The 72,089-nt window shown below is 38.3% G+C and overlaps 3 protein-coding genes and 1 long non-coding RNA gene across 8 annotated transcripts; 2 read left to right on the plus strand and 2 right to left on the minus strand.

Annotated features, from left to right (window-relative positions):
- Positions 1-5,820: 5,820 nt before the first annotated feature.
- Positions 5,821-12,789, minus strand: LOC131537391 (interferon-induced protein 44). Of its 2 annotated transcripts, none has more exons than XM_058770768.1 (8): positions 12,575-12,789; positions 7,927-8,002; positions 7,773-7,806; positions 7,467-7,671; positions 7,222-7,368; positions 6,965-7,130; positions 6,358-6,458; positions 5,821-6,240 (listed from the first exon to the last, which is right to left on the minus strand). In XM_058770768.1, the coding sequence occupies exons 2-8, from the start codon at positions 7,949-7,951 to the stop codon at positions 6,064-6,066; spliced, it is 855 nt and encodes a 284-aa protein (XP_058626751.1). In that variant the 5' UTR covers positions 7,952-8,002; positions 12,575-12,789; the 3' UTR covers positions 5,821-6,063. The 2 variants fall into 2 exon arrangements, with proteins under 2 accessions (XP_058626751.1, XP_058626752.1); XM_058770769.1 differs by lacking the exon at positions 12,575-12,789 and adding an exon at positions 8,325-9,076.
- Positions 12,790-32,132: 19,343 nt separating this feature from the next.
- On the plus strand, positions 32,133-41,596 carry LOC131537396 (E3 ubiquitin-protein ligase TRIM35-like). Its single transcript, XM_058770778.1, has 4 exons — positions 32,133-32,520; positions 32,714-32,809; positions 38,356-38,873; positions 39,175-41,596. The coding sequence occupies exons 1-3, from the start codon at positions 32,383-32,385 to the stop codon at positions 38,590-38,592; spliced, it is 471 nt and encodes a 156-aa protein (XP_058626761.1). The 5' UTR covers positions 32,133-32,382; the 3' UTR covers positions 38,593-38,873; positions 39,175-41,596.
- On the minus strand, positions 32,302-53,514 carry LOC131537392 (zinc finger protein 239-like). 4 transcript variants are annotated; one of them, XM_058770774.1, is made up of 3 exons: positions 51,072-51,428; positions 48,813-49,590; positions 32,302-32,340 (listed from the first exon to the last, which is right to left on the minus strand). In XM_058770774.1, the coding sequence occupies exon 2, from the start codon at positions 49,555-49,557 to the stop codon at positions 48,841-48,843; it is 717 nt and encodes a 238-aa protein (XP_058626757.1). In that variant the 5' UTR covers positions 49,558-49,590; positions 51,072-51,428; the 3' UTR covers positions 32,302-32,340; positions 48,813-48,840. The 4 variants fall into 4 exon arrangements, with proteins under 4 accessions (XP_058626757.1, XP_058626754.1, XP_058626756.1 ...); XM_058770771.1 differs by lacking the exon at positions 32,302-32,340 and adding an exon at positions 53,046-53,514 and having other exon boundaries at positions 48,491-49,590; positions 51,072-51,329; XM_058770773.1 differs by lacking the exon at positions 32,302-32,340 and adding an exon at positions 52,163-52,292 and having other exon boundaries at positions 48,491-49,590; positions 51,072-51,329.
- An 11,989-nt stretch (positions 53,515-65,503) lies between these two features.
- Positions 65,504-67,990, plus strand: LOC131537398 (uncharacterized). Its single transcript, XR_009270268.1, has 4 exons — positions 65,504-65,619; positions 66,265-66,337; positions 66,444-66,567; positions 67,912-67,990. It is a non-coding gene; the product is annotated as an uncharacterized LOC131537398 (long non-coding RNA).
- Positions 67,991-72,089: the final 4,099 nt, after the last annotated feature.

Raw genomic sequence — 72,089 nt, forward strand, 5'->3', positions numbered from 1 at the left:
TGGCGCACGCATGGTTTTATAAATCTGAACATTTTTGTGCGTGTGCAAAATCTACCTTTGTGCCTACGTACACTTTTAGGATGAAATCTACGGAGAGTTTTATAAATGAGACCCCTGGTCTTTATACCTTAGGGGATTGAAAACAGTGATAACGGCTAGCTCAATCAACAAAAACAGAAAACTTGCTGTCTGGAACCGTTTAAGCAACAGATGGTTAAGTGTTATTCGGGAGAAGCCGAATATTCACCAGAAGAGGCGGACAGCAGCTCGTAAGTGTTGCGATACTTAGTCATAGATCTGTTGTTTAAATTATTTACCTGCTGTTGGGAAGGAATACTTTCGTTTCCCTTCTATTTCTATTCTGCATTTTCGTTGAGGTTTCGTTGTTTGATTGCACTTTCTGTTAATTATAATAATTTGCACCTCGGCTAAGAAGGAACCTGGATCATTTTCAGTGCTCCTTGCTAGCGAAGTGTTAGTTTCGTCTTGAGTTATTTGCACAAGGCTATTGGCTGGGCCAATCAGAAGCCGCCACAGCGACTGTAAAAGTATTTAAACTGCCTGTTCGCTATTACAAGTCGGGAGAAGCCGAATATTCACCAGAAGAGGCGGACAGCAGCTCGTAAGTGTTGCGATACTTAGTCATAGATCTGTTGTTTAAATTATTTACCTGCTGTTGGGAAGGAATACTTTCGTTTCCTTCTATTTCTATTCTGCATTTTCGTTGAGGTTTCGTTGTTTGATTGCACTTTCTGTTAATTATAATAATTTGCACCTCGGCTAAGAAGGAACCTGGATCATTTTCAGTGCTCCTTGCTAGCGAAGTGTTAGTTTCGTCTTGAGTTATTTGCACAAGGCTATTGGCTGGGCCAATCAGAAGCCGCCACAGCGACTGTAAAAGTATTTAAACTGCCTGTTCGCTATTACAAGTCGGGAGAAGCCGAATATTCACCAGAAGAGGCGGACAGCAGCTCGTAAGTGTTGCGATACTTAGTCATAGATCTGTTGTTTAAATTATTTACCTGCTGTTGGGAAGGAATACTTTCGTTTCCTTCTATTTCTATTCTGCATTTTCGTTGAGGTTTCGTTGTTTGATTGCACTTTCTGTTAATTATAATAATTTGCACCTCGGCTAAGAAGGAACCTGGATCATTTTCAGTGCTCCTTGCTAGCGAAGTGTTAGTTTCGTCTTGAGTTATTTGCACAAGGCTATTGGCTGGGCCAATCAGAAGCCGGCCACAGCGACTGTAAAAGTATTTAAACTGCCTGTTCGCTATTACAAGTCGGGAGAAGCCGAATATTCACCAGAAGAGGCGGACAGCAGCTCGTAAGTGTTTTAATACTCATTCTTAGCTCTGTTGTTTAAATTATTTACCTGCTGTTGGGAAGGAATACTTTCGTTTCCTTCTATTTCTATTCTGCATTTTCGTTGAGGTTTCGTTGTTTGATTGCACTTTCTGTTAATTATAATAATTTGCACCTCGGCTAAGAAGGAACCTGGATCATTTTCAGTGCTCCTTGCTAGCGAAGTGTTAGTTTCGATTTGAGTTATTTGCACAAGGCTATTGGCTGGGCCAATCAGAAGCCGGCCACAGCTGTTTTCACGGTAGTGTGTTAGGCTGTATTTATCAGAGGTCCGGCGCTGACGCGGAAGCATCAGCGAGCGTTCAGCCTCCTCGTGTGAAGACAGACGAGGGTAAAGACCATCGACTTTTCCTGCGCGACTTTAACCGAGCAACGACTCAGAGCGACACACTTAAGTATCTTTTCTTTTTCCCCTTCCTTACACACTCTCCGTTTCCATCCTCTTTCCTGCCACCTCTATCATGTGTTTCCAAACTATTCCGGTTCTCTCTCAACCACGCTCTAACGTCCCACGCAGACGGCAACGTAATCCTGCTAACCTGCGCCTTATCTCTACCTCCTTCACTACACCTCTTTCCTTCTCTGTGGGTCTCTGGAATTGTCAGTCAGCTGTCAACAAAGCTGACTTCATTTCTGCTTTTTCTTTAAAATCCACGCTCAGCATCTTGGGCTTGACTGAGACCTGGATTCGTCCAGAAGACTCAGCAACCCCAGCTGCTCTCTCTACTAATCTCTCTTTCTCTCACACCCCGGCAAGTTGGCCGGGTGGAGGCACTGGTCTGCTCATTTCTAACAATTGGAAATACTCAACCCGCTCTTCCCTATGCAATTACAACTCATTTGAATCTCATGCCATTACTGTATCAGCTCCGATAAAACTCCAGATCGTGGTCATTTACCGTCCCCCTAGCCAAATTCTAGCCACCTTCCTAGAGGAGCTGGACGGGCTGCTGTCCTCTTTCGTGGAGGATGGCACTCCACTCTAGTCTTTGGTGATTTCAACATTCACCTAGACAAGCCTTATGCTACAGACTTCCATGCACTCCTAGCTTCGTTTGATCTCAAACGCCTTACCACTACTAGCACGCACAAATCAGGCAACCAACTTGACTTAATTTACACACGCAATTGTACTGCAGATAACATTCTGGTACAACCGCTACATACTTCGGACCATTTCTTCATTACATTTACATTACACTTTGCTTCTCCTGTGCCACCAACCCCTACCAGTTACTTTTAGACGAAACCTGCGCTCCCTTTCTCCTTCCCATCTTTCCTCTGTGGTATCCTCCTCTCTTCCTTCACCCACCCATTTCTCATCTCTGGATGTAAACGCAGCTACTGAGACTTTATGCTCTACCTTAACCTCTTGTCTAGACGACATTTGTCCTCTCTCCTCTAGGCCCGCACGGGCTGCTCCTTCCAACCCCTGGTTATCCGAGGTTCTTCGTGAACATCGGACTACACTCAGAGCGGCAGAGAGAAAATGGCGCAAATCAAACGATCTGTCGGACCTCAGTAGGTACCAGTCTATGCTCACATCCTTCTCTGCTAAAGTCCACACTGCCAAATCCTCACATTTCCGCAACAAGATCGACAGCGCTCCAGACATGCGTAATCTCTTCAGAACATTTAATTCCCTCCTCTGTCCCCCTCCACCTCCTCCCTCCACCTCTATTACAGCTGATGACTTTGCCACTTTCTTTACAGACAAAACTAGATCAATCAGTGGTCAGTTTTCACCTCCACGCACACAGGACCCTCACCCTACCACATCCACTGCTAAAACTCCCATCTTTTCTTTCTGTCCACTCACTGAAGCTGAAGTATCCAAGCTTCTCCTCTCCAACCATCCTACAACATGTCCTCTTGACCCAATCCCCTCACACCTTCTCCAAGCAATCTCACCCACACTCTTACCTGCACTCACACACATCATCAACACATCCCTACTCACAGGTAACTTCCCCATTGCGTTCAAGCAGGCTCGGGTAACCCCACTGCTCAAAAAACCTACATTAAACACTTCTCTTATAGAAAACTACAGACCTGTCTCTCTCCTTCCGTTCATAGCGAAAACACTTGAACGAGTTGTCTTCAACCAAGTCTCACTGTTTCTTTCACAGAACGACAAACTGGATGCTAAACAGTCAGGTTTCAGGAGGGCCATTCAACTGAGACTGCGCTTCTCTCGGTCACTGAAGCCCTGCGAATTGCAAAAGCCCATTCCAAATCATCAGTCCTCATTCTGCTGGACCTATCTGCCGCTTTTGACACTGTCAATCATCAGATACTCCTGTCCACCCTCTCATCACTGGGCATCTCTGGCATTCCACTTCGCTGGTTTGAATCCTATCTCACTGGTAGGTCTTTCAGGGTGGCCTGGGAGGTGAGGTATCCAAAGCACATACACTGGTCACTGGGGTTCCTCAGGGATCAGTTCTTGGACCCTCCTCTTCTCCACATACACTACATCACTGGGTCCCATCATACAGGCACATGGATTCTCATACCATTGCTACGCTGATGACACACAGCTCTACCTCTCTTTTCAACCAGATGATCCAACGGTAACTGCAAGGATCTCAGGTTGCCTGGCGGACATCTCGGCATGGATGAAAGAACATCACCTGCAGCTCAACCTGGCAAAGACTGAGCTTCTTGTCCTCCCTGCCACTCCGACTCTACAGCATGACTTCACGATCCAGTTAGGTTCATCAACAATAACCCCATCAACTTCGGTCAGAAATCTTGGTGTAATCTTTGATGATCAGCTGACCTTCAAAGACCACATTACAAAACTGCTCGATCTTGCAGGTTTGCACTATATAACATCAGAAAGATCAGGCCCTTTCTGACAGAGCATGCTGCACAACTTCTTGTCCAGGCCCTTGTCATTTCTAGGCTGGACTATTGCAATGCTCTTCTGGCTGGACTTCCGTCTAATACAGTCAAACCTCTACAAATGATTCAGAATGCAGCGGCACGACTGGTCTTCAACGAGCCCAAAAGAGCCCATGTTACACCTCTCTTTATCTCCCTGCACTGGCTACCAATCACGGCTCGCATCAAGTTCAAGACACTGATGCTTGCATATAGAACAACCACTGGCTCAGCACCCGTTTACTTGCACTCTCTATTAACAAACTACATCCCTCCAGAAATCTGAGATCTGCTAGTGAGCGGCGCCTCGTGATACCATCACAGAGAGGCGCAAAATCACTCTCTAGATCATTCTCATTCACCATTCCTGGCTGGTGGAACGATCTTCCCACCTCTATCCGGAATGCTGGATCCCTGTCAATCTTCAAGCAACAACTGAAAACTCATCTCTTTCGACAGCACTTGACTTCATCCTAAACTTAAAAAAAAAAAAAAAAAAAAAAATTATCTTTACTTATTCCTTCCTTTGGTAGTTTGTATTTATTTGAACAATGTCTGAGACTTGGTGTTGCAAGCACTTCGTATGTCTGATTGCCTCTTCAAGATTAATCGCTCGATGTATTCCCCAATTGTAAGTCGCTTTGGATAAAAGCGTCTGCTAAATGACTAAATGTAAATGTAAATGTAAATGTGTTATCTCACCTGATCCCTATGTATAAATTCATTTGGAATAAACAGGAAAAGGCAGATTTATATCTGACACGTTTGAGCCGGGAGGCTCATAGGACTCATGCAGCGTGACTTTCTCGACCTTTGTTTTGCACAGGATTTCTAAATTGCCTAAAATAAACAGGTGTTGTTTGTTTGTGCTGCACTGATCAATCGTTGTATGACATCAAAGTACCGTGAAAGCTAGAGAAGAGCATACGGCGGTATCTCACGGAACGATCAGTGCAGCGCAAACAACCAACACCTGGGGCCTCATTTATAAAATGTTGCACAGAAACTATCCTAAATTTGATCTTACGATCATTTCTCAAATATGCGTACGTGTGATTCATAGAATAAACGTACGAACAGAAAACTCTCTTTCAGATGTAAAATCTATGAATTGCAAATGATCTTGAACTTGCGCGCAGATGAATGGTTTCAGCTCTCTGCTTGTAAACGACTCCTAATAAATGTCATTAACATGTAAAAGATCGCAATCATCATCTAAATTATTTAATTTAGAACAGCGAGCGGCAAGAACAGCTTACATTTCCAAAAACTTGCAGTACTCCGACAAGAAAAAGTGCATATGTCTGCTCAGACCCTGACATAGAAGACCCTGTGCTCAGACCCTGTGCAGAACGTGTCCCCGAGAAGTGGTACGTCCAGTCACCTTAATATAGCTCATCAATTTGCGTTTTAACTACAACTTTTCCAAACTAACAAACACACAATAAACACAAAAATTGCATTCGCACGTGCTTACAAACTCTGCTGCCAGTCGCCGCATGTGCAGCGCCTCCCCCTAACAGTGCAATTGTGCGTTTAAATTCTGGTCAGAAATTTTGTTGAGCAGATCTTTATTGTATCATATCATTGCCATTACAAATTATGTTCAACAATCATCATCCTAAAAATTTTAATAGAACATCTCAGAAACTTGAAGACAAAGACTTAAAAGAGTTAGATAATCAACACTAAACATTTTAAAACTGTGGTATTTCAAAATATTTGCTTGTGGATTTTAATAAAAATCGTCCAAATAGTTTAAATCACCAAGGATGAGGCACAGTTTTCTTGTGCAGATCCTAGTTTTGAAAATTATGACTGCTGAGACAAGCGATCCTTCATATTATCATTAGCCAACTGTATAATTTGAGTTAATGCCTGTAAAATCAGAACATCCATGTCATCATTGGTTTCAATTTCCTCGTGGTAGTTCTTCACTGGAAATATGTGACACATTGAAACACCCAATTTATCACTGCACCACAGCATCTATAGGAGAACCAAAGAATCAAGAGGTCAAGCTCAAACATAAATTCATTGAGCAAGTCAACAACAGAATATGGAGCCTGAGACTTGTAAATAATTATTTGAATACATAATATTTACCTTTTCTTTGATTTTTTTGCTGATGTAGACCTTCTCTAAATCACTTTTTACCAATGGACACGCTTCATCCACATTTGTCAAGACAATGACCTGAGGCAACGCTGCAATATGTGCAAAAGAGCAGGTTTGCATACTTCAGTTTATTTCTGAATATGAAAATTGATGTGTGTATTTCCTTTTGGTGAGATATTTAAATTTTGAATATATATTGTATTAATATGTATTAACTTTGTAAAATATTATAAAGACGTGCTCTTTATAAGTGTTTTAAATACATTTTTATTTATCACTCCAATATTTAAAACAAAATTAAAACAAATTTAAATTTAATATGGGAAAAGTGCAAATTGCAGTCAAAAATCTGCTTTATATAGTTTACATATAACTTTCACTCATAAAACACCTCGTAGGAAATAGGTAAATAAAATGCTCAAACAATATGTTAAATGCATATATGTAATTATCTTGTATGCTTGTAAATGTAATATGCTTAATATAAATATTGCAATATTCATAACTGTATGATTACTGGTAAATTGCTATGTCAGAATGTTACTTTTAATGGAATCTTCAAACTATTAATATAAGAGCAACATATTAGTCTTACCAAGAGTTCTGACTTGCATTCGAATATCCCTCATCTTTTGTAAAACACTGTCATCTGCAAATTGGATTCTATCAGCTGCTAAAACATACACTAGACAGAAGGCCTGATCAGAGATTGTTGGTTTTTCAATTTCATCCTCCGAAGATACTGGTTTTCCTGGATTAAACTAAGATTGATGAAGACCACACAGATATCAGTGTAAAATATGTTTGAAGACTTTTATTTAGGGAGTATTTCAAGGCTTTTTAATTGTTTACCACATGACCAGGTCGGACGTTGCCATGAATGGCTTTGATGATGTCCTCCACAGGGCATCCTCTCATAGATCCTGTTTCCAGGCCCATGACATCATTGAAGACAACAGGCAAACTGGAATTTCCTGATTCAATTTCGAATGGTTTGTACTACATTAAAAAACACATATGACAAATAAAACAAACTAATATTTAATTAGCTCAAGCAAAAAATAAATAAATAGCAAGTGCATACATCTTTAACTTACTTGAACTGTGAAACTTGTTTGACCAATTCTGTCACTCACAGCTCTGCTGGTTATGCGGCCTTTGAAGGCATTATTAACGGAGTTTATGAAACTTGATTTTCCTGAACCACAGGGACCAACAAGTAAGATCCTCAAGCATTTCAAATCTTTTTTGCATGGTTCAATCTCTTTAATTCCTTTCATTAAGTCCTCTTTCTTTTTCTTCCTAAACAAAACGACAGTACAGTAATTTTATTAGAAAATGTAAAATACTAAAGTCATCTGACTATGATTTTAAAAGGTAAACAAAAATCACATTGAACGAACCCCAAAGTATTATCTCTCCATGGATTATCAAATTCTGTGAGAGATAATAATAATTGTTATTATTATTATAGAACTGCTGAATTAGTTTGACACACTTTATTATCTGTTGTTCTAATTAAGCAGGTGATTGATTTTTGTTAAATGAGAGACTCACCAAGTTTGGATTTTGAGTTGCCCATTTCTTCTGAATAATGCAAACTGTCCAAAATACAACTTTAGAAGAGTTTTCCCTGCAAGTAAAGATGGGGGGAAATGATACATTTGTAGAGTCCGAGCAGCCGTAAAGCGGATTTAAACTGTACAATACACATGATTCAGTTTTTGAACTTTAGCTAACCAAAACCAGAATAAATAATGATATAAGTATCATATTTATATGTTTTAGCCTAATGTTACTCATAATTGTTCAAAATTTTGATTGATTATTTAATTTTTCTTTTGCCATTTCTATCGTTTATTGTTTGCTTCTGTGATGCTCTTTAGTCTGCCCGTTTCCTGAAGAAAAAAAAAATCTGATCTACAATGTAATGAATAAAACCATTTTTTGATTACCTGAAGTTTATTGGTGTTGATCTCTTATTCAAATTCGAAATGATATAACTAAACAAATTAAAAACATTGCATTATAATATTACACCACCCATATAAAAGTGATTAGTGGCCTGCATAAAAAAAGCCTTGAACATAAAACAACAGGGCAAAAATACAGCTGATGACTTCATGACATTTCATGAAGTCATTTCATTTCATGACTCTAGACACTTCTTTATGAAGACAGCGGCATAATACAGTGAAATAATATGTTCTTTAGCCATATAAAAACAGTTGTAATGTGCGTGGGTAAAATTTACCTGCTGGCGGATCTAGTGTTAAAAACAACATGAAAAAAATAAAAGTTGGTATATTTCACATATTTGCAATATGTATCAAATCAGCTCAAAAGGGAAATGTATATAAATAATTACAATTAATTACAATTATCTATATCAGCTGATAGTAATAACTGTAGCAGAATTAAATTACCATCAACTGATCTGTCCGTCCAGCGAACATTCAGTACAAGTTCATATCAACTCTAAGAAAGGATATTTCCGTGGCCACAGAAAATACTTTCCTATTAATGCATTAAAGCATGTAGCGAGGGTCAAAATCTCGTAAAGAGACATTAATTTGCAAGGCAGAACCAGAAACTCATGTAATCTGTGCACACAACTTTTATTAACTAAACACTCAAAAATAGAGAAGACCGTAGCACCAAACACTAGTCTGAAAGTCCAGTAGACCAACAATATCCAAACAGCCCAAAAAGGCTTAACATTTATTACTCAGAGGTCATAAACAGTGCAACAAAGTGCAAAGGTGCAACAGTGCAAAACGTTTTCGGGTATTACCCCTTCCTCAGTGCCATGTGCTACCAGGCACACACCTGCGCTCATTAAACTATGTAGCCCATTACCGTAATACACTTAATATACAGATACATGCAAAGTTTTTATATACAATAAGTAAACACACTCTTTAGAGTCCCACCCCATACTCTTTAAATTATTATAAAAAACAATTGAAAGACAATTCTTAATTCTTACCAGAAGATCCACCTACATTCCTTCTGCAGGAGTCTACGTTCCAAATTCCCCCCTCTACGAGTCTGTGTCAACCTTTCAATAACAATAAAGTTTAAATTTTTGGATCTGGTAGCACATGGCACTGAGGAAGGGGTAATACCCGAAAACGTTTTGCACTGTTGCACCTTTTCACTTTGTTACACTGTTTATGACCTCTGAGTAATAAATGTTAAGCCTTTTTGGGCTATTTGGATGAGTGCGGATTTTTTTGGTCTAATTAACTAAACGCTAACACACCTAACTAATCTAAACAAACAAACGAATAAACATACACTCACGCGTGCGTACATACAAAGGGGAACTAAAGTAGATGAATGAAGCCATTAGAGAAACCAGAGAATGCAGTTATGGAAATGGAGTGTTGCTCTGCTCGCATTCCTTTGAGCAATAAGACTAGTGTTATCAGATCGGTTGCCATAGAACCGAGGACCTGGAGTCATTCACAGACATACTGGCACCCAGTATGTGTATTGGGTGAGTGGTCTGTGACTATTTGTTAATCTAATGACTAATTGATTTGTTGAATCTAATGAAAAATTGTGTGTCTGATTGGTCCAAATGCTACAAATATTTTAAGGGGACTTGCATGTTTAAAAAAGTTGTTGTTAAGCACTAGCTCATTATATTTATGGTGAAATTTCATTAATTTAATTTTACATTTTTCATAATTTGTAAATGTTTGTATCCCCCTGGATACGTCTGTCACGAATCCTGTCCACGCACTTCCATTTACTCACCACCAGATGTCGTCTTCACTTTACATTGACTCTCACACCACATAGACTTTTACATGTCACTCCGGACTTCAGTTCCCACAATCCATTGCACTCGTTACACGCACTCAGGTGCAACCAATCACACACCTTACATAAGCCATGGACTTCCTCTCTTTCACTGCCGAGTATTGTATGCATTTATTGCTGTTCTAGCTTTAGCTATCTTAAAGAGCCTTTTGTAGTTTCCCTAGTCTTGCCTTGCCTGTTTCGGTTTGTGTTTTCCCCTGCCTGGACTATTGCTTACGTTTTCGGATTACCTCTCTTGTCAAGCCCCTTTGGATACTGTTCGCTGTCGACTGACCCATGCCTGTTTTAGATGACTCTTTGCCTTGTCTGTGATATACCTGTTTGCCATTGTTCGATCCTGCCTGTATTTATGACCATGTCCTTGAATAAAACCTTGCACATGGATCCGCACGCCTCACGTCTCGTTTGCCCCATAACAGAGTCGCCCCTTTGGGGGTATAAATTAACTGAAAAAATAATGCTTGTTTGGCATTTGGAATTTTTTTTAAACCATTTATTCTTTTATAACTTAAACTAAACATTCTTTGTAAAATTCTGTTGAACACTAAGTATAATGCCAGTTTATGAATATATTAGCCTACTGTATCATATTTGATATGCAAATTTCTAGGGCCTATAAATTATTAATATGACCAAAAACCTGTTGTACACAATCTACTTAAATCTACTGATTGATACTTTATACTTTTTATCAAATTTTTTTTTTTTTTTTTTTTTGCATAAATCTGGAATGATTTTTATAAAGTAAATGTAAGATTAACATGTACTGGACTGAAGCAACTTAAGTTTACTTGATTATTCATACATAATTTTTTTAATGTAAAAAATAATTTATTCATTATTTATTTTTACATTTAATGTAATATAAATGTAAACTATTTCCATCTTTACCCATTTGATCTCTCATTAAAAGATAAAATCTAACCTTTAATTGAAGTAAAAAAAAAAAAAAAAATGAAATGGGGGGGGGGGGGGGGGAAATCACATCAAATTTTCTCTAATACTTTCACTTTTTTTTTGCTAAAAATTATCAATCAGAGGAAAGAAGGCACAATGTCCCAGGTGAAAAACAAGTACACTTCCATAATGTACTTAAAGTGCTCTATTTTCGCGCACTAATTGAAAATGATCCTTTAGTACTTCTTAAGGTCAACTTAAGATCATCTAAGTGTACTCAACTGTGCTATTTTGAGACACCGTGAATATGAACTAAAATGTAGTACACTTGAACCCATCTTTCATACACTAGTACACTCAAGTGTACTACAAGTGGTAGCTAAATACATTTTTTAAATACAAAGATAGTATGTTACAAGTGCATTTTAGTTCATATTCAAAATAGCACAGTTGAGTACACTAGTACTTCTTAAGGTCAACTAAAGATCATCTAAAAGGATAATTTTTAGTATATTAAGTACAAAATTAGTGCACAAAAATAGAGCACTTTAAGTAAATTATGGAAGTGCACTTGTTTTTCACTTGTTTTTCACCTGGAGTCCATGTGATGTGTGGTGTGAAAGTCCATGTGGTGAGCGGGTGACCTGTAGTGGTGAATGAACGGGAGTGCAGACCAGATTCATGACAGGTAGATTGTGTACAAGTTTTTCAGCAAAAGTTTTGGTCATATCGATAATTTATAGGCCCTAGAAATTTGCATATTAAATATAATACAGTACGCAGGCTATTTTCATTAATTGACATTATACTTATTGTTTAGCCAAATTTTACAAAGAATCAGGGAGCCGCTTTCAAGTTTAGTTTAAGTTATGAAAGAATAAATGTTTTTAAAAATTTGGCTAAAATGTTGTAACATGCATTACCAAACAAGCATTCTGTTTTCAGTTAATTTATACCCCCAAAAGGGCGACATATCCTGGTATACACATTAAATTAAAAAAATAAAAGTCAAGTTTAAAAAAAAAAAAAAATCATGAAATTGTATTATTTGTGTCCTAAGAAATTGGAAAATAGCAATAAATGAATTTTCTGATGACCTTTTATGGTCTTGCCATTTTTAGGGTTGACAAGACAGCAAAATAAAATATGTTTAAAAGATTTAAATGTTGGGACATGGAATGTCTTTAAAACTGTTATTAAACAATTGTAAACTTCATATTTCAAGAATATGAAACATATTTTCAAAAGCAACCGTTATGAAAATTGTAATGGTAACAACATTTAATAACATAGATACTTCCTGGCTTAGAGCAAATGTGTTTCTTGGGGCACTCCCATGCAGTAAAGTTATTAAAAATACAAACATTTTGCCAAATAAATTCCTTAAAGAGCACCTATTTTGTGTAAATGAGACAGTAGATCATTAAAAACCATAAAGCAATGAATTGAAATGGCCCATTTCAAATAATGTACTCACCGTATTCTGTCCTGTACGTGTATGAAGACTCAAACATGTAAGCAGTCTAACTTATACACTTTTACTTTCACTTTTAAACACACACTTCTGTTATTCAAACAGGCTACCTTTGTACAAGGCACAAGCACACAAGTCTAGATATATTGATGTGATTTCCTGCATATTCCATCTGGCACATTCAATTTTGGGGGTAACACTTTATAATAACTGCACACTATGAATCATTAGTTAATCATTAGTAAATAGTCAATTCATCATTTATAAAGCATTGTTCCAACATTAATAGGCATTAGTAAGCAGTTTATAAATACAGCTATACATGTTTTGTTCTTGAGCATATCTATAATGTTTAATAATTGTATTTTCATACTTTATTAATGATCAGTTTATAATTTCTAAATTATTACGTTATTTACAAACCAGTTATTTAGGAGTTGTCAGTGGTTCATAAGATCATTTAGAAAGTGTAAGTAAATGATTAATAAACTATTTAAATGTACATTTATGAATCTTATTATTTAGACACATGATAATAGTTGCTCAGTGTGTTAATAAATGCTTTATTAACACATATTCCTGCTGTAATTCTTGATTAAGTCAGGTAGTTATAAAACATTTAGTAGTTGCCAGCCATCTATTTTTGTGAGCTCATCTAAAGTGAGGACTATTCATACCTCGTAAAGCATTTACAAAGAAGATTTAAAGGCTCATTTATCTTCCAAACAGACAAGTTAAACAAACACGACACAGAGGGATACAGAATTTTTTTTTTTCATCTTCACATAAAGATTTCTGAGTTCTGTATCCCTCTGTGTTGTGTTTATTTTTTTTCTGTTAGGAAGATAAATGAGCCTTTAAATCTCCTTTGTAATAGACATGCTTATAAATCACATAACTTTAACAATGATTAATCTATATTGAATTTAGACACTGGAGTACAGATGCACCGATTGATTCATTTTAGAGCATCTTCTGTTCCGTGCTTGCACACAAACTGCACTTCAATCATTTTCCCAAATGTCATTTGTGTGGAAATATTACGTTATTATTATAATTAGTCTGTAAACAGCCGTTAACAGAGGCCAGAGACGATGAAGACGGACACAAAGAGGAGAAAATACTGTAGCACTAGAAGGCAGAACAAGATCTCTGTTCACAATGCGTGAAGTATAGGAAGAAAATCTAAATATTGAATTTATATGAACGTGTTTCTGAGGGGAACTGACTGTTTTCAGAAATGGTGTTTTCTTTTCATCTTGTCTCCGTATAATGCATATTAAATTGGTGTTAATATGCGCACTGCGCAGCGCTGCTGTGTTTAACAGTGGTAACCAAGGAAATGCTGTATCACTGTTCCAAGAGCGCCGCCTGCTGTCAGAGAGTGAAATTGCATCTCATTCAGCTTGGCTGCTGTTTCTGTTTAGTGCCGATGTTTTATGTAACGTTAGCATAATTTCACAAAGCTAAAGACTTTGTGAAATTTGCAAATTTTTTTTTGTTTGTTTGTTTGTTTTTGTGGATTAAACCATGATTAAAATGCAGTGGCTGTCTCTAATTTCAAATTGCTATGAAAAATCAAGGTGCAACACAGAGTGAAGAATATTCAAATGTTATTTTATATGTGATTTTTTCATTTCTGTAGCTGAACATCTACAAACATAAAAACCTAAAGCATCATTTCAATTCTATCTTTGTGCTATAGGCCTGTGTTTATTTGTGCTATTACTTGTAATTTGTTTACTGGCTGTCACTTTAATAATGTTTAAACTTTATATTTATGTTTATTTTTGGCTAGTGATTTTTGCTGTGGTATTGAAATTGGAATAGAGAATTGTAAAATTTAATTTATCTAAAATATTGGAGTCATATAAGCTTATTTATTAGAATACAAGATAAGCATAGATTAAAAACAATGATAACAGCGACTACTTTATTTTTTTGTGGCAGGGCCAGTGAAAATGATTAAATGTAAAAGTAAAATGTTGTAAAATTTGTACCACTGGCCCAACCGGGCCAGTAAAAAAAAAATCCTTAGCGTTGATCCCTGCAAATAGTGAGCCATTTTAACTCACGTTATAAATGATTAATAAATATATTTATTAATACTTGTTTCACTAAAAACCAGATCCCTGATTTATAACATTTTAAGTCCAATATTACCTGAGAACCATAATGCAATGAACCATTTATTAATTATTTATAAATGTTAATAACCTGTGAAAGTGCACCTTAATGTAAAGTGAACACCTGTGAACCATTTATAAATGAGCTATAAACGTTAGTAACTTGTGAAAGTGCACCTTAATGCAAAGTGAACAGCTGTGAACCATTTATTAATGAGTTATAAACGTTAGTAACCTTTGAAAGCAAACCTTAATGTAAAATGAACACTTGTGAATAATTTATTAATGAGTTATGGACATCATTAATCTGTAAAAGTGAACTTAAAAGTAAAGTGGACACACTAATCGTTTATTAATTATTAATGCACACACAGAAGAGTTTTTCTTTTTTCGGTTAAATGTATTTTGTTGTTGATGCACTATATCAGTAAACAAAACTACTTGAAACAACATTACTGAGCATAACTGCACACAAAAAGGGGCTTATACAAGTAAAATATTCAACACATATTTGATAAATGCAAGCTCAATATAGGCATCTAAATATTTAGGATATATTTTATCTATATTTAGTCATGGTTGTGCTTTTATGATTTTTTCCCCCCAAAACAAAAATCAATATAATTTTATCTTGATAAACAGATGATATCAGTTTCTAATCATTGCTGTGGATAGGCATCATGAACTTTTGCGGAGAATCATGCGTAAGGTACAGAGTAGATTCTGGTAAGAAACATTGTAAGTGACACAAGTCATGAGATATAAATGAGAAAACCATGAAAACAACACATTTCAGTCCTGCTATAATAATACATTTTTGCTGCATCATGAAATAAATCAGGGATCTGGTTTTTAGTGAAACAAGCATTAATAAATATATGTATTAAGAATTTATAACATGAGTTAAAAATGGCTCACTATTTGGCAGGTATTACCCAAATTTGCACTGGCTTTGGTTTTGGTATAGGCTCTTTTCAAACAACCTTTTTTTTTTGTACCAAAGTTATTTATCTCATTATAGGGTATTTCTGTCACGAATCTGGTCTGTGCACTTCTGTTCATTCACCACCAGAGGTCACTCACTCACCACATTGACTTTCACACCCGCACATCACATGGACTGCATTTCCCATCAGCCATCTCACCAATCACATGCACACAGCTGTCACCAATCACTCATTGCACTAATCACACGCACACCTGATCACACAGCATCACTAATCACACACACTATTTCAATCCTGGACATTCTCTCCCTCGTTGCCGAGTATTGTATGCATTATCGCTGCCCTACAGAGCCCCGTTAGTTTTCCTAGCCTTGCCTTGCCTTTGTTGAATCGTGTTTTCCCCTGCCTGGACTATCGCTGACGTTTTGGACTACCTCTCCTGTCTCGCCCCTTTGGATACTGTTCGCTGATCATTGACCCACGCTTGTCTCTGGTAACTCTTTGTCTCGCCCCTGTTATACCTGTTTGCCACTGTTCGACCCTGCCTGTTATGACCTTCATCAATTGTTTATTTACATATTACAATTATATTGCATAAAGTTAGTGTTGGCGGTATGCTTCTGTTTTGGGCAACACTCCACACGCCTGTCCATGCAGCCACGCTTGGACAGAGCAGGGAGAGCAGCAAGACAACCCCCGCCCAATTCACAATTACAAGAGTTGAAGAAATGGTGGCTTAAGCCCCTGTTTTACCAAAAGCCCCTGATCTTTTTGAAGATGGACCATTCACTTCACAAATAAAATATGTTTTATACTTTTTAATTTGTTCTCCATGTACTAGAAGTCGATCTGTCCGTGATAAAAATCACACTGCACGTGGTGGATTATTGCTTACCTTATGTGTTCATTCCTGCTGCTACTGACCCAGAGAGGCCAGTTAACGTATAAGAAACATCTTTACACAGGCGCGCAAGATGACACTAGGGACAGGAGGGACATGATCCCCCCCCAGATTCATAGTGACCCGATCCGTCCCCCTCACTGTCTCTACGAAAGGCGACATCGGTAAACAGAGGATTAATCAGGGTTTCCGCTATGTACATTAGCCTAAGTAGTGGCGGCCCGGCCCGCCACTCCTTAAACGTACACTAAGCGATTTTTGATAAACGCTTTTGACCGCAGTGTCTGACCGATTCCCAAAACACACTTGTAGCCAATCGGCAGTAAGGGGGCGTGTCTTGTACTGTTAGAGATAAGAGAGTGCTCAATTTGAGTGCACAGGACGGATATTAGCAGATCGACTATAGATAGAGAGAGACAGCAGATAAAAAAGAGGAAAATATCAGAGAAACAAAACATTAAAATGAGGGGTTACGATCAGGCAAGAGGTAGGATCAGCGTAAATATCAGAGCAGCTTTCCAGCAGTGGAGAGAACTCAATATTATTTATGGAAATATTACGTTATTATTATAAATAGTCTGTAAACGGCCATTAACAGAGGCCAGAGACGTTGAAGACGGACGCAAAGAGGAGAAAATACTTTAGCTGACAGAACAAGATCACTGTTCATGATGTGCGAAATATAGGAAGAAAATCCAAATATTGAATCTTATATGAATGTGATTCTGAGGGGAACTGGTTGTTCCCCTTCAATTCGATCACTCTACATTGCTATGGGAAATACCTTTTCCTCGAATACTACTGAAGCCTTATTGAATCACGCCAGTAAAACTGGCCAATGACGTTCAAGCGTGCGAAATATGAGCGGGATCCCACTCTATATAAGGCAGTGCCTGTAGGTCATCCATTCAGAATTTTTTCCTTTGTTGCAGCGGACACGCCTTCTCTTTCCCTGCTGTGTTCCGGTGAGCTTCGGACGGACAAAAGATGACCTCTCGCAATTGCCTCTCCTGCGTAGAGCCAATCGAACCCTCTGATGGCCACGAATCGTGCGTCTTCTGCCTGGGTCGCGCCCACGCAGAGGCGGCGCTTGGGGGGTCGGACTGCCCCCACTGCGGAGATATGAGTCTCCGGACTCTCAGGCTCCGTGTGGCCATCGTCCAAGGCGATGAACTCGCCCAACTAGCTCTGCCGCGCTCTTCCTCTGCAGCCTCTTTTGAGCCAAGGAGTAAAGTGCCGCGAGTTACTGATGCGGATCTGTCTGGGTCGGGTGACGAGACCGCGCCGGCTCAGTGCCCACATGCTCCTCACCCCCCTGCTGCAGGTCCCCTTCCAGTGCATTTCATGGCCGCTAATCCCCGCCCCTCCCCCAGCGCGCTAAATGTGGTGTCTTTCGGAGCCACGGAGGAAGATGAGGATGATGCCATCTCGGTGGCAGCGTCTGCGAGAGAGGAGTGGTCCAACAGCCCACTGGATTACACTGCGCCCATCAGTGACGCTGGGGGACCTCCATCACAGTGATGTTGAGCTCCTCCGCATCCTGACCAAGGCAGTTGATGAGATCAGTCTGGAGTGGGCGCCTCCTACCGAGCCGGCCAGAAGCCGTCTGGATGAGTGGTTCCTCCAGTTGGATCACGGCCGAAAGGACACCCTGCGGAGGCCCAGCCCCTTTTTCCCAGAGGTGCACGACGAGATAGCGAAGTCGTGGAACGCACCACTCACCAGTCGAGTGCACAATCCGGGATCCTCCCTTCTGTCGTCTGTGGACTGTGCTGACCGAGCGGGGTATGTTAAACTCCCCCCTGTGGAGGAAGCCGTCACTGGCCACCTCTGTCCTGCAGCCGTGGCAAACTGGAGGGTGCGAAACAACGCGTCTCTCCCATCTAAACCTTGCCAAGCCACCACAAACTTCGCTGACAAGGCTTTTTCAGCGGCGGGCCAGGCAGCTTCAACACTGCATGTGATGGGCGATACTTCAGGTGTATCAGGCCAAGCTCCTTCAGTCCCTGGATGAAGGTGGCCCGGACCCTGAAGTCTTCAAAGAGCTTCGACGCGCCACAGATCTGGCCCTCAAGCCCCGTTCACACTACAAGCGACAAGCAGCGTCAAAGCGACGCGATTCCATTCATTTCAATGGAGAGCTGGCGATTTCCGGCGACACGAGCGACCGTTGGCGACCGGATGGGGCGTGTCCAGCGACAAAGTTCAGAATCCTTCAACTTTATGCAAATGAAGAGCGACTTTCGGGAGCGACAGCCAATAGCAAAGCAGACGGTAGCGCTCATGTGATCATTCTCCTTTCAGCTTCAGCAGTGACGGAAAGATGGAGGAGAAGTTGATTCTTTCCGTTAGCAATTGTCCTGTTTTATACGACATGTCCCTGCCCACATACAGGGACATAAATTTAAAAAATCAGGCGTGGAAAGGGGTGTCTGAGATCGTGGGGATTCCAAGTAGGTTTTTAATCAACGAATAGGATGTAAAATTAGATTACCTTTTTTAAAAAACCAAAACAAAATGTATGACAACAGACAAAATCATAAATGATCAGATAGCAAATAAACATACCATATTAAAAATAATATTAACTGTATTAAAATTAATTGTAACCTGCTTCTATTGTCTTTATTTGTAAAGTCGCTTTGGATAAAAACGTCTGCTAAATGACTATATATGTATACATTGTGTGTGTGTGTGTGTGAATAATTTTTTCACCCCTTTTTTTTTTAGTTGAAGAATGCAAAAAAAAAATGGAAAAACCTCTGTGATATATATAGAAGAGAATTAAATAAAATAAAAGAAAGAAAAAGTGGTTCAGCTGCTGATCCAATAAAACCTTGGAGGTACAGTGCGATCAAAAGAACAACAATTATCTGAAATAGAAAGCTTTTGTAACATTAAAAAATGTCTTTCCTGTCAATTTAATGCATCCTTGCATCCTTTTTTAAAAATCTTACTGACGTCAAACTTTTGAACAGTAACGTAAAATGTTGCAAAAGCCTTCTATTATGTATATATTTGGGGAAGGTGAGGTATATCTAATAGCATAGCCAGGATATAATGTTTTCAAGAAATGATGGTAACACATGGAAACATGGCTCTTTTATTATAATGTGGGTGGCTCTTAAAAGAGCCTTTGGTTTGGTTCTAAGAAGAACCTTTCATGCTTGTCACACCTCCCACAACCTCTTCCAGCTCCTGCCATCAGGAAAAAGGTACCGGAGTATCAAAGCTCGTTCTGTCAGATTGCTCAACAGCTTCTTTCCCCAGGCTGTGAGAGCTCTTAACTCCAATCTCCCTGTCCCCGCTCTGAAACCATGAACACCTCAGCCCCCCAACTATAAATAACTATTGACAAATTTCTCCTAAGTGCAATTCTGGGTGTGCTACACACAGGTGAGTGGGCTATACAAACCACCTGTAGTAACGCACTCGTCCCACTATATGCACACTAGACACTTTCTATAAACACTCCCTGTAACAAAGACTCAATAAGATAATGTATGTTTACTTGAATATTGCACTACAAAAAAAATGTTTACTGGAGCATTGCACTACTAACTCTTTTGCACTATGCGCTGCTTCCCACAAAATCTCTCTTCTGAACAATTTAATGTAAAAAATATATATTTCCTGCACAATTTAATGTACAGTATTTATGTAAAGTTCTTGTACAGTCTCAGTTTGTGTATGTGTAGTCAACTAGGTATAGTAGTTATAGTATTTATAGTATATGTATAGTCAGATGGTTAAACTGTTGTATAGCCCTATTGTGTTTTTTCCTATATTTGCATTGCTGTATGTGTATCTCATGTCTAACTAGTATGTAGCACCGTGGTCCTGCGAGACACGACATTTCGTTCCACTATATGTCCACACATGTAGCAGAATGACAATAAAGCTCAACTTGAACTTGAACTTGAACTTGAACCTGTGGCTGCCAGGGAACTGCACCCTCAGTGCAGAAGTAATCAGCAAGGGTTTCCCTCACACGCATTGCTTCCTGTCCTGCATCGTTGTTCCCTACTCTGCTGACATTCTGCAGTGCAGAGGCTTCTCCATCAGCAGTTAGTGGGTACTGCACAGTCCCTGTTGCCCTCCGCAAGAAGTTGTGTAGCACACAGGTGGCCTTCACACAGGCTTCTGCATTGGTAGGGCTGACACCAATTACACGCCGATATATTCGCCATTGTGCTGCGAGTATACCAAACGCATTCTCAACTGTCAGCCTTGCTCGTGAAAGCCTGTAGTTGAACACCCTGTGTCTACTAGGAAGGTTGGTACCTGGGAAGGGTCTCATCAGGTCTCTGCGGAGAGGGAAGGCTTCATCTGCAACAAAGATGTGAGGCTGGGGCCCCAGGTGCTCCGCTCCTGGCAGCAGTGTGTCCTCTGGTAGGTCGAGAGTTCCATTGCGAAGACCATTCCCAAACGGACTATTAGCCAGAGTCCCACCATCACTTGTTTTCCCATAACTGCCAACATCTATGATGTGAAAGCAGCATTTGGCATCTACAACTGCTAAAAGGACAATAGAGAATGTCCCCTTGTAGTTGTAGAATAGTGATCCAGAGTTGTTGGGAGCCTGGATTACTACATGCTTCCCATCAATAGACCCAAGACAGTTTGGGAAATTCCAGCGATGGTGGAACTCTGAAGCAATGTCCCGCCAGTCTTCTGTGGTGGGAACAGGCATGTAGACCTCCACCAGGGAATCCCAAATGGCTTTTGCCACATCGACAACAATACCAGCTACAGTGCTGTGCCCAACACGGTAGCTGAAAGAAATTGTGCAGTATGAGTCCCCTGTTGCAAGGAAGCTGTGGAAATATGTGTGTATAAGTTATTTTGCTCATAATAATTATTATATATGTGTGTGTGTATACATATACACACACATATATATATATATATATATATATATATATATACACATATACATATATACATTTTATATAAAATGTGTGTATGCATATATATATATATATATATATATATATATATATATATATATATATGCATTCACACACTCAGTCATTAAGAATAATACAAACATATAGTTAATTAAACGTGATATATAGGGACTTCTAAATCGATAAAAAAAATAGTAATAAAAAATATTATATATACAGTATATATATTTAAATCATTAGGGCTCAGTAAACGCATTATGTTTATTATATACTCACCGTAAGCAAATCGCCAGCCGCTCACCGGGGAAATGGCTCGGCGGAACCTCGTGTCATCCTTTGCAATCAGGGGACCCACCCTCCGCAGCAGCTCATCAAACCGGGTCCGGTCAAGCCTGAAGTACTGCTGGAACCGGACTTCATCCAGCCGCAGTTCCTGCACAAGCCGGTGGATCTCGCCGTGCCGACTTCGAGCCTGAATGGTTTTATGGACCCAGACAGACCGGCGTTTGCTTTTTCACCGTAGATAAACGCACGCAATGGAAAAAAGTACCCTTTGTTTCTCATTCATTTTTGTTTGTATGCACGGATTCAGTTTATATTTATATTATATTAAGTCTTTTGTCTCCAAAATGTTAGTATTTTAGCGGCAAGAAACCTGATTCGCTGTCAACAATGACGTTACTAGGCAACCAGTAATGAGAACGCCCACTAGCGACCTCATCGCCAGCCCCAGTCGCTGCTAGTGTGAACGGGGCTTCAGAACGACGAAGGTGACAGCTCGAGCGATCGGCCGCAATATGGGTAATCTTGTGGTGCTGGATCGTCACCTGTGGCTGACTCTGACCGAGTTGAAAGACTCAGAGAAGACGGCTCTTCTGGACGCTCCCGTGAATCCCTCAGGTCTATTTGGAGCGGCGGTAGAGACATTCACGGAGCACTTCGTTGAAGCGCAGAAGCAGTCGAAGGCCATTAGCCACTTCTTACCAAAGCGCGCCGGCGCCCCTCCTACTGCTGTTTGGTGAGAGCATGAGGCAGTGAGACCAAGAAAGCCGTGGCTGAAGCACCGCCAGGGCTCGAAGGGCCAGAAACCCCGCCCTGACAGAGACGGCAGGCCACCGGCTCCGGGATCAAAGCCGCGTTCTTGATGCTGTCTCTCGGAGGAGGAAAGCTGCACTCGGCGCCGAAGACGAGCCACTGAGAAAGTCTGCTCGCTCCGCTGTGTGTGTTCACCACGCCCCCCTGCCTGTTGCGGGCGGCAAGAACGATTGTCATGTTTGTGTTTTGACTGTTCCACAGTGCAGTGCAATAAAATAAAACAAAATACAAAAATCACCTCAATATCAGAGCAATTTTCCTCCTCTCACTCCCCTCTCCCTCCCACATCACTCACTCTCACACTCATGTGGTATTAAACTCCCCGCCCCCCAACGGTGAGTTATCCCTCACGGTGTGCCAGGGGTATCAGAGTGGGTTATGAAATCAATAAAGAATGGCTACACGCTTCAGTTCTTTTGCAGACTGCCCCGTTTCAACGGTGTGTTAATGTCCACTGTGCGGGAGCAGAATGTCTCAGTTCTGCGAGAGGAAATACACAAACTTCTCGCAAAGCACGCGGTAGAGGCAGTGCCTCTCACAGACCGTGAGAGCGGCTTCTACAGTCGTTATTTTCTGGTGCCAAAGAAAGACGACGGACTCCGCCCAATCTTGGACCTGAGGCCGCTGAATCGCGCACTTTCAAAGCGCTCGTTCAAAATGATTACGCTGAGACAAATCCTCTCACATATCAAACCAGGAGATTGGTTTATCTCCGTGGATTTAAAGGATGCTTATTTTCACATTCAGGTAGCCCCCCGCCACAGGCGCTTCCTGAGATTTGCATTCGAAGGGATAGCGTACCAATTCACGGTCCTGCCCTTCGGCTTATGTCTGGCCCCTCGTACATTTACGAAATGCATGGATACTGCTCTCTCTCCTCTGAAGCAGAGCAGGTACGCATCCTGAACTATCTCGACGACTGGCTAGTGTTAGCCCAATCAGAGAGACGCGCAACTGTTTGCATACACTGAACCCTTGGCGCGATATGACTCCGTTTTGCCGGGGTGTTCGTATTGGTCAAGTGATCAGGAGAAAGAATGTTATGACAGATGCATCGAGTACGGGCTGGGGAGCCGTATGCGATGGCAGACCAGCCTTCGGGACGTGGTCAGAAACGGAGAAGTCATGGCACATAAACTGACTGGAGCTCCGTGCTGTTCACCTAGCGCTCGAGTGCTTTCTTCCAGACATTATTCAACGTCACGTTCTCATCAGGACGAACAGCATGACAGTGGTGGCGTTTATAAATCACCAAGGCAGTGTGAACTCGCGACCACTGCTGCAACTGGCGAGAGACCTCCTTCTGTGGGCAGATCGACACCTCCTCTCCATTCCGGGCAGTACATGTCCCCAGACGCCTGAACTACGGTGCGGATTTACTGTTGAGGGGCGGGATAATCCACGGGGAGTGGAGATTACACTCTCTGACAGTCAATATGATTTGGAGTGTATTCGGCAGGGCGGAGGTGGATCTCTTCGTATCAGCGAAGAACACTCACTGCCCGCTGTTTTATTCACTGACACACTCTCCTCTGGGAGTGGATGCACTAGCTCACAGCTGGCCGAAAGTACGCAAGTATGCCTTTCCTCCAGTGAAGCTTCTGCCTCGCGTGCTTTGCAAAATCAGAGAGGAAAAGGAATCTGTTTTGTTAGTGGCACCGAAATGGCCCAATCAGCCGTGGTTCCCAGAACTGGTGGAGATGCTGGTAGCCCCCCCATGGATTATCCCACTGAAGAGAGACCTCCTCTCTCAAGCACAAGGAACAATTTGGCACCCAAATCCAGAGGCACGGAGCTAGAGGTCTCGGAGCTAGAATCACACTTTTTTTAAGTCCCGCTCCCTCCCGCTCCCGCGAGGTTATATCCCGCACCCGCGATATATTCACTCTTTGTTCACCCGCTGTCCGCTTTGAATAAATTTTCTTCCCGACACAACCGTTCCCGCTAAATTTAGATCTCATTTCCAGAATCACACATTTAAATTTCCTCTACTGAAAGACAGATAGGCTAACAAATAAAAGTGTAGTCTGCACAAAATTGTATTTGTTATTTTATTCGTCTTGTCAAGAGTCTTTTATTGACAGCAAAATGTTAAACGAATTTTGTGTCAAGACACGAAATTCGTTTAACATTTTGCTGCCAACACAGTAGGAAAAAAAAGTGTCACAGAGAAAATAAAAATGTACAAAAATTTTATTCCTTATTTTTATTCGTCTTGTCAGGATACAATTCGTTTAACCTTTACAACACAATAGGAATACGTGTCGCAGAGGGAAACAAAATGTAGGTTGTACAAAAATGGCCTATTATAATTTTATTCGTCTTGTCAAAATACTAAATTCGTTTAATGTCTTGCTGTAAACACAGTAGCCTAGGAAAAGTGTTGCGGAAGAAAAATAATTAAATAAATAAATTCGACATCTGTCATTTAAAATTATAGGCTAAGCAAAATATAAACAAAACCGAGTTGAGCGTTCTTCAAGGACAGCGCATCCATACTTTGCTCCATCTTTATTCTGCTCTGTCATTCATCGACAACCTGCCTGTTCTGTTCACCACTGGTAGCCTGCTCTGAGCATTGTTATGCACATGCTGCGTAGAGACCTCGCAAATAAAACGAAGCACTGTTTCAAGCGTGCAGCATAACAGTCGAGTGCAGGCTGTACCGGTGCTTGAATAAAGCGCAGATATGCTGTTCTGAAAAGACGTCAGGAACGGGATACTGTTAGACCGCCCTCTCCCGTTCAAATTGCACCAGAGTTACCGACCGCAACCGCGTTTTATTCAGGAATTTAATCCCACATTGCAAGAAATCTGGTCGGGAGCCGCGGGAATGCAGACCTCTACACGGAGCCTTCATGTCTGGCCGCTCGACGGAGCTTGCCAGTAACAGACGCACTTCCTCAGCAGGTTTTGAACACTAACTCCGAGGCTAGGGCTCCTTCCACGAGACGTCTTTACGCACATAAATGGAGAGTTTTTTCAAGTTGGTGCGTATCGCGGGGCGAAGACCCAATCAGCTGTCCAATACCAATAATCCTTGCCTTCCTTCAAGAACGATTTGATAGTGGTCATATGCCATCCACATTGAAAGTGTATGTGGCCGCTATAACAGCCTTTCACGCACACGTCGAAAATTGCCTGATCGGCAGAAATGACCTGATCATACGATTTTTAAAAGGAGCAAGAAGGCTGAACCCTCCTCGCCCTTCTACTCTACCCACTTGGGACTTGGTGCTTGTGCTTGACACTCTCACGGGAACCCTGTTCGAGCCCATACAATCAGCGAGCTTGCGAGCGCTCTCTCTCAAGACAGCGCTCCTGCTCGCGCTGGCCTCTGTTTAAGCGAGTTGGAGACCTGCAGGCGCTTTCAACTGACGACTCGTGTATTGAATTTGGAACAGGTGATTGCAGACTCACCTTGAAGCCTAGAAAAGATTATGTGCCTAAAGTGCTTTCGACTCCATTTAAAGCGCAGGTCATAACACTATCTGCTTTCCGGCCCGAGAGACCGGCCGGGACTGAGCCGCTTAATACACTCCTGCTGTGCCCTGTACGCGCGGTGCATACTTATATTGAGCGCTCTAGACAGTTCAGACTCTCGGAGCAGCTATTTGTATGTTTTGTTGGACGTACAAAAGGATTGCCTGTGTCCAAGCAAAGGCTGTCACACTGGATCGTGGATGCAATTGCTTTGGCCTACAGCTCTAAGGGCGTGGAATGTCCTATAGGGGTTCGGGCCCACTCAACCCGCGGACTCACGTCCTCCTGGGCCTGGGCAAATGGCATGTCTATTCAGGACATTTGTATGGCGGCAGGCTGGTCATCACCCAGCACTTTCGCAAGGTTTTATAACCTAGATGTGTCGTCGCTTGCCTCGCATGTGCTGTCAGTGCATGCGCCTACTCAACCTCAGATATGATCTGAGATGTGTATCAGAGTGGTTTCGACTAGGTCGTATACACCCTGTATTAATGCACCACCAATTCAATGCTGTCCCGTCAGTTATCACAGTGTTATGGTATAGTTCACCACGTCTTTTAGGACTTGGTCACCATCATACCGATACGGCAGTGCATCATAACATGATTTCATTAAAATTAAACAATTCAATTAATCTATATGTGAAAGCGCCGAAGCCGCCGCCATTTCACTTTCTCTGTTTCACCGGAGTTAACTCCGCCCCTGGTGTGATGCGGCATCGTCTTGCTGCCACGCCCCTGACTTTACATGGTTTCGACTAGGTCCTGTAGACCTGAGCTGTGGTTCTGAGCGCCAATATCATTGCCGCTCTCATTACGACTCGGATGTGAAACTTGACATACTTTGTCGAACCAGGCTCCATCACTGTGACACGGCAGGATTTTATACGTTCCCATAGCAATGTAGAGTGACCGAATTGAAGGGGAACGCTCTCGGTTACTAACGTAACCTCGGTTCCCCGAAATGAGGGAACGAGACATTGCTGTTATTGCCGTGTCACAGAGCTCAGGATCTTAGAATGCCAAGTTGCTTCAGTCAAAGATTCTGAATGGATGACGTACAAGCACTGCCTTATATAGAGTGGGATCCCGCTCATATTTCGCACGCTTGAACATCATTGGCCAGTTTTACTGGCGTGATTCAATAAGGGTTCAGTAGTATTCGAGGAAAAGGTATTTCCCATAGCAATGTCTCGTTCCCTCATTTCGGGGAACCGAGGTTACGTTAGTAACCGAGAGCGTTTTCAGAAAAGTTTACATGGTTTTCTTTTCATCTTGACTCCATATAACGCATTTAAATTAGTGTTAATACGTGCAGCGCTGCTGTGTTTAGCAGTGGTAACCAAGGAAACGCTGTATTATTGCTGTTATATGGCCACGGTATAGCATCTGCTTATGATCCTTGATGGTCATTGGGACTTTGTCTTTAGAGACCCTTTTAGCCTTTTGACATCTGCATATAATTCACCGCTCCCTCTCTCTCTCTCTCCATGCCTTCCTTGTGTTGGCATCTATGTTTAATGCATGTATGTTTGTGTCTAGTTCGATGTTGCATGTTTCCCTGTAGTGTAGTTTAATAAACATCCATATGTATTCGCTGTGTAAGTTATGAATGAAGTGTGAACGACAGGTCACGTCTGGCTGAGCGTGAGATTCCCATGCATGTTTACATCTAGCTCACGTGCTTCACGCACACCGGTTGTTAAGCGTGCATCAGTTTCTAAGTAACGTCTGACCCCAGAAGGCAATAGCGAGCCCTTTCCGGTTCAAACTCAAGACAGCGCATACGTCAAAGACTAATGTAAACAGACCATTGCATGTAGCCGAAGCTACCGCGCTAAAGCCCCTTATATCAGCTGTTAGCTGCTAGCATCCGAAAGCGGCTTTAGTGACAGTGTGTGTAAAGTGTAACAGTTCACTTCCTCCCTCTACAGTTCCTTTCTGTTCCACCTTCTGTTGGGCTATCAATTACTTTGGTCTCCCCCACATGCTTTGGTTGATTTGTGTATTTTATTTTATTGTGCTATTTGCAGCAATTATTTATTTATTTTATTTGGGCTTATTTTATTCCACCTACTCCAGTCTGTAGTTAAGTCTAGTTACACCTATTGAGCAAAATTGAATTTACTTAGATTTTAAATATATTTAAAACAATTTCCCATTTACTTTCCTAAGCAATTAGGACATTTTAACTTTATTTCTAATTTTCAGTTTTATTTTGTTACCCTTTCCCTTGCCATAAGCATAGGTAACGTTAGCCACTACGGTGTACAATGAGCCCTCAAATCTATTAGTGGCCCACCGTCACACGTCTGATTCCCTTGCTCATTGGCATCAAGCTACTTCATGTATCCTAGACGCCTAACCTTTCTGTTGTCCCCTCTCAATGTTCCCTGTTAGGTAGCATGCCCCCTGGTGCTTGGCAGTGAGCTGACGAGTCATCCATGGGGAATTCTCGGGGACTGGACTCATCTGCCTGAAATAGCCTAAGTCATTAAATGACCCCCAACAGTCTTACTCATAGTTTTCGGGTGCTCACTCACACCAATTATCCACTCCTGCCTTATTAGCCACGATATGTAAGCGTTTAGTTTGCGTCACTAACTGATCACACCAGTTAACCATGCAACACATAGCCCAAATATTTTAGCTCACTAAATCTGTACGGACTTGCATTGGCTTTTTGTGCTTTCCCTCTCCACCTGTGTCCAGATCATCCAGCCCTGCCACCCACCTGATCAGCCAAAGGCTTGGCTAAGCGCTGCAACAGATGCCCTCCGGTCCGGCACCACTCCTGATCTACAGCACCTGAGCGAAACAGCTGGATGACAACCTGAACTGGCAGACAGACTATGATCAAACCAAGGCTACAGCCACAGAGAGCCAGCCAGGATCATCAGCCTAATCTTGTCCAAATCATGTGTATAAATACATCCGCAGAAAATGAGCATATTGCAGGTTAGAGACCCAGTAAGTCAACGTCTAGAAAAGTAATGTAGATAATGTAATAACAAGACTTTCTTTAAAATATACTTATAAATATGCTACCGAGGCTTCTGGAGTCATTTTTGTGAAGAAATGTTACTTCCGCATCTGAAAAACGCCAAAACCCGGAAGTGACGTAACGGTCAATTTAAACAATAGGAAAACAATGGATCACAATGACAGTTCGGACGCTGAGGAAATTTAAAATGTTTATTAATACTCGTATGACGGACCACAGCCATACAATTATGAGCCTGCTATGTGGCCAGGATTATTCTAATAATAATTCAAGTTTATCCGTGCCGCTGATCCTGGTGACCACAAACTCGACTATGAATTCACATGCTATCGGTCGGAAATTGGAATTGAAAGGACTCTGGAGCACAAAACCAGTCTTAAATCGCTGAGGTATATTTGTAGCAATAGCCAACAATACACTGTATGGGTCAAAATTATCCATTTTTCTTTTATGCCAAAAATCATTAGGATATTAAGTAAAGATCATGTTCCATGAAGATAAGTGAATTTCCTACTGTAAATTTATCAAAACTTCATTTTTGATTAGTAATATGCATGGCTAAGAATTCATTTGGACAACTTTAAAGGGAATTTTCTCAGTATTTTGATTTTTTTGCACCCTCAGATTCCATATTTTCAAATAGTTGTAAATAAATAAATAAATAGATAAATCTCGGCCAAATATTGTCCTATCCTAATAAATTAATTAGTCGGCTTTCAGATGATGTATAAATCTCAATTTCGAAAAATTGACCCTTATGACTGGTTTTGTGGTCCAGGGTCACATATTTACAACTGGGAAACTCAGAGATAATTATAAATAAATAATAAAAATAAAATAGAGAACCATTATTTTATATTGTAAACATATTTCACAATATTACTGTTTTTAATGTGTTGATTGAGTAAATGTAGACTTGATGAGCAGAAGAGAGAGAGAAGAAAGAAAAGCATTAAAAATCTCACTGATCCCAAACTTTCGAACGATATTGTATACTATCAATTTAAAAAGCAAAGGTTTACTAAATTAGTCTGACGTTGTGCTGAAACATGAAGAAACAGTAAAGGCCTCAGGAGGAACATGATTATTTTCTTATGGGAAATATTGGAAACAGCAGAGACAGAAACACAATTCACCGCTGAATTACTTACAAAACATCTCGTATTTCCTTTAAATAATGACCACGTTAGGCCAGCGATTGTGAAACTTGGATCAAACACTGTTTAATCACATTTGAGAGCAAAAATAAACATTATTATGAAAATGCTACATTTGAGTTGTATCTTTACTGCAACAAATGCATTTAAACAAGAATTATCTGTAATTTATCGTAAGTTATTGTAATAAAATCAAACTAAATTCACACAACACAAAGTAAAAGATGAATGAGAAATTAGTATTGTAGTGTGATGTGGAAATTGCTATATATTTTCTTCATTTTCTAATTAGTGTTTATTCTCTATTTTCCTTATGTGTTTTATCTGCACAGGTGTTAGTATTGTCTCTGTGTATGTGTCTAAATCTTCTGTCAACAGAAGGATGGCTGTGACTGGTTAGAGCCAATCTGAGAAGATAACACTCAAGGTCAAGATCCTTGGACAGCCTTTAACAAGAGAAGAGACTCTTTCTTCCTCACAACAGAGCTTTTAATTCTCGGTCTCACATTTAAAAGCAGATTTAGAATATTTTCACGACAGTGGTAGCCTAATTAAATATTGGTTTTCTTTTTTAAAGCTCAGTTGTTGTCGATCATTAAACCGTTATATGCTGTCTTAGGAAGTCTGTCTGAAATCACTTTCGGGAGGAACCGTGAACACAGAGTCTTCTGAGGAGAGGTGAGTAATTCTCAAATCACATTTAAACAGTTGTAAAATACACTTCACACAGTTTGTTTGTGCAACAATAGGTCATTTCTGCCCTGTTTTCTTTGAGTACAGCGCTGTTTGTGTGTTTGCAGACATTAAGAACAGCAGACAAGCCTTTGAGGAAACTAAGTTCATTCAGACCTGAGTGATTTTGTGTTTTTGTATGTTTGTGTGAAAGATTGTTTGGAGTGATAATGTTGCTGTTACTGAATGTCTCTGTGCGGGGAATGGATGCAAACATATTTTGTTGCTGCGATTTTATTTCTAACATTATTTCTTCTCTTCATTGACAGCATTTTTCCTATGTACTGTACATGTATGAAGAGGGGTAATTGAGTACTGTACTTGTGTACTGAGTACCTATGAAGAGAGGTATTGGAAAAAATGTCTCCTGTATTAAGTCAGTCACTAGGAATGTACTATAAACTTTGGAACGGGAAACTATTTTGTTCAATTATAATAATTTTAAAAAAAATTATCACCTGTAAGAAGTAATTCTTGTCAGTAGGAACCTACTAAAGCTTGTGTGATTTTTAATTATTTTTGTGTGTTAAAAGTTATTTTAATTATGCTAATTCGTAGACAACTTTGACGTTATAATGCAATTTGTGAAACTGTCAGATGGTCACATCTCTGAATTTGCTTATATATGTGTGTGTGTGTGTGTATATATATATATATATATATATACACAGGCTTGGTGAGCAGAAGATAATTATTTAAAAAACATTAAAAATCTTACTGTTCAAAAACTTTTGATTGTAGTGTATAGTGAAGTTAAAAACAACATTCTGAAAATGCTGTATAAGCCATTATGAATGAGTATTATTGGATGACATTGTGAAACATTAGTACTGGTGTGTTACTGCTGTGTTTCACGAGGTTTATTACAGAAGATGTCATGATGTTCAGTGTTGTACTGAAAGCATATTCTCATTAGTTTGTTCAGAAGATGCGGAGGTTTTATAGCACTATATTTTAACATTTTACAGCAAGTTTATTTTGAATACGGTTTGTTAAAGTTTTACCTGAAGAAATCCTGATGTCTCTTTAGCTGTGTCCAAAATCGCTCACTCATTCACTAATTCCTATATAGTGTATGGCGGTTGAGTGCACTTTATCAGAAAGGAGTGAGCAAATTCAGACGATGACGTATACACAAACATCTCCGTCACATATGTACTTTTATTTTACTTGTTTCTGTTTGAGCTCAAACAGTGAAAATGGCTTCACTATCTGTAGAAGAGCTTTCTTGTCCCGTGTGCTGTGAAATCTTCAAGACTCCTGTTCTTCTGTCATGTAATCACAATGTCTGTAAAGAGTGCCTTCAACAGTTCTGGAGAGCCATGAAAACTCAGGAGTGTCCCGTCTGCAGAAGAAGGAACTCAAAACGTCGGCCTCCATTTAATGTTGCATTGAACAACCTGTCTGAGTTGTTCCTGAAGCAGAGAAAGTAGAGGCGTTTATCGGGATCTGAGGAGATGTGCAATTTACACAGTGAGAAACTCAAACTCTTCTGTCTGGAGGACGAACAGCCGGTGTGTTTGGTGTGCAGAGATTCACAGAAACACGTCAATCACACATTCAGACCCATCAGAGAAGTGGTTACATCATATAAGGTAAGACAAATGAGTTTTTCTTCAAACTTCATGCTGTTGAAAAGTCCTTTTTAAGTGTTGATTTGATTGAACAGGACTGCAGGATGGGGGCAAATACTTTTGCACCACATTATATGACCATATCACTGTATCGTCTTTTCTATTTCTTTTTTCACTGTAATCTGGTGTTTTATGTATTTTTGTTCAATTCTAGGAGGAGCTCAATACAGCACTGAAATCATTACAGGAGAAACTTCAACGCAATAAAAACACCAAAAGAGAGTTTGTGGTAACAGTTCAACACATCGAGGTGAGGAAACAGAATCCAGTCATTTTCATTACAGCCGTAGGATCACTTACCAGTGTTGGGCACGTTACTTTAAAAAAGTAATTAGTTATAGTTACTGCTCACAAATAGTAACTGAGTTAGTAATGGAGTTACATCATTAGAAAAGTAACTGATTACCAGGGAAAGAAACTATTGCGTTACTTTTAAAAAAGTTCAAATGTCAAATAACTTGGATGCCCCCAATACTAAATATGTTAAATTAATGAAATTAACACCAAATAGAATAAATAATTGTTATAAAACATGGTACATTAATCTACACTATTTATCTACTGACACTTAGCATCAGTCAGTCAAGCATTATAATATGACATTATGATAATTTAGCATTATATGATGATAGAGCTTTAGTAATTAGAATAACCAAGAATGCATATTTGTGGTGTTGACTGAACTTAGGACTGGTGGTGGTGCTTAAGATATTGTTTGTCATTTATGTTTCTAGAAAAAAATTGATAAGATAACAAAACTACTATGAATTCTACTACTAATAACAATATAAAACGCACTAAGGATTAATAAGCTGCTGGGTTCATGAATATTAATCACATAGTATGGGTTCGCTGGAATTGATTTGAGCGCCAACCAATGAGATTGCCGTTTGCACATTATCTGGTAGCCCACTACCAGAGAAATCGTTAGTTCTTAAAAGCTGAAGAATTCCAAAAGGAACTCCGTTATTTTGACAGAAAAATACAAGAAAGAATATCATAATAAATGTTAGTAACCATAATGGCGTTGTAACAGGGGAAACAGTAATTTGTTTGATTACTCGTTACTGAAAAAAGTAATGCTGTTTATTTATAACCCCGTTATTCCCATCACTGATCACTATATACAGTTATGATCTGATATATTTAATATAATGGATTCCAGAAGATTATTTTTGTAAATGACGAGCAGCGATCTGCTTCTGGATCTGTTATACAGCCGAAGTCAGAATTATTGGCACCCTTGGTAAATATGATCAAAGACGGCTCTGAAAATAAACATGCATTATTAATCCCTTTGATCTTTTATTAAAGAAAAAAATCACAAAATTCTAACCTTTAATTGAACTAAAACAATTGAAAATGGGGGAAAATCTCATTATAAAATAAATGTTTTTCTCAAATACACACTGGACACAATTATTGGCACCCCTAGAAATTCTTATGAGTAAAATATCTCTGATATCCAGCCATGGCTTCCTGTTTCACAGAAATATAAATAGGAGGGAAAACAAAGCCCAAATTCCCTTAATCATCCATCACAATGAGGAAAACCAAAGAATACATTTCTGATGTGCAGCAAAAGATAATTGAGCTCGTGGTACCATCACAAAGAGGCTCAAAATCACTCTCCAAAACATTCTCGTTCACCATTCCTGGCTGGTGGAATGATCTTCCCACCCATATCCGGAATGCTGGATCCCTGTCAATCTTTAAGCAACAGCTGAAAACTCATCTCTTTCGACACTACTTGACTTCACCCTACACTTAAAGGGGTCATATAATGCCATTTTTGTACAAGCTAATATGATTCTTTAGGGTCTAAATTGAAAGTTTGTAATATACTTTAATTAAAAATTCTCATTAGTATTGTAAGAAAACACTCATTTTACCTGCTCAAAAACAGCTCTGTTTTCAGCACACGGTTTTAGTGCGTGTGTTTTTAAATGCTAGTGAGCTTTGCTCGCCCCGCCCCTCTGTTCTGTGGGGCGTTTTTGACACAACACACGTGGAGTGTTGCCTTGACAACAGTTGAGGGTATATTTTGAAGAATGGCAGCGGAGTCTCTGAGGATACTGTGCAACCGTAACGCTTTTGTTCATTATAAACGTGGGATTATTAATTATATTGAGAACGTCAGAATAGAAAACATGCATGTACCCTGAATGTAAACATTAGCCACATACATCGTGAAGCGTGCTAGCGATTTGCAAAGATTAATATAAAGATTAATATAAAGGTTAATAAAGCGTTACACTCACTTCTTCTGGAGGTTCAGCAGGAACACGAATAGTTGGTACCGATTCTTTTTCAGGAGCAGCTTTAGCAAAACCAGCTTTATACTGACCTTCATTTATAAAGCAGTCTGGTGAAAATGATTCGCGCAAACATGAAAACATTGACGTTGCTCGTGGGGAATATTCCCTTCAAAAGCGAAACTCAGCCACTGTGTCTTCAGCGGTTCGGACTTAGGAACATCAAAATGACTGCTGTGTTCATTATTGCACCCGAGAACAGAACACCACAATCGCTAGACGCCATTCTGCTCATAGACAGCTCCAGCGTATATCAACAATGACGCGGACTATGATTGACAGCTCGCTCACGAGCAAGGGCGGGTCTGTGTTGAAACACTGCTGTCAATCAACCATCGTGGGAGGGGCGTCCGACCGTGTGGCGTCACACGGTCGAACGGCTTGATTTGAGACCGGGTAAAACAAATAAGGAGATTAAAAAAAAAACACTGGATGGATTTTTATCATTTTATGATGGTTGTGTACAGGCACTGCTAACACACATTTCAGTACAATCAACTTGTAAAAGTGCATGTACCATTATATGACCCCTTTAAAAAAAAAAAATCTCTTTCTCCTTATTCATTCCTTCCCTTGCTAGCTTTTACTTATTTAAACAATGCCTGAGACTTGGTGTTACAAGCACTTCGTTTGTCGGATTGCCTCTTCTAGATGAATCGCTTTATGTATTCCCCAATTGTAAGTCGCTTTGGATAAAAGCGTCTGCAAAATGATTAAATGTAAATGTAAATGTAATGTAATTGAGCTTCACAAATTAGTGAAGTGGCTTTAAGAAAAGAGCTAGAGCCGTGACAGATTCCCATTTCCACCATCAGGGCAATAATTAAGAATTTCCAATCAACATAAAATGTTAGGAAACTGCCTGGAAGAGGACGTGTGTCTATATCGTGTACAAATAAATGTACTGCTGTATTTTTGATGTTGTGGGCCTTATTTCTGCTGGAGGTCCTGGACATCTTGTTTAGACACATGGCATCATGGATTCTATCAAATACCAACAGATAAAAAATCAATAAGTGACTGACTCTGTTAGAAATCTTATAATGGGCCATGTTTGGATCTTCCAACCGTACAATAATCCAAACACAAACCTCAAAAACAACACAAAAACCAAGCTTCTGCTGGCCATTCCAGTCCTCTGACCTGAACCCTGTAGAAAATGAGTGAACTGAAGAGAAGAAGCAGCAACATGGAGCTGTGAATCTAAAGGGTCTGGAGTGATTCTGGATGAAGGAATGGTCTCTGATCTCTTGTCAGGTGTTTTCTAACCTCGTCAGGCATTATAGAACATTTAGAGCTGTTAAACTGGCAAATGGAGGTTTCAAAAAGTATTGAATAAAAAGGTGGCGTTAATTGTGGCCAATGTTTATTAGAGAAAATAAATAAATATGTAATATTTATCTTTGATTTAAGCTTTTATTTTGAATTTTAGCTTTAAGAAATCGAATCATAGAGATTCGCTATTGATCTGATTAATTGATATTAATCAAAACGTATAATTCATACTTTATTAATGACTCGTCCAGTAAGCATTAAACCAGTATATCTTAGCAATTCTGTGTATTTCGTGGCCATGATAATAATACAGAATTGGTTGGGAAATTTTGAGCAACAGGTAACACGATCTTTGACAAATAGTTTCAAACTTGAAAAACACAGCACCAAACCATTCTTTATAAATGCAACGGGAGTTTATTTGCTATTCTATGATACAATACTAACAAAACACACACACACACACATACATACATACTTTCTGGCAAGAGGACTGCAATTTGAAGAAAGTTTAAGGTTCTAAGACCTGAGGAAGTCACAAACAGAGGCTTTGACTTTACTCTTAAAGATTAATTCAAACCAGCTCAGCAAGACATGGAGATTGTTTGTTTGTTTACTTGCTTTAAGTTGAGTTGCAGGCTGTTCTCCGGTTCCCTTTCCTTCCTGGTAGGGAAATCCCGGGGGTGGTGATTGGCTGCTGGTGCGGTCTTTTTGTGACGCGTTCTGGGGAAACCCTTCCTGCAATTGGTTGCTTCCTGGTGATGCAAGAGTGGTAATGCTTTGGAGTTCTTGCATGGCTTCAGGCTTTGAAAGTTTGACAGGAGTTTGCCGAGTGTTGAAGTCTTTTAGATGATCAGCTTGATGTTAAGTCTGCAGGCGTTTCACAGCGCGATCAGGGAAAACAAAGTCCAAGTTTTCAAGCAGCACGCCAAAGTTTTCAGCCAAGTTTTCCAGCGCTATGCAAAGCTGGGTGTCTGTTTTTATCAGACTGATTTGAGTCCATCCCATTCACTGTTTGATCCAATCACATCGTCTCTGTAGGGCGGAGCCCCGCCCCGCACGGCCTCATTCCATGCATATATTATCTGCTAATAAATATGTCACATGGAGGAAATATCCTAGCAGATTTCTATAAAGTGTTATAATCATGCATTATTGCTATACAATTAAGCTTTAATTTTTTAATTAAATACCTACACTTTACCGAATACCTACACTAATTTTACCTACTAAGCGGGTTAAGTCATAGATTAAAATATCCTAAATCCTAATAACCACAGCAAGCTAAAAAGGCATAAAATACCACATTAATATATATTGTCTCTTAAAGTATATTGCTTGATTGTCCTTTTGGCAAAGTCCATAAAATTTTGGGTGCTCTTTACACAAGAAGAGAAAAAGAGCGCATTCCTTTGGAAGGCGGGAGAACAAAGATGAGGTCTTGAGGTCATTAGGAGTGTCACGTTGTGTAGCTCTGGTGATCTTCTTAGCTCAGACGAAGCTATAAGTCAATCGTTTTTGTCTATCAGAAGCGTAGTTTATGGTAAGCGGGGTCGCAGTATCGCGAGCGCTCTGAATCTGGAACCTCTCCAAATAAGCAGTTCTTTGTTCTTGAATCCATGTAGATGTAGCGTGGTCATTTCATCCTCAAACTTATCGTTGTTTACGAGTCTCCCGAGGTGATAAGGAGGGTATGGCCGGACACTAGTCAGACAATCGGGCGTTGTGTTGGTCATTTGTTAATTTTACGACTCTGCGGAGGGGAGACTCCGTGGAATGTGCTGAGTTGAGATTATATGGGTGTGTTCTTTTCGACCAGGTTCTACAAGTAAATAAATGAGATTTCCCCCCATTTTAAATTCTTATTATCCAATAAAAGGTTAGATTTTTGTGCTTTTTTTTTAAATAAAAGATCAAAAGGATTAACAATGCAGATTAATTTTCACAGCCTTGTTTGATCATATTTACCAAGGGTGCCAATAATTCTGACCACGACTGTATGACGGTATCTGAGTTTATCTCAGATGTGAATGCTGTGATTGTGTTGATGTGTGTCACTTGCATATTATTGCTATTTTGTTGATTTTGATTGCTTCCATTGTCCTCATTTGTAAGTTGCTTTGGATAAAAGCATCTGCTAAATGACTAAATGTAAATGTAATGTGTGTTGATTGAGACGATTGAAGTGAATGTGTTTTGATTTCAGTCTCAAGCTGAGCACACAGAGTGTCAGATTAAACAGCAGTTTGAGAAGCCTCATCAGTTTCTCAGAGATGAAGAAGAAGCTACAATCACTGCACTGAGAGAGGAAGAGGAGCAGAAGAAGCAGATGATGAAGGAGAAGCTGGAGGAGATGAATAGACACATCTCAGCTCTTTCACACACAATCAAAGACACGGAGGAGATGATGAAAGCCAGTGGTGTCTGCTTTCTGAAGGTCTGATTTCAGATGATTGATTGATTGAGTTGTTGATGATCAATGGTGTGTTTGTTCTGCAGGAGTTTCCAGTCTCAATGGAAAGGTGAGTGATCTGCTGGTGTCTCTGGTCTCTCTGCTTCTGATCCAAAGCCACTGCGGTTCTGATCCTGAATGTTCTTCCAGAGTCCAGATCTCATCACAGCCGGATCCACAGACGCCTTCTGGAGCTTTGATTCATGTGCCACGTTACTTGGGCAACCTGCCCTTCAGAGTCTGGAAGAAGATGCAGGACATCGTCCAAAACAGTGAGTCTGACTGCAGAAGATTTGAAGATCTGAGCTCACACACACACACACACACATATACAGATGGGTGGAGAGTTAAAGATTTTAGTATTATGTGTGAAGAACGAGATGATCTACTGCACCAAAATCAGCAGGTTCCTTTTTAGATCAGACTGACAGAAACATTTCCACACAAAAAAAGTTTTTATTTCCCATATGATGACGCTTTATATAGCACTTTACATTTTTATTCATATTTTGAACTTGTTTTTTATGTATATGAACATCAGAATAACAGCATCTGTTGATTGTGTCTCATCAGCTCCTGTAATTCTGGATCCAAACACTGCGAATCCATGTCTCGCCGTGTCTAATGATCTGACCAGTGTGAAATGGCGCAGCTATCGACATCTTCCTAAAAATCCTCAGAGATTTGACTGGGAGTTATGTGTTCTGGGTTCAGAGGGTTTTAACTCAGGAACACACTGCTGGGATGTGGAGGTTAAAGAGAGTAAATACTGGAGAGTCGGAGTAACTACAGCATCAAACCAGAGGAAGGGATGGGATTGTTTTAGCACTGATGTCTGGAGTGTGCAGTATGATGATGAAGCCGAACTGTCTCAAGCCTTTGGTTATGTGAAACGCAGGCTTGATCGTGTGAGAGTGAAGCTGGACTGTGATGAAGGAACGGTGTCATTCTATGATCCTGCAACTAACACACATATATACACATTCACAACCACCTTCACTGAAACACTCTTTCCACTCATCTGTGGTGATTATTTTTTCTTGCTCTCTGAGGATCTTAGCGATCAATAATCAGTAATCGTTACTTCTGGAGCTCTGGATCTTCCTGCTTTCATCTTTCATCATATTTCAGTATTTAATCCAGATCACATGAGTAAGAGACTGCTGATCTGAATATCAGGCTGTGATGATCACATGACTGATATCCAGCATTAGAGCTACACTCACACTTTCATATTTCTTTAAGGCGAGACACTGCAGGTGAATAGGGTTAAAAAAAATAACTTATAGTTATCGCCTTGCTTACCGAGCTGATTGATTACATTGATAATTGCAAACATTTTTTGTATTACAAGTTTTCTAAAATGTTATGTTTAGATATGCAGATGAGTCGTTATTTAATGAAATATGCGCTAATTTGCATACATTTCTAGAACAAACATCTAAACACTGGATGATGTTAGTTTCATTCAAATTCTTGTTTAATTTTTTTTAACATATTAGAGTCAAAAGTTTTTACAGAGGGAATTTTGTATATCTCATTTTTGTCACAATTCAGAAAATGCTTAGAATGGATAGAAAACACTATTTTCACAATTTTGGGGGGATTCAAATGTTGTATATAATCAAGCAAATTACATATGAACAAATCCCTCTGTAAAAACCTTCAGGATATAGACAGGAATAAAACTGTAAAGTTTGGTGTGTGTAAGTGCTACCGAAGTGGAGATTTATGGCTCAGTGTAGGAGAAAAAACTCATTTTGAGAAAACGGCCTTTAAAAATATGTATTGTAACTGAAATCTATTGACACAAATAGATAAAGTGCTATAAAAGAAAGACTTAACAGTGTCTTTTGGATGTTTTCTTTCCACTAGTCTGAAAAAAACACTTTATGAAAAACCAAAAAGCCCAAAATCTCAAACTTGACAGGTGCATAAAAAAACTGTTTTTGCCTGCAGTGTCTCCCCTTAATACAACTGGTCAATAAACAAGAAATTTGCATTTATTTCATTTAAGTTTTCATTTATCTAATTTACACAATTAGACCAATTAGAGATTTATTTTAACATTTCTGACCAAATTTTTAAGTTTTTTTAGGTTAGTTACCATTTCTGTGAAGTATGTCTCTAATTTTCACAAATTAATCAAGTACATAATTATAAAATATCTTTATAGTCACTGGTGTGACAAGATTTCGCAAGATTAAAATGTGACATTAGGCTTGTTTGAGATGCATCGGCGCTGTGCAGACCGATCGGCGTATGACACCAAAGCACCGCGAAATGTCGCAATTCTCAATACCACAGCCGAGTACTAGCAACTAGTATTAATAAAAAAAAATAAAAATACAATTCTCACAATTATTGCAAATAAAACTGTCAGTAATAAAAATGCAAAGGACAAATACAATAGAATAAAATAAATAAATAAAACAATACAAATGAAACAAACTATGCTTTAAGTATTCAGTTAACAGCCTACTACAGAAATGAATAATCAAATGTAAAATAAAACAGCATAGTCTTCACATTAAAGCTACAAAAGTCCTTCAGTCAAGAGCAGTGAGTGATTTTGTCTTTGTCTTTTGTTGTTTGATTAATATTAAGCACACAGTCGCAGCAGGAAAATAGCCCGCTGTCACTTTAAGAGCCGCATGGATCCAATTTACCGTTACACATGTATTTGCATTCTCAACTCTTTATGTTCATTTATTACATGACCAATGGGCGTTTATGTTAATAATCACTATGTGCCGCATTTTGACACATTTTTGCGTGTATTTGACCGTTTAGGCGTGCATCTTGAGCTAAAAGATGACTTCACATACCAACAAACACAGAACGTTCCCCTAACGTTCCCATTTGGTTCCCAGTTGGTTATATTTTTGGGAACCAAATAACGTTCTAGGAACGTTCCCTGTAGGTTATTTTTAGTTGTCATAACCATGTAAACTAATTAAAACTTTGCAGATGTTTCTGATTATTCTAATACTGAAGTGTGTATTTTTTTTTTTTTTATCATAAACTATTTTTGCAGAATTTCATGTCTGAAATAAGCTTTTAATAAAGTGTAGACAAAGTAGTCAAATTGCATTATAATGATAATATAATTCCAATTTTATAGCTGAAATTAAGTCAAGGTTAAGCATAGTCTGAAAAGCATATCATAAACACTGGGTTTGTTCGTATGTTTCTTTACAGCACGCCGCTGATCTGCACGTGCTTTTCTCCTGCGTTCCACACACTCACATAATTTAAACATTTTGTTTTATTGACTAACACATTTATTGATCTCTTTATTGAATAATTTCTTATAATTAATAAATATTTGAGAGTAAATATTATGATTTCAGAGAGATTTGACAAGTTTAATTAAAGAGAACATAACCGAGAAGTTTTTGTTAATGGACCAAAACAGATCATCGTTAATTCAGTGGTAAGAAATGATTGTAATCCTATCAAATAAACCTTATTAATTTTTAATGTCTGTAAAAATAAAATTCAAATTTTTAAAACCCAATATTTTGTTGAAGTCATTGTTATTTGGTGCTTAAGAAACATATCCTGATTGCACACGTACATCTCGGAGATGTCTGCATTTACATCTGTAAGACGTATTTTTTAGGGTGTTTGCTCATCTGAAATACGTCTATTGGACGTTTTAGATGTCAAATAGATGTCTATTAGATGTCTTTAAGATGTTTATGATGTTTATGACAGCAGATGCTTTCCAGACCAACAGACCATCTTTAACAGACATCTTGCAGATGTACGTGTGCTATCTGGGTAATATCTGGGTTATTATATGGTACATGGTAGTTATAATAAAGAAATCTTTCATAGCCTATTAATGGATACAGTAATTCAATCTCATTTAATGCTCCTTATGATGGTTAAACATTCCCAGAACGTTCCCCTAACCTAACGGGAACGTTCTATTTATGTTAAGAAAACTTTGCTGGCTAACCAAAAGGGAACATTCTTGAGAACGTTCTGGGAACCAAAAATTGTTAGCTGGGACGTCCGTGTTCTGTTCCGTCTCTGAGCGCAAGCCTCCTGAGTAACAGCGCTAGTTCTCTTTCGTGCTTTTTAAAACATAAATAAATCTAATGAACTTTAATAAATCAAACATGTCCCATTTGGCAAAAGTCACGTAACATGATTTTACTGATTTGCACGTGAAACTGGGCTTTTAAGAGGAGCGAAAGCCCACTGCTGGAAAGGGGGTCAGAATGGGGTGCAATACTTGTTTTATCTCCATTACTGTATTTTCATAATTGTTGGAGGCCGAAATTGAAACTCTATTTGAATTAATTGCACAGCCCTAACACAGCTGTTTCACGACTGCATTTAATTCACTTCATCTGTGATAAAGTATGCAAAGAGCATCACTACGGGGAGCAGAAAGTGTCCAATCCTGCTTTCAATTCCTTTCCCCGAATGCAAGCGGCAACTTTTGCTGATCGGTCTGCGCAGCGCTGCTTCAAGCCAAACAGCGAATGAACAATGAACATGTCAAAGACAGTCATGCTGATCTATTCCTGGAAGCCAGATGTTCATGGGACGTTTGAGGAGACCTGCAGCATCAACCTGAAGCTCTCACCCGCTGAAGCTGAGCCTGTCAGGATCTGGATGGGAAACTCCACCAATCATTACTGCTAGCTAGTGAGTTGTTTCCATATCACAAGTCAAACAGTACTTCATTTAGTTCTTGCAACTCTCTGAACCACTTGATTAAGATGTTTCGAGTGGAATGCAACATTAGTTCACGTGTGTAAATCTTGAGAAATCAAGTTCAGCTGATGTGGTCTTACACTGTGTGAGTGAATTTAACCGTTTCAGCAGACTACAGATTGCTAGGTTTAAAATAGTAAAAATAATAAAAAATGCGTCCAGTTATTTCTCGTTGACCCCAGAATATTCAGATGGCCAGGAAGGAGGCAAGGCACACAAGATCTGAATATACCTTTCTTCAACTTCATTGTTTCATACAATAGTATAAACACTCTTACGAAAATTAACCATGATTTTACTATAGTAAAAGTGCTTTTTCCATTTTTACCATTTGTATAACAACACTTTTACGACAAATAGCCTACCGTAGTTAAACTATGGTCAGTGTAGTAAAACCCAAGTTAATTTGTGGTTGTATGGTTTAATTTGTAAACCATACAATTGCAATTTTTGGTTTATTTGTAGTAAAACCATGGCTGATTTGTATTGTTTGTGTGCGTTGGTGCTCTTATTCCGAGCCCCTATACTGCTTATTCCAGTGTTTAAAATGGCTGAATGAATGTGCGGTAACTTATTTAACAATGTTAAACATTGAAATAATTTTTAACAGTAACAAGTTGACAGTGCGACTACTTTGAATATTCATATTTTGGCAACAAAAACAACAGTTAATATTTAAAAAATAAAGCATACACATAAACACAAATAGGAAATAAAACGAATACATGTGTCCTAAACTTCTGAAACATTAGCGTCTCATATTTTAGAGTAGTCACTGCAATTTGGGAAAGAAATCAATTAAATCTGTATGTGTGTGAAAATATTCAAATGTAACCCCCTTTGTAATCTTTAAAGTTTTCATAAGTAACTGTAATTTAATTACACATAAAGTCCCAGAATGCATTGCGTTGCTGACGTCACGTTCACATTCGCTGTTGAAATTAAATGTTTTAATTCATTTAACATTTTATTAAACCTGGAACTTTACCTTCATTAAAAATTTCTGCTATTTTAGGCTCTCTGGCCGAGCAGCCGTCTGTACCGACATCTTCATGAATCGAAAGACGCTTGATGTGAACTTCAAACTCCATTGGGTACTTTTTGAGGCTTTGGGGGACAGCAGTGGATGGATTATTATTATAATTATTTTTGGTTGTCCATGTTTTTTTAAGTGAAGTAACCTATGTTTTATTTTATTGTATATAAAGTTTATTGATTAACTTTAAAATTAATTTTTGATTTAACAGTATTTGCTTAAAGTTGTTTTGTGTTTGATGAGAAATAAAACAAAAAGCTGAAGATTTTTTTTGTGGCGTACCCTTCATCAGTGTCTTTGCAAATCTACACAATCACTAAAAACTGATGTGACAGACAGTGATTAACCTCATTCTTTTCTCTCTATACATAAAGGGACATTTGCATAGATGGACGAACATAATAGTCTGATATTGTAAATGTGGCCAATTACATTTGCATTAAGCACCCAGTTTGCACTTGTCTGTAGTTTAAATGAGCCTAAAATAGCAGAAATAAGTATTTTTAATGAAAGTAAAGGTCTACGTTTAATAAATTTTTTTATGAAATTACAAATAAATACAAATAAATAAATCCAGTTTAGTTTTATACATGCATTTTTCTTTCCATATATTTTGTTCTAATGTCACAAATAATAATCTCAAGGTTTACTGGATTTTACATGATTCCTTGATTCTTTTGTAGTGTGGGCTCGGTGAAGTGTACTAAAAACATTTTCACGTGTCCTGTCCTCCAAATTGACTCACAACCTAATCAGTTTGTACATAACGAAATTAATGCATTCATCAACTCCAAGTGAGACTTCAAGTTGGCTCAAGACAAGTAGCCTAGCTATTCACGACGAAAATGTATTGAGTAAAATGTTTCCATATGTCTTGTCCAGTGTACTGTGGAAAAAGGCATAGGTTCCAAGGTTTATTAAAGTCCTAAAAGCATGCAGCATTTTTCTTTCTCGTGATCTCAACATAAGTTGTTTACTTGTGATCTAGACATAAGAAAATAGAGAAAAATGATTGTTATTAAGATTTTATTCTTTTAATAAATAAACACATGGCCTCTCAGGGCTTCCATATATTTGATTGGATAGTTAAAAACATCTATCCTGGTGTGAAAAAGGAATTGGGAAATGCCCCCTTTTTGTTCCGCAGCCTATACTTTCAAGTACAGCTGAAAAAAATGCAGAGGATTAATTTGATTCCAAGGTAATAAGGCAACAAGGCACGTCCGAATCCTATGTGAGCTTCATCTTATCGATTTCCAGGTGAGAGTTGAGCTAAAAAATAAAACAGAGCGCCGGTTTTGGCAGTTTGTGTGTAGACTAAATGTAGGTTTTTGACTAACTTTTTCCACTTTTGATGTCGTTTTAGTGATGTTTGTATTGTAGTGATCGAGTATTCGCATAGTTATCCGCAAGGTTCTCTTGTAGATCATTAAATAGTGTTTGCCTCAAGTCTGTCTGAATTATTACTTTGGGGAGGAACAAACAAACGCTGCCTGTAATTAGTCTGATGAGGAGAGGTGAGCAGTTCTTATATCTAAATTAAAATATAATTTACACAGTTTAATATGCGGGGTCGTTTCTGCCTTGTTTTCCTCGCTTACAGCGCCGTATACTGGCCTAAACACTAGAACAGCAGGCAATAAGCATGTGAGGAAAACATATTAAATTAATTAAGACCTGAGCAATTTTGTGTTTTTGTATGTTAGTGTGTTTGATCCAGGTCAGAGGACTGGGACGGCCATGGCAGAAGTTTTGTTTTGTGCCCAGTGACCCATTTATGAGGTTTGTTTTTGGACTATTGTCCTGTTGGAAGATCCAGACATGACCCATTATAAGATTCAGTCAGGTTTTGATTTTTTATCTGTTGGCATTTGATAGAATCCATGATGCCATGCGTCTAAACAAGATGTCCAGGACCTCCAGCAGAAATATAGGCCCACAACATCAAAAATACAGCAGTATATTTCATTGTACACATGGGGTACTTTTTTATCCCTGTGTTCACCAAACCCATCTTGAGTGTTTGCTGCTAAAAAGCTCATTTTTAGTTTCATCTGACCATAGAAGCCAGTCCCATTTGAAGTTCCAGTCGTGTCTGATAACTGAATATGCTGGAGATTGTTTTTGGATGAAAACATTTTCTTTTCTTGATTTTCTTTTATTATTTTGTCTTTAAAAATTATAATCAAACAGCACCTCCATCACTACGTTGTTTGGGAGTGTTTAAAGGTTTTCTGACCCCGAGACGCAACTATCTTCCGCAGTTCTCCAGCTGTGATCTTTGGAGAGTCTTTGGTAGGGTGACCAGACTTCCCGTTTTTCCTGGGACAGTCCCGTATTTCAGCTCTATTTTTAGTGTCCCGACTTATTTTGAAAAAATCACGTTTTGTCCCGTATTTCAAAATTTAGTAGTAGTAGTAGTATTCTGTCACATGAGAACAGCCTAATCAAAGGTAGCCAAGCTCGTCATAGAACAAAATTACCATCCAATCACAATTCGTCATTGATTAACCTGGAGTAAGTGAAGACGGGATACGCGGAATCATGGTGAATGACACACTAGAAACGATCTCTCGACCGCGCGATCCCAGTTCTGCGATCAGTTCTGACAATCTGAATTGTCAAATACACACACAGCTGTCAAAATGTCCATCGTGTGGAGTATCTCACGTTTGGTTTTAATTTTTATATAAAAAAATAACTATGCACCTGTGTGTGTATAAGATTTCTCATATCGTGATCATATATCAGCCCCCTTGTCCCCCCCACCCGTCCCATAATGAACCATGAGAAGTCCTGTCACCCTAATCTTTGGCCACTCAAACCTCTCCTCCTCACCGCGCATTAGGACAGTGGTTCTCAAAATGAGGTATGCAGAGGAATCTCTGAATTAAATATAAATTAGGCTGGGTGTCCACCAAAACGTGTTTTTTTTTTTTCCCCCGAGGCTAGTGAATTTTTAAAATTGTTTTAAATGGGAGCGTCTTTTTCATGCTGAGCACTTGGGCGTTTTTTTCTCGGCGCCGAGAGTTGAAGAATGTTCAACTGTGGGTAAAACTTAGTGCTCATCAATGTCACTTTTTAGTCAACTAACCAATCACAGTGGACGAGGGGCGGTACTAATACCGTCACACCCTGCTTGTACTATGACTGAACAACAATAGAGGAGTTAATATTGCTTGTCTCCGAGTATTTATGTCTTTACCAGATGGAATTGCCGGAGTACCATAATATTGTTTTGAAAAATAATGCATGGAGAAACATTTCATTCGCGATGCGTCTGCCATATTACTTCAGAGGATACTCCATATCATAGCAACCACAGCGTCTCACTCTCAACTGAAAAAAACAAACAAAAATACGCTGCCCCCTCAAGCGCTCACAGCTGGGCATTTTCAGCTGGCTTTGGTGGACACGTGGCCTGATTGTTGTTACTTGCAGCTACACATACAGCCTGTGTTAATTTTAAAAGTTAAATAAAACTAAGTTACTGTACTTAAGTACGATACATATTCATTTAATCTTTATTTAAGTACAGTGTTTTAACATTTAAGTACAGTACACTTTTTATTTCACTTTTAGGTACAATATATTTTAATTTAATAATTAAGTTTTTTTATTTACCTGGAAGTAAGCACAGTGCAGTGTTAATGTTTAAACTGTGTATTTACAATGTCTTAAGAGGCTGACAATAATAAATATTCTTATTAGGAATAAAACCTGACTTTTTTTTCTTTCTTTATTTTTAAACTGTGCATAGTGCTACTGCATTTTAATGTTGGTCATAATGGTGGTACTTGGAAAGCCAAATATTTTTGAGGTGGTACTTGGTGTAAAATTTGAGAACCACTGCATTAGGACGATATAGACACACATCCTCTTCCAGGATGATTCGTAACATTTTATGTTGATTGGAAATTCTTAATTATTGCCCTGATGGTGGAAATGGGAATTTACACTGCTCCAGCTCTTTTCTTAAAGCCACTTCACTAATTTGTGAAGCTCAATTATCTTTTGCTGCACATCAGAAATATATTCTTTGGTTTTCTCATTGTGATGGATGATTAAGGAATTTGGGCTTTGTTTTCCCTCCTATTTATATTTCTGTGAAACAGGAAGCCATGGCTGGATAATTTCATGTTCATAATCACCCTGGTGTGCTCAAAATTGTGAATATGAATGGGAATATACTTCAGAGATATTTTACTCATAATAATGTCTTGGGGTACCAATAATTGTGTCCAACATGTATTTGAGTAAAACATTTATTTCATAATGAGATTTTCCCCCATGTTAAGTTGTTTTAGTTCAATGAAAGGTTAGACTTTTGTGAATTTCTTAATGCAGATTTTTTAAAATGTTTACAGCCTTTTTTGATCATATTTACCAAGGGTACCAACAATTCTGACCACGTGTGAATGAAGAAGGTAAATGGACAAACCTTTCCCAAATAGATAGCAGTGATGCGGTTACTCCACTGTATGGATCTTCATGTGTATCTTCAGATGACTTTTAGCAGTGAAACTCTTTCCGCACTGATCACATGTGTGTGGCTTCTCTCTGCTGTGGATCTTCTCATGTACTTTCAGATTTCCTAACTGACTGGATGTCTTGTCACAGTGTAAACACTTGTAAGGTTTCTCTCCAGTGTGGATCCTCTGGTGTAGTTCTAAAGAGCTCGCTGTAGTAAAAGTCTTCTCACACTCAAAGCACAAGTGCTCTCTCACACCAGTGTGAGTTTTCTGATGTACATGTAAACTCTGCAACAGTGAAAAACTCTTCCCACATTCAGAACAGGAATGTGGCTTCTCCTTCGTATGAACTGCCAGGTGTTTCTTCAGGTCTGATGACCAATGAAATGTTTTGCTGCACTGATCACACTTGAACGGCTTCTCTCCGGTGTGAATCCTCATGTGAGCAGTAAGACTGTGCTTGTTCGTGAAACTCTTCCCGCACTGATCACACTTGAATGGCTTTTCTCCGGTGTGAACTCTTATGTGACGCTCAAGACTATGTTTGTTTGTGAAACTCTTTCCACACTGAGTGCAGGTGATAGATTTATTGGCTTTTCTTTTCTTTAAAAATTTATTTTTAGTCTTTGAGCGACTCAGAGGTTTTTCTCCAGGTTTGTCATGATGCTCCTCCTCCACTTCACTCAGTTCTTCACTCTCCTCGCTCTCTTCCATCAGGTGTGAAATATATATATTTTTTTTAAATCACTTTAAATAAACCAAAGTTCAAAGAGAAATATGAAAGTGAGTCCTGATGTAATAGCAGAAACAAGACAGCTGCTGTAAAACATTATAATCATTCTTGTGTGTTTTTATGAATTAATTACATGACTGAGATACAAGTTATTTTTGATGTAGTGAGTACTATCAATCATCTAATGTTAAGTTAAAGGGACCAAACAGATCTCTCCCCTCAATTACTTCCATAGTAGGAAAAATAAATACTATGATAGCCAATGCGGGGCAATATCTGTTCAGTTACTGACATTCTGCCAAATATCTTCCTTTGTGTTCAGCAGAACAAAGACATTTATACAGGTTTTGAGTAAGTGATGACAGAATTTTCATTTTTGGGAGAGCTATCCATTTTGCAAAAAAAAACAACGTTGTAAACTATATATTTTAACTTTATTTAAATGTGATAAAGTGCTTTGATACTTTGTAACATGAATGTTCTTCAGCATCATGAATAGGGTTTCAAAGGGCAAATTTCCAGGGGAACTTCATTTTAGAAATATTCCAAATTGGAAACATGAGTTAAAGGGAATTAATTGGAAAGTTGGTTTAATTTATATATAAAATAAATTACTGAATGGATTTCATACACTTTTTGACTTTGGGACCAGTTGCCAAATAGAGAAGTTAAGTTATTTCTCAGATAATGCTAGCAGCAAGTTAAAGGGACAGTTACCCAAAAATGAAAATTCTGTCATCAATTACTCAGCCTCAAATTGTTCTAAACCGGTATGAATTTCTTTGTTCTCCTCAACATAAAAGATATTTTGAAGAATGTTCGTAACCAAAAATGTCTGGTCCCCCATTGACTCCCATGGTATTATTTTCATACTATGGAAGTTAGTGGGGCCCAGCAACTGTTTGGTTACCAATATTCTCCCCAAAAATATTTTGTGTGTGTGTGTACCTGTTTTTCTATTCAAGTGGGGACTTAAACCTGAATACACGCAGACTCATGGGGACTCGTGTCATGGTGGGGACCTAAATTGAGGTCCTCACAGGTAAACAAGCTAATAAATCACACAGAATGAAGTTTTTTTAAAATCTAAAAATGCCTGTAGTCTCCTGTAAGGGGTAGGTTTAGGTGTAGGGTTGGTGTAGGACAATAGAATATACGGTCTGTACAGTAGAAAAAGCATTACGCCTATGGAGAGTCCCCACAAGGATAGCAAACCAGACATGTGTGTGCGCGTGTTCAACAGAAAATAGAAACTCTATATATACAATTAACACAACCAGTGAGGTTCAGTCTTGTACTAAAGTATACACTTGGTCAGTTTTCTTTGCAGTACAAGATTATGCTGCAAGAAAAAAATTCTCAACTACATTTAATTTTCCTGTTATAGGCTAACATAACATTTCCAGTTTATTCCCTTTAATTCCCATGGAATTTCCAACTTTGAAAATTACCATAAGTTTGCATCCCTGATTGTGAATGAAGGATAAACACCAACCTGTTTGTTCAGTCTCTTCAGTGTGTTTGATTCTGCAGGGCTCTGGATCTCTCATCTTCTCTCTGTCCTCTTTAATAAACTCAGTCTTTGATCAGATTTCAGCTCTTCCTGATGCTCTGACGCTCGTCTTCACTTCTGAACTGATGGGAATCTTCCAGCATTTATTGCTGAACTGCAGTGGGAGGAGCTTCACTGATGATGAGTTCCAGTGTGGGAGGAGCTTCACTGATGATGAATTCAAGAGTGGGAGGAGCCGATCTGCCAAAATAAAAAATATAGCAGTTACTGAATTTGTTTTTATAGGGTCAAAGAACAGATGTCAAATTTTAGTATTTGCAACAAATTAATTTTTGTTTTAATTTAAAAAATGAAACGGCATAATTATTCTGTACAGTCTGTAAGTATATAAAAGAATCAGAGATCATACTAAATTTTATTATATTTTAAATGATTAAAAATTGCTTTGCTAAATTACAATTAATGAGTATTTTTGGGCTGCACTATGATCCTTAAATACAGTATTTGAACATGTCATTCAATGATTCTTGTTCTATGTATGTATGTGTGTGTGTGTTAGTGCTGTCAAACAATTAATCGTGATTAATCACATCTAAAAAAAAGTTTTTATTTACATGTGTGTGTGTACTGTGTATATTTATTATAACTATACATACATGTATATATTTACGAAAAAGGTTATATTTATGTTACATTTATTTATATAATATAAAATATATGAATACATATACCTGTAAATATATGTAAATATTCTCAAACTATATATTGTATGTGTATTTGTATATACATAATAAATTGATTAATACGCGATTAATTGTTGGACAGCACTAATATATATGGTTTTGTTTTTGCTATAGAAACCGATTTTTGTCTTTCACACGTATACTAATTGACAAATGTAAGCATTTATCTGTGTATCGTAAAGTAACTGATGCTAACTCACACATTTTTATTTTAACATTCAGTTTCTTAATTAATGACAGATATCTAGAAAAGTAGTGAAGAACTGTGTGAAAAGCATTTGACAGCATAGACAAATAAATGTACACATTTGTAAGCAACTAATTGCCTACCTTCTGTTTATACCGATGAAATGAGCTTTAAGTGGCAATTTACAGGAGATCTGAAGACATCAGCATAATAACTGAGGTGAGAACATGAACTATTGATATGAAATAAAGAGTGTTTTCAGCAGCTGTTAATATTGATGAGCCTCAGACAATCAACACTCATTCAACAAGACATTCAGGATCATCAGCAGATCATCTCACTTTATTCTGAGTGTTTGCTCTTAGAAACACATTATTTGAGTCAGGATATATGCTAAAAGTGTTCTACTGAAAGGTAATACTGTTATTTCTCTCAACATGACATAATACAAAAACAAACACAAATGTAACTCATCTTCAACAACAGCAGCATGTCCAATCTAAATATAGTTTGATTTTCTAAGTATATTCATTGCAATAAAGTAATTACAACGTAAATGTTAGTTTTGTGTGCAGAAACTGACAACAATCGTAAAACTTACAGCAATACAAAGCACCCAAACACTAGTATTTCCAGCATCAAATTATAGCTATTTACATTTACCTATATTAACCTTTTTGTATATATTAAATGTCTCACGTAGCTCAATGTGACGTATTTATCAGTATCTGTTCCAGTTCCAATATATTTTTACCATGTCACATAACTAACAAAATCAATCCAAAGATGTCATAAGAGTAGAAATAAAAGCTTAAAACTGATGGATTTCCATCAATTCCCCTCAGAGATCTGTTTTCCTCACATTCTGCTGCCGATTCACTAAATGTTTACTTCATTAGGAAGATGCCAGAAATGGCGCTCAATTAGTGCTGTGCCTGATGAAAACAATACAAAAATAAGCCTGTAAAATGTCACTTAAACAAACACAAATGAAGTGTGTTTGATGCCTGTGTAAATGAAGCTCACCTCTGAAGACTTGCTTCACACAGTATTCACAAGTGGCGCAAGGAACAACATTCTGTAGTCAAACACCACGGCTAGCTCTGGGTGCATTTCCCAAAAGCATCTTAAGCCAACTATGGTCTCAAGTTCTGTCCTTACCAACATAGTTCAATGATTCGGTGTTTCTCAAAACCATAGTTCAAATGAACATTTGCAAACAGCGTCACAAACTTACATGGTTGGAACTACAGCTCTCGACCTGTATCCGAAATCGCCCCCTATACCCTCATTCACTATTCCCTACATTAGTCCACTCATACCATTCACTTGAAGGAGTGAATGAAAACGAGTGAGTGAATTCGGACACTCAGTGCACCTGAAGGACTTTAGCATAGTTTGCTTGCTGTTTAATAATCATTTGAAACGCAGTTCCAGTAGTACTAGTTCAGTAGTCAGCACACTAGTTCAGTAGTTACTAGTTCAGTAGTCAGCGCATTAGTTCAGTAGTTACTAGTTCAGTAGTTAGCTCCCTAGTTCAGTAGTCAGCGCACTAGTTCAGTAGTTACTAGTTCAGTAGTCAGCACACTAGTTCAGTAGTCAGCGCACTAGTTCAGTAGTCAGCGCATTAGTTCAGTAGTTACCAGTTCAGTAGTTAGCTCCCCAGTTCAGTAGTCAGCTCACTAGTTCAGTAGTTACTAGTTCAGTAGTTACCAGTTCAGTAGTCAGCACACCAGTTCAGTAGTTAGCTCCCTAGTTCAGTAGTCAGCGACCAGTTCAGTAGTCAGTGCACCAGTTCAGTAGTTACCAGTTCAGTAGTCAGCGCACCAGTTCAGTAGTCAGTGCATTAGTTCAGTAGTTAGCCCCTAGTTCAGTAGTCAGCTCACCAGTTCAGTAGTTACCAGTTCAGTAGTCAGCGCACCAGTTCAGTAGTCAACGCATTAGTTCAGCAGTTACCAGTTCAGCAGTCAGCTCACTAGTTCAGTAGTTACTAGTTCAGTAGTCAGCGCACTAGTTCAGTAGTCAACGCATTAGTTCAGTAGTTACTAGTTCAGTAGTCAGCGCACTAGTTCAGTAGTCAACGCATTAGTTCAGTAGTTACTAGTTCAGTAGTTAGCTCCCTAGTTCAGTAGTCAGCGCACTAGTTCAGTAGTCAGCTCCCTAGTTCAGTAGTCAGCTCACTAGTTCAGTAGTAACTAGTTCAGTAGTCAGCTCACTAGTTCAGTAGTAACTAGTTCAGTAGTCAGCACTAGTTCAGTAGTCAGCGCACTAGTAAGGGAGTGAGTTAAATCACCTGAAAAACACTCAAAACTAGCGCTGCACATTCATAAAAGAGCACAAACTATACAGATATTTCATGTTTAGTTGTGATGTATATACGGTAAATCATAATTTGTAGGTTATATACACTAAATTACACTAGCATGAGAACATTTTCAGCAGGTTTGTAAGAGTTGTGTTTGTTGTTCTCGCTGCATTTACACAGTTTTAACCAGCAGGTGATCAGCGAGCGGAGATTCGAATCACTGAATCATTTGAGAAGCAACCGATTCAATCGAGTCTCAAAAAGCTCCGTTTCTCCGTCGCTACTTAGAAGTGAAAGTGAACTAATTAGTGTTTATGATAAACTGATTCAGGACACAGCGAGCGAAATGAGACACACCTTTCATGTACAGTTGCGTTTACTCGCACAAAATAACGTCTATTAATGTTAGACAAAGCATTACAATGTTACATTCAATGGCAAATAATTAATCTTGCGTCGCTTAAAAACGATAAAATTGACTTAATGGTTTCTATCAGTTCAAATACTTAAAAACACAGACCTTTCTTGAACCGAATCACAGCAGACGCGGGAGCGCACGCAGCCCTATGACGTCACGCCGCCAGAGCAAAATAAAAGTCCTCTCTGCTCTTCAATAAAACCAGCTCAGTCACAATGTACAGCTTTCATACAGAGCCAGATTATAGAGCTGTTCTTACTGTGTGATCAAACATATATTTAAGATGAAATATACATCTAATCATAACTAAGTATTACTTATATGGCCTAATTATTAGTGTTATTTAAATTAAAATCATATAAATTTAACCTAATACTTGTGATTTGTTAGAGACACTCTCTTAACTATATAGAATTAAATTTAATATATCATTATTATTGTGATAAGATGAAACATAACATTTGAACACGTTTATAAGGCCATTTGTCCTTTTTCGCGTACATGAGGTTGTTCCTATCTTTTTTTGTAAATTTAGAAGAAGCAGTACTAAAGTTTTGGGTGAATCATGATTATTTTTTACAGATTTCATGCACAGATTTGTGTGTTCGCATGAACATGAGATGAAGAGTCTCTCACACAAGCAGGATGAACACGAACGGACACCATATTCTGCCACAGATGACTAAAATATGATCTGTACGTCACTATCAAGACTGTTTATTTGCAGTGGTTCAGCAGAGACGCCAGAAAACTGAAGTCTGCTCCAGAAGCTTTGTGTTCATCAGACAGAAGCTCTGTACTGTAATCAAACATCAGGTCTTTATTATTATCATCCACCCCTCCTCCATTCAGCATGAAGATGCACAGTTGAAAGACATACGTCTACTTCGTCACAGTGTAAGTGTAAATAAATAAGTACAGCGTTTCCTTCACTCAAGAAATAAACATTTCCTTTACTCTATAAAGGCTAGTGTTTTTAAAGAACAGAGAAGAGTCTTGACATTTGCCAATATTAGTTGTAGCCAATACCCTTTTGTACATTTTAAATATCCTGTGCACAGCTGTTTGTCTTCTATATGGTGAGATTTTGGCCAAATGTATTAAACAACAAGAGAAACTGAGCACCAATATAGCTACAATAAACTTTATAACCTGCAAACTGATGAAAACGTGATGCGATTCATTTACTGCCTCAGATGCGGCCGTTCTAATGATGGGCAAAACACGTTTCGTCAAAAACCTCATTAACTCCATTTGAGTATGATTTTCAGAATTTAAGTGCAAGTGTCTGCAAGTGGTTTTTTTTAATGCTTAGTGGTGTGCCGTGGGATTTTTTACATACTGCGTCACAAAAAGTTTGGGAAACACTGGGTTACGTGGTTATGCAGACCGATCGGTGTTTGTCATCAAAGTACCACAGGAGCGTTTCTAAAGCATGCGGAGAAGTCTGCACAGTGCCAGTGACTCACGACCCCACTGTCCTCAGAGGAGGTTCAAGTATATAAACATTGCATGCAACTGTGCACATGCACTATCCAAACATGAGCATAACGACAACGCAAAATAACACAACAGTCTAACAGCCATAATGTTATTTTATACTAATTTACTCATTACTTTCATTTCAACATTAACCTCACCTAATGAGATGGGTGCGTGCAATTCCTGGAGCACAGCAAGTCCATTCTTGGTTTAATTTTGGAAACGGCCACTCAGAGATCACCCTCCACATCAATCACAATCTGTATGTTTTTTATTGTACGTGAGTGCTGAGAAAATCCTTTTGCACATGTGTACGTTGTGCCGAACGGCGTCAGTACATCCATAGCGGTTTTGGATAGTTGTGGGTTTTCCTTCTCGACTGAAATCCAAAACTCAGCCATCGTCTTGGAATTAAACGCTGTCTTTAAGGTTCGGTCACTTGACAGTTCAAGCAATACGTCCTCCAGTTCAGATGTCAGATGATTTGCCCTCGTTACAGTGAGCAGTGATCTTATCCAGTCGTATTGTTCTGGAGCTGTTTCCTCTGGGAAATATCTGTTAAAGTGTTCCAGGAGGGCTTGAAGGTGATAGACTTCTTCACAATGTTAACACTCAGTTGAATTCGCAATACACAAACTTCTAATTTTCTATTCTAACTGAATACACAAACGTGTCGCGTTGCTTTAGGAGGCCTTCATTAAGATTTGCATGTTTAAAATGTTCTGTCAGTGATGTGCTGATGTCAAACAATTGAGTTTACACTGCAAAAATAAACTAGTGAAAATACATAAATACCTTATTGTGTTCACTTCGTAGGCACACATTTTTGATTTGAATGAGAATACTTTTTCTCTGATCATGAAATATATCAGTTTTACAGATATATTTTGTTGGACAGATATTTGGATATTTGTATTTTAGGACATACAAGGATCCTGAATGGTTGTAACAATGTAATGTTACGGCACAAATGCCTTTACGGTCTGTATCTCGGGTGGGTGGTGATGCATGTGTACAATGTTTAAGTGATTACGGCGCAGGTCTTTTGTACATACTTTACCTGATGTTAAAGTCTTGCATAGCTGTGGGAACATATTTTATCTGGGGGGTGCTGGGGGCGGAGCTTGATGTTGCTGGGCGGGACCACGGTGGGGGATTTTAGACAAAATCCTAATATTAAACAGCCCAAACTCTTATAGATGAAGATACAAATTAATGAAGACAGAGTTATGAGAACGAATATATATTTGTGCTTTTGTGATTTTAGTTCAATAATTTTTTCTTTAATATTTCTATTATTTAAGGGGAAGTTTTGGTCCGTGCGTGCGCTCACTGACTGAATTACGCACTTTGGTGAATTGTCTCATCAGAAACAACAAAGTGCAGATGTACATGCGATTGTAAATAATGAGATTCATTCATCATACACTGCAGACAGCTTCACTTATTATAACTGGAGCTGTTTTTAGAGTGCTCACACTCGTGCTGGAATGAATTCAGTTATTATAGCCTGTTATTTGAAAATGTAATGTTCTTTGCTTACTGTATAACTTGTTCGTTGTTTGAAGAATCGTGGACATGCAGCATTATAATTAAACTTAAAATCTTTTAAAGTCTTTTACAATATTTTATGACATAACATACTTGCCTAAAACATTATGCTGTACGTAGTTAATAGATTGCATTAGGCTACAGTGGTTTGAGTGCATTTGACTAGAGCGCAATTACAGAGCTGTTGTGTTTATGTGATTGTCGGTGTCTTGAGAAGCGAAAAAGCTTCGGAAAACGACTCATAAAAAGGATGAGGACACTTTTTTTTTACAATTCGGAATTTAAAATTACAGTAATATCGCGTGAACATTTCACATGAAATTCTGTTAGTAAGCAGGAATTATAAGGAAGCAAGAAAAATACAGCTGCACTAAGTATATTTCTGGTCATTTTAATATGTAATTAATTACAAAACTATCACAAAAATGAAGTATCCTGGGGATGATCGAGGGGCACAAGAAGAATCTGGGGGGCACTGTAATAAACTGAAACAGACGTGAAGAAAAGTGGGCTCGGGATGGCAAGCAAAAAACATGAAGATAAAGGCGGCTGGGAGAAGCTAAAAGGTTATTTTTGCCCGTCTCTCTCACTATACACAGCATGTAGTCTATAGCACTGAAGTAAAATCCCAGGACAACCCTAGTCCGAGCGTCCACTGCTATTTATCACTCCGTCTGGCAAGAATATCCCATTCATTCATAAAGAGACAGCAGCGATTCTACAACGGGTTACGCTTGAGAGATTCTGAGTTAGAAAATAGAGTAAATGATGTAGCCTATAAGGTGATTGATCCGATTAACACACACACAGATATATGAATACTCAAGTTGAAGAATTCTGTAGTTTCAGGTTTCTAGATTTTATGTTTATTATTATGTTATAGACATTTTTGCTTTCTGCTCTTTTTATGTAGATTTCAAGTATTTAAGTTCATAATAATACATTTATTTCAATACCTTGCTGAAAAACAAAAAAAGAAACCATCAACAGAATTTGTAATGGTTTTACTGGTTATAATGGAAATTATAATGGACCCTATTGGTCTCTGATGATAATTGGTTGCCTATTATTGTTGTTAAATATTATTATTGTTAAAACCACTAAATCCTAATGGAACATGTCCCAAAACACACTACAGGAAACCATTATTTAATGATTGAAAGTTGGTGGTTTGTAATGTTTGTAATGGCGTTTGTAGTGGAAACCATTAGAATTTCTGTGATGGTTTCTATTGTTTTGTTTTTTTTCAGCAGGGTCACCATGGGTTTTGTGATGTTATTTGCCATAAATGCAATACATTGATTGCTGTAATATTGTGAGATAGTAGCGCCTGTTTGTAGTTGTGGTGGGCCTATTTGGGAGAAAATCCAGGATTTCTGATTTAGGAGGCTTAGGTTTCTAACCAGTTTTACATTTTGAAAAATTGGTGTTTAATTTGCATGTAATATGTATATGGTGTATAATTTGTATATATATCATATATATGTTTTCGTATCTAATCTAATTTATATATGTAATCTGATTATGACCCAGTGAAGGTTTTCATACGACTCATATTGTACAAATTCATACAAAATTGTCACCTCGTAAAATAGTTATGTTTTCCAGGAGTGAGATCGGGTTGGAAATGCACACCATTTTCCATTTGTGATGCAATAAGAGTCATGGAAGATATTCTCATTGCATTGACCATAATAGACATCTTCAGAAAGTGAATGCTCTCTACTCTGATCCACATACAGAGAATGTTTGTCTGTCTTCAGTGACATGATCCAGCACTCAAGTACATGTGAGGAACGGACGTGGAGCTGATGTGCATCAATGATCAAGAGCTCAGCTGCTGGGAATGAGCCAGAGATGGAAGGACTAGAGCGAGTCTCCATGTGTTTCAGTCAATGAGCAGAAGACTGCACAATGAATGAGCTCTGCTGAGTCCAGCAAGACCAGGCCAGACAACAGACATGATGCATTGAATGCAGTCAAAGCAATCTGGGACTCAAAGCCAGCTTGTTGTGGCTGATGGTGTTGCCTACAGAGGCCTATGTATAGTTGTAGCACATGCTACAATGCTAGTTGGAGCTGCTGAAACAGTTTTATTCAGCTGTTATTGAGTCGGTTCTGTGCTCCTCCATAACTGTCTGGTTTGGGTCAGCCAGCAAATCAGATTTAAGAAGACTTCAACGGACTGTTAGGACAGCAGAAAAGATCATTGGTGTGCACCTGCCCAGCCTTCAGGACTTGAACAACTCCAGAGTGAAGAAACGGGCAGGTAACATCATCAAAGACCCCTCTCACCCCGGACACAACCTGTTTGCACTTCTCCCTTCAGGCAGACGCTACAGATCTCTGTGCACTAGAACATCTAGGCATAAAAACAGTTTTTTCCCCCATGCCATCTCCAGCTTAAATAGCTAACATGTGGATCATTACCTGTGTTCTGTAACTCATTCTCCATCTTTAATTATTGCCTCTTTCTCAAGTATTATGTAAATACATATCTGTTTATTTATACAGCTGTATATAAAGTAAATAATGCACAAATCTGTACATAAATCTACTGTTCCAGATTCATACTTATTATTATTATCTATTGTTAAGTCTTACTATTTAAATGTTTTTTCTGTTCTCATGTCAGATGTGTATGTATGTATGTACCAGGAGCACCTTAAAAAAACCACAACAAATTCCTCGTGTGTTTGCGCACACCTGGCGAATAAAGCTAATTCTGATTCTGATGCAGCAGGACATTACTATTAATCCAGCTTTAATATTGTCTAGAGAAGGTTACCGTGAGGAAATATAAAACCGAGTATCATCAGTGAAACAATAAAAGATAACTCCATGTTTAACTCCAGTACTGAACCTCACGACTGATGTGACACTTCTTCATTTATTGTTGCTCAGATAAGTAAGATCTCAATCGTGATGTTTTAGTTGTTTTGTCCAATTTAATTGCTTCAAAATATATTGTGCAGATCTGTTCAGTAGGACAAAGTAAAACTCCATGTTATATTTGAGGTGGTTTGTTACATGAATAATACATTTATTTTGATGAGAAATCAGGAAATATGCAACCACAGCTGAATCTATTAAGCTTTAAAATATCAAGCTTCTGACACTGTCTTGAGTGAAAAACACAATATCTATATATATCACTATATCTGATGCTTTTGATGACCAGCTTACATCTTCTTTTAAAAGTGACCCATATCTACAGTAATATCTGCATTTAAACTGTACACTTGGCCAAACAACGCAAAATAGACGTACTGAGCAGAAAATCTCCACAGAGGTGTTTATTTGTGATGTACTGATGCAGAACATTGATCAGACCAGACTGTGTGTAGCAGATAGGCATAGTGCATACTATAGAATGATATTTTTGTGAGTTATGTTAAATAAATAGATCACTGTGTACCATGTTCCTTCGCATGCGGGGGCTGATGCTGCTGTAGTCTCCATGACACACTAGTGATTCAGAGAGAAGTGGCCACCTAAGCTGCCCTCTCATCAAGTAGCAATAAAGTTATTGAGAAGTTCCATATTAAAGATCAAATTATATCGTTTTTTGTTTTGTTTTTTGCATGTAGTTCTTTGGGAAGTATGAAAAACCGTATATAATAATTAGCTAAGTGCTATTTATTGTTATATAATAGTATTAGTATAATAGTTTTCTAAATTGCTAACACACTATAACTGATTCATTTGGCCTAAATTCATTCAATTCGTTCATCCACATTCATCAAAACGTTTCAAAACAATTTCATCAAAAACAAACAAAAAATTATCTCAATATTTCCTGCAAAACTCTAAATGCCCTCATTTTGCACAGATTTAACCATGTTTCCATTCGGAAAAAACAAGTACACAGTATGATTACCTCAGGTGTCACACTGTGAACTCAGATAGCACACATTTATCCACCTGTAAACATTGAGCAGCAAGACTGACGACACACCAGTCAGAATGGCAGGATAGCAGTACATACTGCCACAGGTGATCATGAGCTTAGGACGCTACGGATCTCTGTGCACTAGAACATCTAGGCATAAAAACTGTTTTTTCCCCATGCCATCTCCAGCTTAAACAGCTAGCAAAATAAATTATTACCTGTTTTTATTATTATTTCTCAGTACCTGAGGAAGAGAATAATTAAGTATACAGCGAAAGTATGCATTATTAATTAATATTTTCTACTTTAAGTAGTCTTTTTCTTATTTAAAGCTGCAGTCTGTTACTTCTTTGATTAAAAATGATCCAAAATCAATTTTTGAGCAAGTACATAACCAGCCAGTGTTTAAAACTATTGTCTTACCTTAGCCTGATTCACAACGCTTAGTTAATAATAATGTTTTCTAATGTGAGTGGTAGGGGTAGGTTTCCACTGGAAATTCGAGCACGGCACTGCGTCATTACGTCACGTCTGTAAACATAAAGAAGGTGTCCCGGCTAGTAGGCTATCGCATGTGAGGATCCTGCAGGTGGCGGATCGTTTATAGCCTTTTCTCACAGCAGCTAATAATTAAATGTATCATTTTGATGGCGGATTGTAATCCAGAAAGGATTATGTGTTTATGAAACACATGTGAATGAAATTAGATTATATTCCAGTTTTTAATGTGTGTGGGATTACACAAAATTTGTATTTTAAGGAGAACCAGTTCGAAGGAAGTATAATTCGATTTTTAGGTTAAAGTAATTTCTTTATATGAAATTTGAATGGTATGACAATTAGAGATTAGACATGCTACACACGACATACACGTAGCAATGCTGATGTTGTTAACATTAAAGGTCCACTGAAGTGCTTTGAAACACGCAGCGTTATTCTATGTGCTGACGTCATTTTAACTGAAACAGGAAGTCAGGGCGGGACATATGAAGCAGCCCCGCCTTCTTTTTAGATGGGCAATGGTTGTTCGTTCACTGTAGAGAAAATACTCATTTTGTGAAGAAGTGGCTAATTTCAGCTGCAACTTTAGCTTCTATTTATAGTGTAGGGGGCAGGACGCTTCGGATTCTAGAGAGCATTTGATTGGACAGAAAGTTTGATGAGAAGCTGAAGTGCAGGGTGATGACATCAAAATCGTTGATCCATATTGGCGGAAGTGAAAGACTGTAAGTTTTGAATGCTTTGATCTTGTAAATGCGAATTTTGTCATTGTTTTGGAGCACACTAGCTTATAGATAATCTTAAGGCTAACATATTCATACTAAAAGCCAAAAAACTTCATGGGGACTTCAACCATTTAAGAAAAAAAAAGTATAATAATAATTTGCACGGTTTGATGTGATATGAACTAACCGATCGTTAGATTTAATCACCATTGGTAGCGTGATTTATTGTAATGCTTTTTTTCCCCCTCAGTTGGTCTGAACAAAAGTGGCAGGCTTGTTACTTGTTCAGATGGCAATATATGGTGAAAATTCTTATTTGGGTCATATATTCCAAGACGTAGGCTAGAATCTGTGATTGCGAAGTACAGTATCCACACCGGTGCGGTGACTGACTGCCACACATTCACCTCAAAACATTAGTTTCATACGCGCTGGAGCCGTGCCGGAGTACAGCCCACGCTAGCAAGATAATTCCACAAGCAGCTGCAATTCTAGGTTTTCAAACAGAGATGGCGAAAAAGAGGCAAAACTTATGAACTGCAGCTTTAAATGCCCTTCCTGTTCCCATGTCTTATATGCATGTATGCATCTATGTATATATGTACTAAGAGCTCCTGAAAAACCACAAATTCCTTGTGTGTTTGCACACACGCGGCTCATTCAGATTCTGAATACTGTAGCACGTTGAACACCCTCAGACTCATCACTGTTTAACTGATTTGATGCCAAATATTTTTGCAGATCCGAGAGATGACCAGTGTTGGGCACGTTACTTAAAAAAATTAATTAGTTATAGTTACTTCTCACAAATAGTAACTGAGTTACATAATTATAAAAGTAACTAATTACCAGGGAAAGTAACTATTGCGTTACTTAAAAAAAAAAAAAATAAATAACTTGGATGCCCCCAATATTAAATGAATGAAATGGACACTAAATAGAATAAATTATTATTATAAAACATTGTACACTAATCTATTTTAATATTTCGGTGGGATAATGTGAGAGACACCGATCAAATTCAATATATTATTGTAAATAGTATCAACCAATTATATATATAAAGCTTATGTTTGTAAATGGCACATTATTATTATTGTTTTTTTTTTAAATATCTGACACTTAGCATCAATCAGTCAAGCATTATAATCTGATATTATGATAATTTAGCATTATATGATGATATAACTTTAGTAATTATTTGTCATGTTGACTGAACTTAAGATATTTTTTGTCATTTAGTGTTTCGATAAAAAAAAGGGGGGAAAAACCCATAAAAATAATACTGATAACAAAACTACTACGAATTCTACTACTAATAACAACATAAAACGCACTAAGGATTAATGAGCTGCTGGGTTCATGAATATTAATCACGTTGTCTGCGTTCGCTCGAATTGATTTGCTGAAATCAAAACAGGGACGATAATAGGTCAAGGCCAGCCAATGAGATTGTTGTTTGCGCATTAGCTCCGCCCACTACCAGAGAAACCGGCAGTTCTCAAAAGCTGAAGAATTTCAAAAGAACGTTATTTTGACAGGAAAATACAACAAAGAATATCGTTTACATGTAGCGCATCAATTCTGCATGTTATGAAAGACTCTCTCGCTCTGTATCTTTCTTTGCGTGCGCGTATGTGAGAGAAAGCGACGCCGAGCCGTGCGTCTTCACACTAGAGTTTACGGTACGTCAAATACAGCTACACTGCGTTTCCATTCAGATAAACTGAAAAATAATATTATAAATTATAGTAACACCGCATTTTATTGTCAGTTACGGTAACGGCGTTGTAACGGGGGAAACAGTAATTCGTTTGATTACTCGTTACTGAAAAAATAACGCCGTTTATTTATAACGCTGTTATTCCCATCACTGGAGATGACTGTCTAGGGGAGAAAGTCTTTTGTCAGAAGACTAAGAAACTGCTTTAGTATGGAAAATACGGTCATTACCAATACTGTCATGCAATTTGACTGAGTATGCTGAATTTATTTATTGATTTATTTATTTTTACAGTACTACAACTTACAGTAGACTGCATTTTGTGATCATATTCAAATCTTTGACATTTGCACTTTTCTTTTCTAGTGCTTTTCATCTACTGGAGATTTCTTTAGAGTAGTGTAATGAAAATAAACCTTTCTTAAAGCTTGTTGTATTTTACTGTATCTGCAACTGTATACAGTATATACTGTATGTTATATACTGTAATTGGCATGCTGAAACAGACAAAATAGACTAATAGACTCTAAAAGACACTGACTTGCAAAATGATTCCTGATTCCCAAAAGGAGGTTTTTGTATAATGTGTGTTTGATTAAGATACAAGCCAGTAATGAGAATGAGGTGCAGTTTAGCAGAACATCACTGAAGAGCAGGACTACAGGATTAATCAGAGTCTGACTAAACCAAAGCTGGAGCTGAAGCTGAAGCAGACTCAAGGACTGATGTGGTGCTTCATTAATATCAGTGTCTGCAATGAAACGCCTTTGGTTTCATTTCTGATGTCATGTAATGGTTGTACATTTTAAAGTTGTGGTTGCATGTGCATTAAGCATTCATTATGTTAATACATCGTTTGTTCTTTCTTTCAGCTCATTATCTGAGAGAATCACTCTCCATTTGTCACCATTTCCGGAGTGAATTCAGACTATAAAAGAACGACCATCAGCTCACAGACACCATCATCTACTGATGAACATCTTCAAGACACAGTCTGATTCAGGTAAGATCATGTGTTGTCTCATATTGTCTCATATATTGATTAATGTAGCTTTTGGAGGTTTTCTTTCAGGTCCTTGTCAGAGCCACTCATTTTAGGGGTTGTGTTCAATAATGAGGCGATCAGCCCATAAACATCTGTCTTGTGATTGTCGTTTGTAGTTAATCAAACTAGTTTCCTTTAATTAAAAGTCTGTGCGGTTTCAGTTTTACTATCAGCACTGAGTGGAATAAAGACACAGATTTCTGTTTCCTAAAGAAAACATCTGAGTTCACAAAGCAGCAAGAGAATTAATAAAGTCTGAGCATTTGTGCTTTCTCTTAGTGTTTGCAGGCTTCTTATTTGATCGAGGAAGTGAAAAACACTGAACAAACTAGAAAGCAATTATAGTGTTTTAAGTGTATTCAGGTAGTTGTGCCAAAACATTTTTTCAACTACCTTTTTCAGCCTTAATTACAGTTTAACAGTCATTAGAAATAATTTATGCGACACTGACTGAGTGAAATTTTGAGTGTTTAATTAGTGTTGGAGCTGAACTCTTGTCTAGTCTGAGTTAGACCCGCACACATTTGCTTCTGTTTCATTTGCTGTTTATTTATTAGTCATTGATGTTATTGTGTTCTACTCACCGCTCTCGTCTTATTTCAGCGTATGTTACAACTGTTGCTCAATAAACAGCATTCACTGCAGCTTCCCCAGTCGTCCTGATCCTCACATCACAGTAAGATCTCACTATTCAAGTTAGAAATGTTAGAGTTAAACTTGCTACTAAAATGGATTAAAAGTGTATTCACTTTTGTTTGTGTCTGAACGATGTTCTCCATCAGATCAACAGTGTTTGGATGTGTTTTTACGGTGTGGAGTTGATGGAAAATATGACGCTGAACGTTCTCCTTTGACTTCTCTGAGGAACAAGAAACACAAACCAACTGGACAAGTTCTGTCATAAATGTAAGTTGTTCAGTATTTATTGCTTGTTTATTGAACTATTTTATTAAAGCAGTGTCACACTAGCAGTTGTGCTGAAGTACTGAATATTCAGAACGACATACTTATGATATTGTTTAAATAAATTATTTTCTGGGTGGAGGGATTTTAAATTTTAAGTTAAACTTTATACTTTTTTAATGTATGTGGTTTTTGATTTGACATTTTAAGCATTTTACAGGGATAGTTCAACTAAAAATGTATATTCTGTCATCATTCTCTCATCCTCATGTTGTTTCAAACCTGTAAGATTATGGTTCACATTCAGATCACAACTGAAGATATTTTTTATGAAATCTGAGAGATTTCTGTCCCTTCGCTGACAGTCAACGCAACGACCAGCTTGACGCTTCAAAAAGGTCATAATGGAACCCAGATGAATTGAGCGGTTCAGTCTGCATCTTCTGAAGAAACTTGATTGCTTTATATGATGAACAGATTTAATTCAGGCTTTTATTCACAGATAAACATGAATCAGCACAAAAACTGACAACAGCATACCCATCCCCAAACTAACTTCACCGAACGCCATGATAGTGTTGTTTGTGGTTGGTGAACATAATCATTGGGATCATTATTTGCCAGAGCTATTAACTGTTGATACTCCCCAGCAGAGTTGCTCCTTCATAGAAGGTTGAGAGGACCTTTTGAACGTGTTGTAGAGCCACATCAAACCAGTCTCAGAGTCCTTCAAGATTAGCATGAGATGGTGAAGAAGAACTTGTCTCAAGCTAAGGAGAAACAAAAACATCTCTATGAATGTGTATTATTCTAGGAATGATTGGGTGTGGATGAAAGCACATCCCCTTTCCAAGGCCTCTCAAGAATTTATATCAGTCGTGGCAAACAGAAGCTCAAGCACACTTGTGTCAGAATCAGTGAGGTCCATTCTTGTGTTACGCAGCACATTTGAGATCCGGAAGAACCAATGAGCTTCTGTTTGTGTTTGCTGATCAGTGTAAATATGTGAATAAAAGACTAAATTAAATCTGTTCATCAGATAAAGTGATCAAATCTCTTCAGAAAATGTGACTAAACCACTCAATATTAGTGGAGGGACAGAAATCTCTCAGAATTCATTAAAAATATCTTCATTTGTGTTCAGAAGAGGTTTGGAATGATGTGAGAGTGAGGAAATGATAACAATTTTAAGTTCTGGGTGAACTATCCCTGTTACATCCACCATTTGAATGGAAACATTTAGACAGAAGAATGTCAGGCCATCTGTCTTTACAAATAGGACATTTTTACATTGAGAAATTAAAGCATTTCTAACACATTGAAACTAATGACTGGTTTGTTATTTAGTGCTTCCTCTCAGGAATTTGTGAAACAATGGCACAACATAACATCAGCATCAATGACTCAACTGGATCAGATGATCATTATGTCCTTGAGTGGTACAGAAAAACACATTATGCATACTTGGTATCTGTCTGTGTCCTTTCAGTCGTTGAGATCCCAGTCATGATCTTAACTCTGATCGCCTTGTTTCTCATCATCAAATCTCGGCCTGCTGCTTCAGTTTTTGTTAGTCATTTGATACTTTCAGATCTCATACAGGTCATTTGTATATTAATAGTAGTAGGAACCTCTTGGACACACAAACTGGAAGGTGCATATTTCTATTCTTTGATTGTGGGTCTGTATTTTATGGCATGTGTTGCTGTTGAACGATATCTTCTGGTTTCTCATCCTATCTGGTACAGATCTCACCAGTCACTCAAACTCTCCTGTTTTATTTCTGTGATCATTTGGTTCGCACCTTTGATCATTGCAAGAATAGACCCCCCTCATATTGATTTTAATGTTCTAGCCTATTCTATAGCGTGTTTAATTCCCTACATCATCATCATTCTCTGTTTTGCTGGCACTTGTCGAGGTCTTTCTCGCTCAATATCTCTGACTGCTCTGAAGCGCAAATTAATTTTGGGCAGTTTGTTCCTGGTGCTGTTGACTTACACACTTCTCATTCTCCCTGCTGGAATTTTCATATTGATGTTATCTTATATTGAATATTTCAGTTTTTTTCATGATAATTTATTACTTGAAAAGTCTTTCTTCTATGCACGATTGCTCGTGTTTGTGAATCCACTTGCTGACTGTTTGCTGTATCTGTTCATGAGGCCTGATGTTGGTGATTTAATGAAGTCTGTTCGCTGCTGTCGTAGACGTCAGAGATCGAATCACAACCAGGACGAACACTCTGTAGTGAATCCACAGAACAGCTGCTGTACTGTAGTGTGCTGTATTTCAGCTCAAGAGCCTGCATCTCATTCACTGAACACCTGCAGCTCAGTTTAACCTGCTGATAAATGAGCTGAGCATATTTAATGAAGTCAATGTCCATTTGTACATTGCAAACACACTTAATTTCTAGGAAATTGAGGTTTATTTATAAAATTATTTATTAAACAATTGATAAAAACTACAGGTGCTGGTCATATAATTAGAATATCATCAAAAAGTTGATTTATTTCACTAATTCCATTCAAAAGTGAAACTTGTATATTATATTCATTCATTACACACAGACTGATATATTTCAAATGTTTATTTCTTTTAATTTTGATGATTAGAGCTTACAGCTCATGAAAGTCAAAAATCAGTATCTCAAAATATTAGAATATTACTTAAGACCAATACAAAGAAAGGATTTTTAGAAATCTTGGCCAACTGAAAAGTATGAAAATGAAAAGTATGAGCATGTACAGCACTCAATACTTAGTTGGGGCTCCTTTGCCTGAATTACTGCAGCAATGCGGCGTGGCATGGAGTCGATCAGTCTGTGGCACTGCTCAGGTGTTATGAGCCCAGGTTGCTCTGATAGTGGCCTTCAGCTCTTCTGCATTGTTGGGTCTGGTGTCTCTCATCTTCCTCTTGACAATACCTCATAGATTCTCTATGAGATTCAGGTCAGGCAAGTTTGCTGGCCAATCAAGCACAGTAACACTATGGTCATTGAACCAGCTTTTGGTACCTTTGGCAGTGTGGGCAGGTGCCAAGTCCTGCTGGAAAATGAAATCAGCATCTCCATAAAAGCTTGTCAACAGAAGGAAGCATGAAGTGCTCTAAAATCTCCTGGTAGATGGCTGCGTTGACTGTGGACATCAGAAAACACAGTGGACCAACACCAGCAGATGACATGGCAGCCCAAATCATCACTGACTGTGGAAACTTCACACTGGACTTAAAGCAACATGGATTCTGTGCCTCTCCACTCTTCCTTCAGACTCTGGGACCTTGATTTCCAAATGAAATGTAAAATTTACTTTCATCTGAAAAGAGGACTTTGGACCACTGAGCAACAGTCCAGTTCTTTTCTCCACAGCCCAGTTAAGATGCTTCTGACGTTGTCTCTGGTTCAGAAGTGGCTTGGTAGCCCTTTTCCTGAAGATGTCTGAGCGTGGTGACTCTTGATGCACTGACTCCAGCTTCAGTTCTCTCCTTGTTAAGCTCTCCCAAGTGTTTGAATCAGCTTTGCTTGACTGTATTCTCAAGCTTGCGGTCATCCCTGTTGCTTGTGCACCTTTTCCTACCCAAATTCTTCCTTCCAGTCAACTTTGCATTTAATATGCTTTGATACAGCACTCTGTAAACAGCCACACCTTTCAGTAATGACCTTCTGTGACTTACCCTCTTTGTGGAGGGTGTCAATGTTCATCTTCTGGATCACTGGCAAGTCAGCAGTCTTCCCCATTATTGTGGTTTCAAAGAACAAGAGATACCCAGAATTTATACTGTAGAGATGGTCATTTATTCAAACTCAAATGTAAATATTCTAATATTTTGAGATACTGATTTTTGACTTTCATGAGCTGTAAGCTCTAATCATCAAATTTAAAAGAAATAAACATTTGAAATATATCAGTCTGTGTGTAATGAATGAATATAATATACAAGTTTCACTTTTTGAATGGAATTAGTGAAATAAATCAACTTTTTGATGATATTCTAATTATATGACCAGCACCTGTATATACATATATTTGTTTCTCCTTCTGTTGACTTCATGTAATAGCTGTAATTTATCATATGATGGAGAGGAGGGCTATGACTGGTCATAATCCAGAGGAGCAAATCTTTGCATGTTTAAAGATCTGTTGACACTGTGGTCATGGATCAGTGCTGTACCGCTGCTCACCTGCTCATTAAATCAGTGCACACGTGCAAATAAATCACGCTGTCTGCATCATTTATATACTGATACCCCCCTATACTAATAGAATGTGAAGTATTTTAATGCTGCTATGATATTTATACAAGTATATGTAAAATATTGAGCAGCACTAGAAAATTACATGGCAATCTAAAGAGTTTAATAAGCTGGTATATTAGATTGAATATTGTGTTTTTGATGACTGTATTGTTTCTTCTTCACTGTTAGAGTCAGAGACTGTCCTGCGGTCTCTCTTTTTTGTATATTAAAGAGCTTACTGTTCTCCGGCGTCTGTTTCTGCCTCTACTTATTTGACTAATAACTGTTGCTGGTGAACTGTACGTGAATTAGGATTTTAAGTTCAAGTTTATTTATAAAAGTGCATAATAATACAACAGCGTTCAAACAATAAAACAAACATAAACACAAATAACCACAGTTAAAAGATATACAAGACATCTTCTCTCAGATACTTCTGTCATTAATTACTCACCCACAAGTCATCTCAAGCCTATAAGACCTTAAATTCATCTTCAGAACACAAATTAACATATTTCTGATGAATCTGAATATGACCCTCCATAGACAGCAAGGATACTACCATGATCAAGGCACAGAAACGTAGCAAGGACATCAGTAAAATATTCCATGTGACATCAGTATTTCAACTGTAATTTTATGAAGCTACGAGAATACTTTGTGCACAAAAAAAAAATTAAAAATCAGCTATTATCGAGAGTACCACAACACATGTGGCCTTGTTTATGAGCAGAAAACACAGACAGATGAACCTTTCAGTGAGTGAAAAATAATGCCATTCTCAAAAATGAGGAAAGGTGACGCTTAAAACCAAGTTTCCAAGATAAATGGATGGGAAAATACACATTTTTCTTCCTGGATTGAGTTGTATGAGGCCTGTTTGTCTTATTTGCTCAGAGTCTGTTGTAGTTGCCACAGTTTTAAACATTTAACGCCATTATGAAACTAAACATGTAACCCCTCTTGGTTCGTGCGTTCTATTCTCTCAATAAAGCCCATGCGAAAGCAGTTTTGTTGAGCACATTCACGTTAGTGTTTCCTGTAAGCTGGAGAAAATCTGGAAAAGATGTGGAAAGCACCAAACAGACAATAAATACTGCCAATCCAGTCACAAAACTGTTGAAAAATAATACACATAAGGATAAATCAAACAAATATACAAAATGAAAAAAACAGAGCATACGTCGTTAGCACGTGGTGTGCACAACCACCTGTTAAGACTACACACCGCTTTACCCTTCTTAACACAATAATACAGAGTAAAGCCATCTTAAACACATTTCTAGGC

Source organism: Onychostoma macrolepis, chromosome 03 (assembly GCF_012432095.1).
Source record: "Onychostoma macrolepis isolate SWU-2019 chromosome 03, ASM1243209v1, whole genome shotgun sequence".
Lineage (NCBI taxonomy): Eukaryota > Metazoa > Chordata > Actinopteri > Cypriniformes > Cyprinidae > Onychostoma > Onychostoma macrolepis.

Excerpts from the sequence above, each read along its gene's own strand:
- LOC131537391 (XM_058770768.1), bottom strand. The coding sequence starts at position 7,951 with ATGGGCAACTCAAAATCCAAACTTG. Across the intron at positions 7,807-7,926 it reads CAACTCAAAATCCAAACTTG|AATTTGATAATCCATGGAGA; the intron begins GTGAGTCTCTCA and ends TATCTCTCACAG. Across the intron at positions 6,459-6,964 it reads AATGCAAGTCAGAACTCTTG|CGTTGCCTCAGGTCATTGTC; the intron begins GTAAGACTAATA and ends CACATATTGCAG.
- LOC131537392 (XM_058770774.1), bottom strand. The coding sequence starts at position 49,557 with ATGGAAGAGAGCGAGGAGAGTGAAGAACTGAGTGAAGTGGAGGAGGAG.
- LOC131537396 (XM_058770778.1), top strand. The coding sequence starts at position 32,383 with ATGTGCAATTTACACAGTGAGAAACTCAAACTCTTCTGTCTGGAGGAC. Across the intron at positions 32,521-32,713 it reads AAGTGGTTACATCATATAAG|GAGGAGCTCAATACAGCACT; the intron begins GTAAGACAAATG and ends GTTCAATTCTAG. Across the intron at positions 32,810-38,355 it reads TAACAGTTCAACACATCGAG|TCTCAAGCTGAGCACACAGA; the intron begins GTGAGGAAACAG and ends TTTTGATTTCAG.